Source organism: Beta vulgaris, chromosome 4 (assembly GCF_026745355.1).
Source record: "Beta vulgaris subsp. vulgaris cultivar EL10 chromosome 4, EL10.2, whole genome shotgun sequence".
Taxonomy (NCBI): Eukaryota; Viridiplantae; Streptophyta; class Magnoliopsida; order Caryophyllales; family Amaranthaceae; genus Beta; species Beta vulgaris.
In genome coordinates, this window is record NC_079205.1 from 47,224,267 (window position 1) to 47,296,355 (window position 72,089).

Consider the following 72,089-nt stretch of genomic DNA (forward strand, 5'->3'; position numbering starts at 1 on the left):
ATCGATGAACCTTTTTGAAAAATAGGAATGGTGATCAATCCATCCCCAGGAAAGCCATGGCACGCTCACCATGAACCCCAACTCCTAATGTCCAACTCTAGACGTGCACCAATCTAAAGTCTATAACTACCCTCGTTACACTTTACGTTATTTACATGTTATCACTTGTTATGACACACATACAAGCAATCACAGAAATACACATCAATCATTCACAACTTACTTCTTTTATCTTAGGATTACATAAGTGATCACAACTTATAACCCATGACTACTTTCTTTTAATCTGCACGTTTCTTATTTTGTTGAACCTAGCCAACAATAATCTTGCCTTCAAAAAGGCATAACTTATCAACTTACCAAATAAGGCCCACAGTCCTCATAAGATAGTGAAAACTAAAAAAAATTTGCACGCGATGCGTGCTTGATGAATTTCTTTCAAAACAGAAACTCGATTTTCTTCGGCATAAGAGTCAAAATTTGAACATTAAACATATGAAGTTTAATTGTTTTTAGTTGCCAAATTTTATTGGTTTAGTTTCTGTCACTTAAGTCTCTCACCATTATTTTTGTCTTTTTTTTTTTTTACTTTTCAAAGTTAAATTCTATGAACAAAATAGAAATTTTATTTATGATTTCTAATATTATAATTTTTTAGTTGATATTTGAATTAAGTGCAGTACTAACTTCTAAATTCTAAACACTATAAAAAAGTAAATAATTTTTTTCCTTGTCTAACTTCTAAATTCTGATTTCATTATAAATACACCTCTATTTTTATCATGACCCACCATTAATTGTGAATGGTCTTGAGAATAGTGATTTGTAAGTAAATTTTTGTAAATATTTTGGATATATTGACGTTCTAGGTTATTAGTTTTAGTTTGTATGTTAATTTTAAGTTTTAATAAAGTTTTCCGAATATTTGAGTGATCTGCTTGTATGAGTGGTTTGTAAAGTTTCTTCTTTTAAGTGATTTGTGAGTGAGTGTTGTAAATTAATTTTCGGTAGTTTTCTTTGAGTGTCGATTTTGATTTGACATTCCTTTTATAATTTAGAAAGGGAATGGGGGCAAAATAGGCATTTCAAAAGAGGACACCATTGCTCCCCCCCCCCCTTCCCTTATATGATAGAGATAATACTTGTAAGGCAACACATGAATAACATGATTCAATCTCTATTACATATATTAGTTCCCCCATGTGAATTAATAAACAAAATTCCCTTCCACATGCTTGCATCAATAATTTCATACATACATGACAATCTTTACTCATAATAAATTTCAAAACTACATGCTTGCACACAGGCATAAAACATGTAAAAATTAATCATACTAGAAATCACATATGAACTTAATAAGTTCCTATACATGATACTACAACTTTTTTCTCCTAAAATCATGATACTAATCACATAGCACATAGGTATGTACGTACCTTGTGTAAACTAGTCGGCATGCCACTTTTAATTACATAAAAGTCTCCTACAGAATATTCTCCGCCTAGAAATCAATGTAAACTAAAATCAATACTCTTAAATAAAAATACAGCAACTTTAGAATATTTAAAATCCCCTTTAAATATATTCAAAAGTTGATTTTACTATCAAAACTTCAATTACTTTTAATTCCTAGCATAGTACTACCATACTAGTAATTAAAATTCTTAAAACTCCATCAATAAAATCCTTTCTGAAATTCCAACAACTTTTAAAATCATAAAACCCTCTTTAAACATATGTAAACATGATTAAATTCATAATCTAAACCAATCTCATAGTATACAACATGCTACTATGGTTTTCTAGTAATTAACACCCTAAAAATCCATGCTTTAATGATTAAAACTTCAATCTAACAATAATAAACAAATCTGAATTTTTATTATTATAATATATAATATATATGAATCAAAATTATTTATTAAAATAGTAAATTAAAACCAATAATCATGATTAACATTAAAATAAAGCATAAAAACATAGTCTTTAATAGAATCTTGAGGAAGAAGAAAAGAAATTAACCAACAAGAAAAAAACAAAGAAAGCGTCGAAAACAGAAGACCGCGGCAGCAGCGCACGAACCTTGGTGGTTTTGAAGGCTTTGTGACGTTTCTTGTTGAAAAAGAAATGTTACTTGAAGAAGAAGAAAGAAAGAAAGAATTTGAAAGATAGAAGAAGAGAAAGCCGTGAAAGAGGATAGAGAAAGAATGGTTGGCCGTGTGATTTGAGGAAGAGGAGAGAGAAAATAATTCTTGTGTAGGGTAAATTAATCGGGTATTAGGATATTTATAAGGAGGCTTCCTTTTGGGCTTAGGAAAAGGAGATTGGGCTCAATTAAAATTGATGATGAATAGGATAAACAAATTAGAACTCCTAACATCAATATGACTCCTCTTTCCTAATATACTTAGAATTTAAATCCCTCAAGTCCACTTAGACTTCTTTTCCAAAATAAATTAGTATTTAAAATATTTATTAAAGCATGCTTAAATAAAATATATTTAACTTTCTAAAATCCTTAAAATAATTTCATTTGACTTTTAAAATAGTCAACCTTTTTAAATAGTCAAATTATTTAAAACTAAATTATGTTTAAATACAAATATATAAATACTAAAATATATTTATAAAATCCTTTAAAATTATGGGGGATTACAATTCTACCCCCCTTAAAAAGAGTTTCGTCCCAAAACTTGACACGAAAACTCACATACTTTTAAAAGTTTGAACTCATCTTTTTAAAAGTTTAAAAAGAATTGTGCCACTTGTGCACACTTTTTCTAACTTAAAACACTTGTGTTACTTACGAACACATTTTCTTATGCGGAGAATCTACTTTTTTTGCACTAACATGTGCAAATTGCCCAACATAGGCATACATATGCATGAAAATCTCATAAAATAGACAAAAAGCGTGAAATTCATCGTATTCTACCCCCCTTAAAGAAAATGAGTTACGCCCTCGTAACTCACCTCAAGGAATAAGTCTGGATACTTCTTTTTCATATCATATTCGTCTTCCCACGTTGCCTCTTCAGACTCGTGGTTAGACCAAAGTACCTTCACGATGTGGACGTCCTTATTGCGTGTACTACGCACTTTCCTGTCGAGAATCTTGACAGGTATTTCCTCATATGTGAGGCTACTATCAATTTGAATTCGTTCAGGCTCTAGGACATGACGCTCATCAGGGATATAGCGCTTAAGTTGGAAAATATGGAACACGTCATGCATCTTCTCGAACTCCATTGGCAACGCCAATCTATAGGCTACTTTACCAATTCGCTCTAAAATCTCATATGGGCCTACATATTTAGCACCTAGCTTACCCCTTTTCCCAAATCTGACGCCCTTAGTGGGTGATACTTTAAAGAACACCTTATCACCTATAACAAACTCATCCTCGCATTTTTTCAAGTCAGCATAACTCTTCTGCCTATCTTGCGCAGCTTGAATTCTAGCTTGAATTAATCTGACATTTTTCACGATCTCCTCAATGAATTATGTCCCCAAGACTATATTTTTACTAAAGTCATTCCAGCAAACGGGACTCCTACATTTTCGTCCATATAACGCCGCAAAAGGTGTCATCTTAATGCTCGCATGGTAATCATTGTTGTAGGAAAACTCAATCAGATCTAATTGGTCCTCCCAACTACCTTGAAAGTCAATTGCACATGCTCTCAACATGTCCTACATGGTATGGTTAGTCCTCTCAGTCTGACCATCAGTCGCAGGGTGAAAGGTTGTACTCCTTTTCAATGTTGTCCCAAGATTTAATTGGACCTTTTTCGAAAATTCGAAAGAAACCTAGAGTCACGGTCAGAAATGATATCCTTTGGAACTCCATGTAGTCTCACCACATGCCTAATGTAAGTCTATGCAAGTTGCTTCTTTTTCCATGTCTCCTTAATAGGTATGAACACAGCGGATTTGGTCAATCCATCCACAATAACCCAAATAGTGTCATTTCAACTTCTCGTTTTAGGTAAGGCAGTCACAAAGTCCATAGAAATAGAATCCCACTTCCATCCAGGAACCTCCAAAGATTGAACCTTCCCCATGGATCTCTTATGATCTATCTTCACCTTCTGACAGGTTAGGCACTTAGACACATACTCAGCTATCTCTCGCTTCATATTTGGCCACCAATAGATAACCTTAAGGTCTTTATACAGTTTATCACCCCCAGGGTGCACAGACTATGGAGTATTATGTCCCTCATCCATAAGGCGTCTCTTAAGATCATTACACTTCTGTGGTACACACCACCTCCCTTTAAACCTTAGACTCCCGTCATCATGAATCTTAAAGTCAGCTTCCTTACCTTACTTCATTGTCTCCTTGATCTTATCTAGGTGTTCATCCCCAACTTGACCCTCTTTGATCTCATCGAAAACTGACAAATCCAATGAAAGAGTACTAAGTCTTGCCCCCCTTTCCCCCATGATTTAAGAGTTCTAGGCTCAGCCTTTGCATATCTCGAAACAACTCCTCAGGATTATCAGGGTACTCAAGCTATGACTTGATTTCCTACTTAGGGCATCAACAACCACATTTGCTTTCCCCTCGTGATATTGGATATCTAGGTCATAATTTTTAATTAACTCTAACAATCTTTTTTGCCTCACATTCAGGTCTTTTTGGGTGAAAATATACTTCAATCTCTTATTGTCTGTGATTATCTTACAAGTCACTCCATAGAGATAATGTCTCCAAATTTTAAACACTTTGGCAGCTAACTCTAGGTCATGGTCGGGTAATTAGCCTCATAAGTTTTCAATTGACGCGACGCATACACAATTACCTTCCCATTCTGTTGTAACACACATCCTAGACCATTTTTCGAAGCATCACTATATACTTCAAATCCCTCATTCCCATTAGGTAGGCTTAAAACAGGTGCAGGTTAAACGGTCTTTCAAAATCCGAAAGACTTCTTCACACTTTTCACTCCACTCAAATTTTGACTCGTTTTTCATCAAGTTGGTCATAGGTCTCGCTATCTTCGAGAAATCTCTCACAAATCTCCTATAATAGCCAGCTAGACCCAAGAAACTTCTGATATCTGACACGCTCTTTGGGGTTGGCACTCACTCACAACTTGAATCTTAGCAGGATCTACTGAGACCCCTTCCTTAGACACATAGTGACCCAAAAACGCTACTTTCTCCAAACGAAACTCTCACTTAGAGAACATGGCATATAATTGATTTTTCCTCAATGTCTCCAAAATGATCCTCAAGTGCACATCATGCTCAGCTTCATTCCTCGAATATATTAGTATGTCATCAATGAAAACGACCACAAACTTATCTAGAAACTCATGAACAATCCTATTCATTAAATCCATAAATATAGCAGGAGCATTGGTTAACCTAAATGGCATTACAGTGAACTCATAGTGACCATAACGCGTTCTAAAGGCAGTCTTAGGTACATCTAGAGATGGCAATATCCAGTGGATCACCCGACCATCCGCTCCACCCGGTTTATTAAGTGGGTGAAAAACCCGGTTTAAACGGATGATAGCCGGGTGACGGATAATCGGGTGATGGATGCGGGTCGGATTCGGGTGGTATTTTTTCATCCATCACCCGACCCATCATCCGTTTACCACCCGATCCGTCACCCGTTTAAAGTAAAAATATATAATTTTTTTAATTTTGGACTTTTTCAATTTTACAACTTTATTAATCTATAGCCCAAAAGTTACGAAATGATAATATAAGTATATAAATGTTAATAATGTGGATTCAGGTTAGTTTGGAGACGATTTTACATGGTAAGTAGAATTATATAAATGGATTAGTGGTTCTTGTTAGTGATTTTTCTTTCTTCTCCTAATATTAATTGATTTCACCCGTTAATCACCCGATCCATCCGTTTAACCCGGTTACAAATGGATGGATGGATTCGGGTGGAGATGGATTCGGGTGATGGATGGATCGGGTGGAGTGGGTGGATGCGGGTGATGGATGCGGGTGACGCTCCACCCGCCCCGAACCCGATCCATTTACATCTCTAGGTACATCCTTATCAGCTAACCTCAATTGATGATATACTAACGTAAAATCTTTGAGAACACATTCGCTCCATTCAACTGGTCGAATAGGTCGCATTTATCCTAAAACACCTTTCACATTCACATATACTTACTTTCATAAAATTTATACTATATGGTTTGATGGATACTTATAATCATATAAGCATGTCATTTTGGATTAGATTGATTTTCCTATCAGAAAGTTAATTTATTTATATGCTTATACTAGATAATAACTTGCATGAAAAGATATAAATTTAAAGTCGGGTAGAAAACATGTTAGATTGAATAATTCAGTTAGAAAAAGGTCATCTTGAAATAAATTAAGTTTCAGGTAATTACAAGAAGAGTGTAAGTTTAATTTGAATCTCTGAGTCTTCTCAAATATAGGGTCAACTCAGGTTTCGAGTTAATTCCATATTCGAGTTTGAATTCAAATTGACATGGCTCTCACATTCATGATTTCATTCTGGATGAAGTAATATTCATTTGATCATTTTTTTCTGAAACTATAAGATTGAGGCATCCTCAAATTTTATTAGATTCCTTATACTAAGCTTTTACAAATGTTGTACCTGAACCATCCAAAAAGATTTAGGAAAAGGGTCATCCACAGATAATATTGAAATAAAGCAAAAGGATACAATCAGTTAATCTCAAAATGGCAAAACGTAATCACAAGGTATCCGTATCTCCAACAAGTTGCACCTGAATATTCTGTACCAGATAACGACAACCTCCAACTATGACCTCAATCAGCTCATTCAACGATTGCAATCTTGTAGTATTTCTCAAGTGGATGTTGCCTTTTGGGGTCTGGGATATGGCATGATGACATGAATAAAGGGACCAAACCAAAAAGTTGGATAAAACAGGTCAAACATGGCATACTCTACTCTCGGCAGAAAGTACCAGAGATGTGTAAGGCTTGGTACCTTATAGTAGCAAAAATACCCCCCCCCCCCCCCTCACAGCCAATTATATGTGAGAGAGAGACAGACGCACCCAAAAAACATAGGCTCAATCGCCTCAATGGATGCGAAACCTTAACCGAGATGACAGCTTAAGGCTTCAATGGCCATCACAATGTTATGCATAAGGATCTCGAGGCACAAAAGTTAAGAGGAAAAAAAAAAACAAATCCAATACCAAATCCAAAAATTACAACCATACCAGCTGGATTAGACAATTGCCAGAGCCCAAAATAACCTGAATATTAGAAACGTATAGTGGTGATAAGAAAAACTACCACGCCACACTTATAACACTGGTCTTATCAACAATTCGACCAAGTTCATGATGAAAAATAATATGATGTTACTTCATTGATATGCCAGAGCAGGGCAATATTCTGTCGAGATGAACATTTTGATAAGGATAGTGACTAAAAATTCAATCCTATAGCATAGAGAAAAGGCATATGACTATCTATAAAACAAAAGCAATGCCCATATAACCTAAAACAATCATGGCTTTACTGCCCAGAAAGAAATGCATCATTCTTTGCCATCAGCAGCGCGTAGGGAGCCGAGCTGAACTGGAGCTTGGGTGCTCACCACCTTAGATGACCCATAAACTGACAGGTCCACACCTCTAGCCTTTTCTTTTTCGATTTGCTCCTTGATCCAGAAGTAAGTTATCCTTAGCCCATCCTACAAGAGTATTAGGATAAGACGATGAGGCATGATTTACGCTTTTCCAAGTTGCACCCAGGGATAGAATCAGAAAGGGACCAATCACATAGATAAGGTTTCAAAAAATTCCAGAAATTACCTTCAACTTCATGGTCGGGGCCCAGCCAAGTTTCTCTTTAATCAGTGTGTTATCCGAATTACGACCACGGACACCCTCTGGGCCAGGAATATGATGGATTGGAAGCTTCTTATCCTCGAAACTCGATACAATCTCAGCCATCTCATTCATACTAACCATCTCATCACTTCCAATATTCACTGGCTCCCGGAAGTCTGACTTGGTCAGTCTAAAAAATATTAGCACAAAGTTAGATTAAACTAAGAAATATTGCAAATAAAGCAAATAGATCTGTTAAGAGTAAGGCTGTAGCAAAAGCAGTCGCCGTAAGAAGTTAACTCATTACACATCACTCTAAATTCAGTGCAACTAATATTCCTACTGAGAACAATTCACATATTTCACAGATTTTTAACAATTGTCATGCTTTATCAAGAAGTGCGCAGTTAGTACTTAAAAACACTCACCTAAGTACACCTTCCACACATTCATCAATGAAAGTGAAAGATCGAGTCTGCAAACCATCACCCCACATCTCGAATTTATCAGTAGAGGTAAGAGTCTTCCTACAAAATGCAGCTGGAGCCTTCTCCCTACCACCTACACATGATTTAGAAATAAGAAAATGAAATTGTGGAGCAACATTGATTAATATACATGTAAGAGTCAATCAAGAACAGAACTATAATATTCTTTAATTATATACAAAATTTTGATGATAAAAAATTGCAATTAGTTCTGAATTCTAGGTTCGTGGCTCTGAAGAAGCAATTAGCACGTCCAATCATCCATGGTGTATCTAGTTAAAAGTAAAGTGTTCTAACCAGCAAGAAGCAATCATATACCTTTCCAAGTGCCAAAAGGACCATAAATGTTGTGGAACCTTCCAATTCGGCATTCAATTCCAAAATCTTTGGTGTAATGCTTGCACAGCTCCTCAGTGGCAAGTTTTTCCAAGCCATATGCGTCTTGTGGCTGGCACAAAAGCAAAAAGTGAAGAATTACTTGCATACTCCAACACTGATATGGTGATACCCCAAGTTTGATCAATCAAAAGTTGGTATCGTCAAATGTTCCAAGAATCTTACCTCTGCAGGCCAAGCATCAGCCTCCTTAAGACTAACATTGTCAGTTTCTAACTGCTTGAACTCAGGGTAGATGCACGCACTTGAAGCATAGAAGAACCTGCACCAAAATTTCAAAAAGTACAACCATGAACAAAATTCAACGGTCTATTTCTGTATCTATATAATGAAACAGTTGACAATGAATTTCCACTGAAACAACATAAACCAAGATTCCCATAGACACATAAAACACTCAACAGCTAATGACAGGACCCACGATGAGTGGTGGTTGGAACATGAAAAGAATCAAACCTTTTAACATTGTTGATCCTGCCTGCCTCAATCATGTTGAAACTGATCATTGTATTGTTATACATAATAACAGAGTGATTTGACTGGATGAAACCCATGCCACCCATATCAGCAGCAAGGTTAAACACATGATCTACGTCTTTCGTGACCTTCAAGCAATTGTCCATCACCCTAAGATCAACAAGATGGAATTCATTACAAAACATGTCCTCAGTCATGTGCTCATTCTTCTTCCAATCAGAAGCAATGACATAGTGCCCTTCACGTTTCAGCCGTCGAGCAATGTGGGACCCAATGAAACCACCAGCTCCAGTGACTGAAATCCTCAACTTTTCGGACGGCCAGTACGGCTCCCTCTCAAGCTTGTCATAGGTGTAAGCACCATAGTCAACTCCATCATTACTCCCCATTCTGCTTAAAGCTTAAATCAACAAAAGAGCATGTTTCAGACCTCAATTACAATCACCCAAAGGCCCAACATCAGACATATAGAAGTATACCACAATCCTGATAGCCGATTGATATACTTAAAAATACATTATTAAGTTTTAAATACAATGGAAGACACAGAATGACAGAAGCAAATGGATGAAGCAAATACATGTAAAGGAGGTAAAAGAAAAGATATAATTTTTGACACGAAAACAGCAACAAAACAAATGAATCAATTTATAAAGAATTAAGCCAACCATAGCTGACTAACTTCCCAATTGAACAAGACTGTAAAGATTAAACAATTGTCAATTTGCTATACTAATACTCATATAATTGATAGAAGCAATTTTTTTTTTCAGAAGCATTGATAAAAGCAATTTTACCAGTTATTCTATTCCCAATTTTATTAACCTTTTTGCTAAAACATTAATTAAAATTATGGGGCTTCAGATCTAACCAACTACACCCACAACAATCAAAATCAACATACAGCTTCCCTTCGTCAAAAACACAAACTCTAAGTCTTTAATAGATAAATTTACGACATGAGTAACGAAATTGATGCAGAAAAACAACGAAAATTTCCCAATTCAACAAAGACGCAAACAACATACACGAAAAAAGGCAAAAAGAACCCTCAAAACATCACATAAAACCCAATTCAGACGAACCCAGAAACAGAAAGACGGAATCATCATGAAAGATACTAACTTTATTGATAGAAAAATCAAATACCCATAAAAATCTTACCTATTTAGGTGGAATTCGAAGAGTTTCAAGGTTGAAGAAGATAAGAGAGTAAAAGATAATGAAAAAGAATCGAAGGGATGTGATTTGAAATTGGAGAGTTTTCAGAAAAATTAAGAGCAACTATAAATAGGCTAAAGAGTGGGAAAGAACCGCGGAGCGTGGCCACTCAATTGTCTCTATATCATTATCACGTTTTGAGGGGCGGGCTTTTCACTTATAAGACTCCCTTGTCTGGTTGTCTTCTTCTTCTCCTCTAATTAGTTTAAGAAACTTCAGATTTTGTTGAGATTTTGTTTGGGTTCATGATCATCTAGCATTTTTAACACTTCTAATTGGATTATAGTGAGTCAATTCTTTGATGCTCATATTTGATTAGACCTCCTTGCCCCTTTTTGTGTGTTATAATAGTGATAGCTTGTGAGTTGGGAATAGTAATTAGTCAAAATCACTAAAAATGAGGTTAGACTTAAGTAGTGTGTGAATCGTGCATGTTATGTTAGTTAAATTTTACTTTCTCGATTTTAGTTGTAATATTTTGACTATTTATACTTATATTGATATGATTTAGCTACTAATATATATAATTTATATTATCATATCTTATTAAAGAATGTATATTAAAAGAATATTTTAAAAATCACAACGAAAACTAGGTATATTCAAGCTATTGGTCATAAAGGTGGCATGTTTTGAATCACTTGTTGGACCTAATTTTTAGACCATGAGTTAATGTCCACACATTGGGAACCGGACCAATCTGCTTTGAGCTTTTTCGAGCCTGGGCTAAATTATACTAATATGTAGGTTTTGAATTTAAAATTTATGACCACAACTAAAAAGAAATGTCCAAAATCAAGCTAAAAGTTTGGCTAAACTTAGGCTTTTTTTCATTTTGGGCTTTTGGGCTCATGTTGATTATCACTAATACATCCAACATCTTACGTAATTATGCTTGTTTCTATATGATTTTAACGTCTCAAAATACATTACACTTTTGATATAAGCTCATAAATTTAGGTACGAGTATAAGGTGAGTGTTTTGCAATAGAGGTGTTGAAGAAACCTGACCCACAAAATCTGATCCGACGGCCTGCAAAAAGAAATTGGGTAACAAATTTGTTTTTTTTTTCTTTTTTAGTGGGTTGGGTACTCGACCAGAGGAAAAAAAGACCTGGACTTGGTTGAGTCGCGAGCCGAGTTGTTTAAAAACTGGGTGCCTATTAACCCAGATAATTTTTTTAAAAAAAACCCCTTTAGATTGATGTTGCAACCTAGCACTAATTAGCTTTCTCCATTATTATGTGTTCACTCTTTAGTCTAAGATTTGAGAGAACACACCATAATGTTGATTTTAGTTGGAACTCTATTGCTATTTCTAGAGTATCTAATTGCTTTTATATATGATTTTATGTCATTTGTAAAGCGTCTGAATACTAATGGTCACTTTGAAAAAATTGGGGTGGAATGAGTATAGTTAGGACTTAGGCAATGGGTGATTAATATGAAAAAAAATTTGTCAGCATCCTAAAAACTAATTACTTCGACTAGAGTGGGCACTCGACACTCCATACTCTACAACTTCCCTTGAGATCCTTGCATACAGTCATCCAACCCCCATGTCTGCAATAATGTCGAATGTTACTACCATTTTCGGATGTCAAGTAACATTTATTATGGTGCATTGATGAATCAAACCTCGGAAGGTTTAATTTATACTTTAACATAAGGGTCCAATATAAATATAAAGTCAATCAAGTGAAGTCAACGGAGGTCAAAATCAACAAACTCCAAAGGTAAATTATCAAGATTATCAAAAGATGAAAGTTAAAGGCAATAAAAGAATAGCAACCAAAAGATAATCAGAAGATGGTTCAACATGAAGAAAAACGTGCACTATAGGGTAACGGTTATTTAGCGCCAGAAAACAGTTAAGGTTTGAATCAAATATGATTCAAACATTTTCCCTCCTCAACATGCATGAAAGTTAGACATTATGATTCTCTATAATAGAGCATCTATTATCAAGAAAAGGACAACAAACAATCCGTCAAAACTATAGCATTTCTTAATTCCTTAGCATAGCGCTAGCATATCTCAACCCTCTTCTGGGGTTTTAGTTTAGTTCTTTAGATTTAGCTTACTCATCTGGGCATGTTCTAGCGCCATTAGGCAAAGTCTCAAACTCTCACTCCAATTGAAGCAAGGAACCATGGAGGTAACAACTTTCGTGTTTTCTCTTTAGTTGTCCAGCCTGGCTTATCCATTGTGTGTTGTAAAATTCATCTCTAAGTTTGTGGCATGTATGAGGATTTTGTGCTTTAATTAAAAGTTTGATTACTATTTACTCTATCTATTGTTTTTCGCCTGAAGTTAATTTATGTTGTAGTTTGATCATTAATTAAATTGCAACATAGTACGTTCGCAAGGTTTTATCTAATTAAAACTAGTAACTTCTAGGGACTAAGTCTCCCACGGCATTCAATATCAAACTATTAGGTGTCCATTGACTTGTTTGTAAGGTCAACGAACTGATTTTGCACCAACAAACTTTTTGGCAACCACAATGTGAGAAGAAGATTTACAATCAAATTGTGAAATTTATTCTTCACACTTTTGAAAACTAATTATAAAACACGGTTATTTTTGTTTTTACTAAAATGTCGAAAATACGTTCTAAGAAGAATAAAGAAGTTGCTCAGGGTGAATCAAATTTCCACAACACGGAAACTAGTTCTTCTGCCCCTCCAAAGTCAAGGGTGCATGGTAACAATGGTGATGGTCATGAGGAGTCAGTTAGAGAGACTCCACCAACGGACGACTCATCTCTAAGTAGTATTGGGTGTGGACTTATATACCAAACGTATGGAAAGTTCACGGAGGTAGAAAGGAATTTACTATTAGAAGCCAGGGAGAGTCAGAGACAACAATTTGACTCTAAATACATAACTCTAGCCCATGAGTATGCCAGAGTCTTTACAGATATCCTCCAAAGGATAAGTGAAGAGAACGGAGATGTTAACTCTAGGCAAATTGATAGGATCCTTGTAGATATCAATGATACTATCAGTGCAACTTTCACGACAATCTCTAAATCTCTTGCCACTGAAAAATTTTCTCGCCTAGATTTACTAGTCGGAAAACACTATTAGTTCAATGACAAAACTAGTTAATTAAGGCCTTAGAAGAGGTTCCTTTAGATAGAGCAAGGGGAAGTTGTGACATAGCGCCAGACGTTCCTCCAATAGGTTACCCTCCAAGGGTACATTTCTCCCATCCTAAAACTAGGGGTCAAATTATCCCAAGCGATCCACAAACTTCCTCTCATGTGCATCAAATAAGGGAAATATCCATGAGTCATGGAGAGGGTAATCATAGAAATCTTAGAAGAAGTGATGGAATGGGAGTGGGGAGTAGAGCCAGGCTGGCACCAGGCATCTGGACATCATCTATAATACCCCGTATTTTTAGGCATTTATTGAGATTATTTAAAATAATTCTAAATTTTATCTTCAAAACTCATTTTAAACTATTTTAAAATCACATTGGAGGGAATCATTTGGAGGGAAATATAGTTTGAATTTTAAAGATTATTTTAGTAATTTTTAACAATAGTTGCTCTTGTCATTATCATTATTCATTTAATTATTTATTTAAACAAATATTTGATAAATAATTTTATAAACTCCAAAATTCATTTTTGGGTAATAAAATCATATTATACATTTTAGTATGTAATTTTTTGATTTTTTTTATAAGTGTTGTTTTGAAAAATCGGTTTCTTTCATGTGTCACAATCGGCTTATCGTTTAGAGTTACCTAATGAGTTAAGCAAGGTACATTATGTCTTTCATGTGTCACAATTGAGGAAGTATATTACAGATTCTTCTCATGTGTTGCAGCCTGAATCTATCGAATTGGATGAGACCTTAACCTATGAGGAAAGATCGATTAAGATCCTATATAGCAAAGTTTGTAGTACTAGAAACGAGGATGTAAAGATATTGAAAGTTCTTTGGTCCAATCACAAAACAGATGAAGCGACTTGGGAGACTGAGGACGAAATGCGTAGAAAGTATAATGAGTTATTCATCGAGGTTAGTAGAGTTATGGGGGTGTAATTCCCTTTTTAAGGGGGGTAGAATGCGATAGAGTTTCGCGCGCTTTTACATTTTTAGAGCATATAGAGTCGTCATATTGTATCTTACATGTGTATTCATAATTATAGCATGAAAACAATTTTTTTTTTTGAAATGAAAATTTTTCTAAGTTTCGGGACGAAACTTCTTTTAAGGGGGGTAGACTGTAATACCCCGTATTTTTTGGCATTTATTGAGATTATTTAAAACAATTCTAATTTTAGCTTTAAAACTCATTTTAAACTATTTTAAAATCACATTGGAGGGAATCATTTGGAGGGAAATATAGTTTTAATTTTAAAGGTTATTTTAGTAATTTTTTAACAATAGTTGCTCTTGTCATTATCATTATTTATTTGATTAGTTATTTAAGCAAATATTTGATAAATAATTTTATAAACTCCAAAATTCATTTTTGGGTAATAAAATCAGATTATACATTTTAGTATGTAATTTTTTTGATTTTTTTTATAAGTGTTGTTTTGAAAAATCGGTTTCTTTTAAATAAAACCGAAAACTTTAAGTATTTAAAATACTTTGTTAAATCTTATAAAATCAGATTTTTATGAGATTTATATTGAGTTAGAAAGTATAAGATTTTAATTGATTTGGGAAGATTTAACAATCTCTTTAAAATCAAACAATATTGATTTTAGGAAAGAATTTTTATAAATAAAGGGAAGAGTTTTTATTAAAAAAAAACTTTGTAGCATTTTGCAAAAATTTTAAAATTATTTTGCCCTAATTTTAATGATTTGGGAAAGTTTTACCTCTTTTCTATCCTAGTTTACACTATAAATACCCCTCTAATCCTTCACTTTCTCTTCACCAAAAATCTTGAGAGTTACTTATAAAGTTTTCCCTATAGTGAGTGGTCTCTTTAAGTAGTTTTAATTTTTCACCAAGGAGTTTTAGCGGGAGGTTTTGTAAGTACTCTTTTTCAAGTTGTTTTAATTCCTAGTTTTTGATCTTTTTGAGTTTTATAAAAACATGTTTTAATTGTTTGAGCATGAATCATGTTTATAATTAGTTAGTTTAGCATAATTTTCTTTTAGAGTTCATATATTGTTCATCGTTTTGATTAGAACTAGTTTATAATTAATAGGAGGATTTCATTCGTGAACATTCCCTTACTAGTTGATTTTCTTGTTTCGTGAATTATCAAGGTACGGTTACGTGGCTTGATCTTTAATTATTATGTATACATTAGTTATGTGTGTTTTAGTATAAATTATATGAATTGGTATATGCAATTGGTTTAATCAAACCTTCTTATCATTTAGGCTAGATAAAAGCTTGTATTTTCTCTTGCTTTGTTGACTCGTAGATATGCTAAACCAACCAAATATTGTTTGTTTTAGAAAAAAAAATTTAGTTTGCATGTATAAGCATCCATTTTTTATATACTAGAATTTTTTGCACGCGATGCGTGCTTGAATTTTTTTCGAACATAAACTCAATTTTCTTCGGCATAAGAGTCAAAATTTGAACATTAGACATACGAAATATAAATGGTTTTAGTTGCAAAATTTGATTGGTTTAGTTTCTGTCACTTAAGTCTCTCACCATTCTTTTTGTTTTTTTTTTTTTTTACTTTTCAAAGTTAAATTCTATGAATAAAATAGAAATTTTTTTGAATTTGTTTATGATTTCTAATATTATAATTTTTTAGTTGATTTTTGAATTAAGTACAGTACTTCATAAATTGTAAGAAAGTAGACACTTTGATTTCAAGTCAATTTTTTCATAGGTTGTAGTTTGTAAGTGAATTTTTAAGTTTTTGTAAACTTTCCTCATTTTAGTGATTTGCATAACGTAAATTATGCAATTTTATGATTTTAGTTGACTTGTGAGTGATTATTATAATTATATTTTTGATATTTTTTTTTGAAGCCTCCTTTGATTTGTAAGTGAATTTGTAATTTAGAATGGGAAGGGGGTAAGATAGTCTCTTCATTCGGGGACACCATAGCTCCCCCCTTCCCTTATATAATAGAGATATGTTGTACTTTAAAATTCTTGAATGAAATTTATATAAACATTTTTACCTTGATAATTTATCGCTATTATATAATAGAAAAAAATACGTCCAAATATATGTAAAAGTTTCATTATATATAAAAAACACTATAAAAAAGTAAATAATTTTTTTTCTTGTCTAATTTCTAAATTCTGATTTCGCTACAAATACACCTCTATTTTTTTATCATGACCCACCATTAATTGTGAATGGTTCTTGAGAATAGTGATTTGTTAGTAAATTTTTGTAAATGTTTTTGTATGTATTGACGTTCTAGGTTATTAGTTTTAGTTTGTATATTAATTTTAAGTTTTAATAAAGTTTCCTGATTATTTGAGTGATTTGCGTGATTTTTATAACATGATTTTCTCAATTGTATGGGTAAAGTGTTGTAAATTTATTTTTGGTATTTTGATTTTGACATTCCTTTTGTAATTTAGAAAGAGAAGGGGGGCAAAATAGGCGTTTCAAAAGAGGACATCATTGCTCCCCCCTTCCCTTATATAATAGAGATATGAAGGAATCCACTTTTGCAAATCAGTGGCTTTGAGTAACTCAAAAATATTAGCATGAGTTTTAGTTTTAAAAGTTTAAAATTATCCTTTTTAATTCCCTATAATTAAGTGTTTTCATCATAATTCTTTATTTGAATTAAAGGAAAGGTTTACCCCTATGTTATTCTTATTACAATTACCCCTTGGCTTTGTTCAAGAAGGGTTCTTCCAAGTCCAATAGTTGGCATCAAGGTTACTCCAATGTCTTTGTATTCATAAAGGGATACTAACTTGGGGAGTGTGCACACTTAGGACCCGCGGATCAAGAAAAGGGGTTTAAGTTAAGTTCTTATATTATCATTTTCCACTTTTAATGGAATTATTAAAGGAGATACATCCTTTGGTGGTAACGTGAATTTAATAATGGATTTATCTTATCTTTTGTTATCACTAGAATTGCGAAATAAAGCATGTTTATGAAAGTATGTGGATTAATATTTACAAGTTTACAAGTCTTGCACGTAATTATACTTAGTATTTCAACTGACTCGTATTTCCTATTTGTTTTGGCTTTGTCGTACTTTCCTTAAGGGAGTAGTTTTCGGGTCCATTGATGATTCATGATGCATGGGAGGAACCTTTTGGGATCAGTAGAACTAGATCGGTATTTTCGTAGTCTTTAGACTTTTCATATTAGTATTGTGGTTTTTGGATAATAATATTATTTTTATAAATAAAGTTAGAAGTTTCCGCTGCATATTTTGTGTATCAAGTTATAGTATTGCCAAAACATATTTATATTTAGTGGTAATACCATTAAGTTTCTCCAAGTATTTTACGAAAGTATAATTTTAAAAGTGGAGAAATTTGGGGGTGTTACATCATCAACCTTCATTTTCTATGGGTGGTGGACAAGTTGGTGAAAACATAATGGATCATGACAAGGAGGACACATACAAGGTACTTTTATTGCAAATGACAATAGTATACCATATGTCTATATACCTCCTAGCCAACCAACTATGGCTAGTACTCCTTATTATGGGAATGTTCCAGGATTTTGTTTAGCCCCAAGCTCCATTTTCTCAAGCACGCAACTGGTGCTTATCATCAAGGGGTACACACAAATGGAAACACACCTTCGCGACAAATGGCACAAGGAGCAGCAAAACATACCTTCATGCACAATCTAGGAAATTCCTATGGAGGTTATCAAAATCAACCTTTCAACCCTAATCCTAATCCTAATCCTGTATATGATCATGCAAGAAACATGGGATTTGAGAATATGGGATATCTAGGTTGGCAGGATCCATTGGAAGCGCGGGTTGAAGCACTAGTTCAAAGATTGGTGGGTGATACCTCTAGGAGAAATCAGACGCATATAGGTTAAAAACCTTACCTTGAATGGATTGATAGAGGTAATCCATTTCCTAAGACTTTTAAGATACCTGACTTTACTTTGTTCTCTAGAAATAATAGAGCATCTGCTAAAGAACATTTAGTCAGGCTCAATTGTTTGTATAGAGAAGCAGCTGACAATGATTTCTTAAAACTTAGAATGTTTTCCATGTCTCTTACTGAGATTGTTTTTTGGTGGTACACCAATTTACCACCCAATTCTATTCATTCCTGGCAGAACATGCAAGTGCAATTTACAAATAATTTTGCACGCACTAAACTAGGAGTGACCCTAAGTGATATGGCCAGAATCCAACTGAAGTTAGGAGAGTCTGTGTAAGACTACCTATCTAGATTCAAGATGGCTAATATTAGGTGTCATGTGTAGCATTCCTGAAAGGGAAGTTGTACAAATGGCTTAAGAAGGAATGTGGATTCAGTTTCAGAAAAGGTTTGATGGTCATGCCTTTGGTGATTTCATTGAATTAGCGGAATTAGCTGTAAGGTATGAGATTGCAACAAGGGGCCAGAGTTTCTTTGCTCAGAATGAGGAGCATTTCCACTTTGAAACTGCACAAGAAGTGAACGTGGCAGAAATCAATTATGGAGTACCTTACAAGTGTTCTCCTTTAGAGAAGAAAGAGTTTTCGGTTCCAAAGGATATGAAATCTGGACAAAAGAGGACATATACTTTTGATACCAAAAAAGATAATGTTATCTTCGACTGGTTGTAGTCTAACAAAAAGATAAAATTGTTAAGGAGACATAGAGTAAAACTGTTGAAGAAGTTAAAGGTAAAAAATACTGTAAATGGCATGATGCAGCAACTCATCATACTTCTGAGTGCATTATTTTTAGAAATAAAATCCAGATTGAAATTAATAAGAAAAATATCATATTTCCTGATAATGAAGATGTGAATGTAGTTGGAATGGATGTACCATTTGAACTTTTCTGTGGTATGATAGAAACTAATATTGTGTTTATCGTTACCTTGCAGGCATCACAGGCTACTAGAATAGGTAATTAGCGCTTGAACAGATTGCTCGATGAAGGAATCTTGGTTATGCCAAAAATAACCAATGAAGAAGGGATGAAAGATATGTGTATATGGCACATAAATAGGTCACATACAACAAACCAATGCCAAGTAGTCAGGAACATGGTTCCTGACTAGGCAATTGAATCTCAAAAGATTGGTTGTCACAAACATGCAACAACATGTCATGAAGCTGGAGGAACATAAGGCCAACGTAGCCAAAACTAAGGCGCCTGCTAAGTCCAATCCAACACCAAACCCAGTAATACATGAGAAAAGAGCTAAAAACTATAAGGAAGCAACACAAAAATTCTCATTGCAGATTAGGGCACTTGAAGGGTTGAAGGCTCTGAGAAATGGAATGTGCTCACAATGTGCAGACAGGCTAACCCTTTAAATGGTTAGAACTCAGATCATTCCGAATAATCCCACTTATGCATCTGCTTATCAGCTTCCATTCCAGAAAAGGTCCATAAGTCAAGAACCAAGAAAATATGACAACCCTAGTTTAGGCCCTTCCTCAAAAAGAAAAGAAAGGGAGCCAAGTCATACTCCAATTCCGAAATTCTTAAAAGAAGGACGAAATCCCACAAGGATCAAGGGGAGATAAAAATCAAACCAACAATTAGGCCATTGGCGCTACAAGATGTCCAAAATTTACCCAAGAGTAGGACATCAAATATGAGAAAACTAAGTGCAAAAGTTGTTGCAGCAAGAGCTCAAATTAGCAATCAAAATATGCAGGAGTTCCTTATCGCAAATGTAAGAATTGATGAAGATGCACTACAAGCTGGCATCACTAAATTATTACCTCTGGAGGAGGAACAATGTGGTGAATCATCTACAAATAATGATGACCAGTAGCCTCAAGGAGGTGATTCTCTTATGAAAGAAATACTAGAAAATGGCTTTAATGAGGATTATGGCTCAGAGTTTGGGTTTGAAGAGTTAGACTTACTCGTGTCAGATAGTGACTTAGCTTGATGTTGGAGGGAGACCAGCTGATGAATGATCCTCAAGCAGAAATGGTAGAGAGCCAAAATATGCAGTGTAATGTGGTTATGCTTCCAATAGAGTTTATTCAGAATTCCAGACCAACACCATATCATGGGCAGATGAAGTTGACAAAGAAGAGATGGCAAGTAAATTTAAAGTTTCTTCTTCCCGGAGTTTATCATCTTATTTAAATGCACCTCACAAGAAAGTGCCTAATAGGACATCTTTAAAAAATCTTTAGGTCAGATGATATTGACAATAAGCAAACTGAAGCTTTATCTAAATGTTGATTTTGAGGGAGTTCGTTTAGGCAAGTATTGGTGGACACCGGAGTTACTGTTAATATTATGCCGCTCTCTGTGTTTAGAAAGCTAGGAAAGACTAGAAAGGATTTGCATAATATACAAATTAACATAACTAGTTTATCTGGTTTGTCAGAAAAGTGGAAGGAATGGCTATCCTAAAAATTATACTAGGAACTAAAACTATCTATAGTAGTTTCTTCATAGCCGAAAGTGACACTAATTATAATGCAATTTTAGGAAGAGATTGGTTACACTATAACTATGCTATTCCATCATCACTTCACCGAGCCTTAATTTTGTGGAATGGTGACACTTATGAAATGGTTCAAGCAGATGAGGAAGTTTATCTAATTACATCTCCTAATTCTATTTTTATTAAGAATTCTCTAAAGTTAGTTCCTACTATCAAAATTGAGGTTGCTCTACAACTTGAGTCACAAACTCACCAAGAGATGGAATACCCAGGTGCAATCCTCGTTGAAGAAGAAGCGGACGTCCCATAAGTTGAAGACATAATATGAATATGTTCAATAGGCGCCATATTATGATCAACCCTTAGCTCTTATTTGTTTATAGAGGATGTATTTTTCTTATAAAAGTTTATTATATTTATAAACCAAGAAGAATGTTGTAAGGGGTTTACCCTTATTATTGATCAAGTAATGAAAGATTTAGTTTTTAGAAAATACCAAGAGAATTTTCTTATAAAATTCTAATGTATGTTGCTCAACTTTATATGAAACTGAATCCTTTTTGAAAAGGAGGATAAAAAGTATGGGCAAAAAGTGAGGATATTAAAAAGGAGGTTCAATATCCAGCAGAGGAAGTAAATTTAGGGGACAATGAATATCCGCGTGTTACTTATATAAGCAACCTCCTCAATAACCAAGAAAAACAAGATATAATAGAAATTCTAAACGAGTTTAAAGATTCTTTTGCATGGGAACATCATGAAATGTCTGGCATTGATAGGCGAATAGTAGAGCATAAACTACCTATCAAGGACGGACTTAAGCCTGTGGCACAAAGCCTTGGAAGACTGGTGCCTGAACTAACAAAGCCTATACAAGAGGAGATAGATAAACTCCTCAAGGCAAAGTTCATAAGGCCTTGCCAATATGCTGACTGGATTTCCAATATAGTTCCAGTGGTTAAAAAAAATGGCAAGATACGAATCTATTATTGACTCTAGGAATCTAAACAAAGCTACACCTAAAGATCAATACCCCATGTAGGTAGCTGATCTCCTAATAGATGTAGCATCAAGATATGAATACATATCTTTCATGTATGGTTATGCAGGATATCACCAATTAAGGATTGCATATGAAGATTGTAACAAAATAGTGTTCAGATGTCCAAAGTCATTGGGCTTGTTTGAATATGTGGCCATGCCATTTGGATTAAAAAATGATGGAACCACATACCAACGAGCAATGGAAGCAATCTTTAAGGACATGATTGGTAAAATCATGGAAGTTTATGTGGATGACACACTTGTAAAGTCAAATGACTTTTTAGTACATAAAGAGCATTTGGTTAAGTCATTCACAGAATGAGAGAATATGACCTAAAAATGAATCCACTCAAATGTGCATTTGGAGTTAAAGCTAGTAACTTTTTAGGATTCCTCATTCACAAGAACGGGGTAAAAATTGACCAGGATAAGGCAAAAGCAGTATTGGCAGCCAAGCCACTTTTTCTAATGAAAAGGAATTACAAAGATTCTATGGACTAGTCAATTATTTCAGAAGATTCATGGCTTAGCTGGAAAAACTAAAAAGTTTTCACCTCTATTAAACATGAATCATAATTCAAACGGGAAGAAGAGCATCAAAAGGCCTTTGGCCAAATCAAGCATGATTTGGCAAGTCCTCCTGCATTGATCCTTCAAGGCAAATTGGAAAATCATTAATATTGTATCTATCTTCCTGTGAAGACTCCATTGGTAGTCTCCTCACTCAAGAAGATGGAAAAGGACATGAGCAAGCCACATTCTACCTGAGTAGAATCCTGCATGATACAGAAAAAAGGTATACTATGACAGAAAACTGGTGTTTTTGTTTGTATGATTCATAAGTTAAACTCATACATTATTTCATGGCCTTTACAATAGAAGTAGTATCTCCAACAGATGTCATAAAATATATGATATCTCAACCATTTATAAAAGAAAAGCTAAGCAAATTAAGTTTACAATTACTACAGTTTGACCTAGTATATGTGCCACAAAAGACGGTAAAAGGTCAAGCTTTAGCTGATTTCTTGGCAACTGATCCTTGTTGTGACTCAGGTTTCATTGATGAAGATGTCCTTCCATGGACCTTGTTCTTTGATGGGTCACTAGAGAAACAGCGAGAGTTGGGATAAGATAATATGGTCCAAGAATGAATAACATTGTTGCTCTAAGACTATTTGACACTTTGGTTTTAGAATCTTGAAAGGAAAGTAGGGACCAATAGTGGCAATTCTATCCTCTAAAGGAGTGTTAGGGTTAGTGCTTCTTTTTACATACTAGAAAAGATGAGATTTACTAGTCGCAAGATTCACTCTAATGGCGTTTACATAATTGACGATCTGCTTCAGATTGCATGACATCACGCTTTTTAGAAAGTGCTTCACGAATCTCATTTTCACGAATTTTTTCATTAGAAATGGTGGGTTGAAGTTTGGTTATGGTTGTGAATTCGTAAAGAAAGATATTAAAATTGTCTGAAAAATCTTAAAATTTCCTAAAATCCTTGAAAAAGGTATTGATGAGGAAGAAAACTAAAATAAAGCAATAAAAGAAGAAAACACTGCATAACGTGCATTATACTTCATTTTGGGTCATATTTCATTGGGTCGTGTTAAAGCTAGGTTTTAATCCAAATTAAAACGCAAGGTCATGAAGCCATGTTAAAAAAGCTCATTCCAAAGGATGCATGACTTTTCATTTTCCAGGAGATGGTATAAAATCTCTTTAGAAATAGTGATAAATGTAATAAAAATGACACATTACTCATCTCTTGATCAAACATCAAACTTATTTTCATCTACCAAAACCCTCTACAAAATTCTCTTCTTCAAAAATGGACGCCCCATAATATTCAGCAGAGTCCGGAATCAATGGGCCTCCTGGGGAAGAGGTCAACCAATAAGAGGTTGACTAGCCTGTTCTTCCTCCTCCAAAACTACAGGAGGAAAGAGAGGAAGAAGAAGAGGAGAATGTTGATTCCCCAACATTAGACCCTAAGTCTGATGATGATGGTGATGATGATGATGAAGACGACGACAACGAACCCCCTTACCAAGAGGAAGAGGCACTCAGACTTTCCTGAGGAAACCTCCATTGGGGAGAGTGTTCTTCCCCTTTCTGGGGAAGATGAAGAGGAGGGTCATGCTTCAGCCTCCTAAGAGGATTTCAATGTTGGCAAGCCTCCATCTCCAAAGGACATGCTAGAATATTAGGCCTATAAGTTTAGAATTTAGAAATTATAAGCACCAAGTTGTAATTTTTATTCTAATGTAAAAATTCCAACTCTAGGTTGTAAAGTTTATTATTAATGAAATCTATCTTTTGTTCGAATTATTATTTCCTCCATTTTTACATTGTTCATTTTGTTCATCAAAATTGTTCAAAATTAGTATTTTATTTTAAAAAATAAATGTCAACTCAAATAATGTACTCAACTGCCTAAATTAAATTGAAGCAAGATGGAGTGCCTCTTGGGATGCTAAATTTATTAAAGTAAAAGGATAAAAAATTACATCGAAAGTAATGATCACCTCCAAACTATACGCATCATTAATGGCAAATCCCAAAAAATAAAGTGACACATTGAGGGGACAATGGAAAAGCCCATTTTACTCACTAATGACTTAACTTAAAGTGGTTAAGGGTGGTTACAAAATTAGGTATCATGTTGTTTGGATATCTAACTGCCTACTCCTCACATATCGTAAAAGATCGAAATAGTTATAGTGGTTGTATTATAAATACATCCTTCTAACTCTGATGTTTTTGCCCCCAACATCTCTGTTTCATCATCAAAGCCCAAGAATTCTTAAACATGGCTAACCAACAAGTATCTCTCTTGCTTTTTCCTGGGGAATGCTGGAGACATCGGTTCAACATGGACATAATACAAGAAGATTGGGAGGGATTCAAAAATGAGGAAATGAAGAAATGGTAATCCAAGGTTACAAAACTCTTTGGAAAGGATCCAAAGATCCAATCTGGAAATCCTAAGGAGCAAAGTCCAACGCTATAATCATTGGAAGCAATATGGATTTCTTGGTAGTAAAAATTTGGCCAAAATGGACAAAGATGAGCTATTGAAGATGATGAGTGTCTACAAAGCATGGGGAGAATACATTGTTAAAAAATATTTTCTCCCTGAACCCAAATCGAAGTACCACAAGTCCATATTTTGTGAAGGCAATTTGGGCGTGTTTAGCAGAAAATACAGAGTGATCCAACTGGAAAAAAAATAAGAATTTCAAAAAATTCATATAATGCAAATGTACATGCTTACTTTGGCATGAGACTTTGTTGGAGGGAAGAATTCCTCCATTTCCTGATGAAGACTACTTAAGTGATGACGATCTTGACGTTGATGAAAACGAGGAGCTTGAAATCATCATCGGTTTCACCTATCTCCACACTTGACATATCAAGCAATGATTAAATTTCCTAGTAATTTTGATGATAATGCATAGTTTAGAATCTATCTAGGAAACTATGTGTCTGTTAACTTAGTTAGTGAACATCTCCTTAAAGATGTTCATAACTAGATGAAATTATTTCATTATGAAATAATTGTTATTTTGGGATCTTTTTTCCAATGCATCTCCAGATTATATAAAAGTTGCGAACTTAAATAACATTGTTCATAGAATGAACAATAGACTCAAAGAATTAATCTTAGACACAAATGCGTAAAAGATGGTATATAAAGATTTATCAACAAATTGATTTATTCTATATAATCTTAAAACAAATAATAATCAAAGAAAAGTCAAAATTTCTTTAAAAGTCTAATACACTTAACCAGTATCTAATCCTAGAAGATATTGCAAAAATAGTTATTGGACAAAACACTTGGTTATTTAAAAAGGCATAGCTACAACATGTTATCATAACATTTTCATTTCAAAAAGTCAAGATGAATAATGAAGCATATGCAAATTTGGTGGTTGAATTTGATGATGAGTGCTTTAATCATCGCTATGCCTTTAATGGCATAAAACAAGACAAGGGATCTTTTATTATAAAGGAAAGAGCCATATTGATAGAGAAGATGGCATGGGTTTTTGGAGATGAACCTGTCGTGAAACTAAAAGACCCTGAAGTAGTTGAATCAAGGACTATGAAGGTTGGTTCTAACATGGATCTCTTATCCATGTACATTTGGCCAAAGTTGGAAGACAAACTACTAACGATTTGCAAAAAGTGGAGAAAGGATATCTCTACTATCTTCAACTTCCCAAGACCTCAAAGAATGAATTGGATGTATGCAAAAACTCTAGATCTTTCTGGTACCAAGTCCTCCCTCAAAGTGGTTAGGATGAAAGAGGGTCAAAATGAAAATCAAAGGAAAGTAATCCACTTTAAATGTTTGTATGAATTATGGAAGATGCTTATCCAAGAAAGACATTTTCCTTCCTGGATGTTCACTGCGCTGATTGATAGGAGATATGCTTGGGATGGCAGTCACTAAAAAAATCTCTTTGAAGCAAGGTTCAAGTACTCCCTTGAAGATGGCTATTATTTTGGAGTTACCAAGAACAATGCATGGTATGAGTTAGAAGCCATAAAGTACAAGATGATGATAAAAATATTGTGTAGGGAACATTTCAGAATGTTGTCTCTAGACACAACTCCTGTTTAATTAAGATGTTCTTAGTGATTCTATCTTCGAAAAGATAAGTCATAGGACAAGTGTAACAATGTTACCTCAAATGGTAGTCTTGTCGATAATGTATTTAATAAACATGATTAATTTTCTTTAGCACAAGTTTTTGATTCACCATATTGAATTAAGCATAAGCCCATTTATTAACTGTAATTCCCTAAAAAATTGTTTCTAGTTTCCCACGAAATTAAGCAGTTAAGAACTAACTATTATATAGTTAGGGGTGTGCACCAGTCCAAAATCGGACCGGATCGGAATGCAAATGTTTTTTGGAAAAAAATCCGGTCCGGTCTGGTTTTGGACCGGTTGGGCCGAAATTTGTATTTTTTTATTCAAAAAATCTTATTTATAGGAAAAATTATTTTTAATAAGTTAACTTTTGTGCGTTCTTCTTAAAGTAAGTCAACATTTCGATTAACTATGAATAAGTTGACCTTGTACCTACTTTTGCTATAAATAAGTTAAATCACAATGTCATCCTGTTAAAATGTGACACGTATCATAATTTAAACGTCATTAACTTGTTTACAGCAGAAGTAGAAACAAAATTAATTTATTCTAAGATAATCAAAAGATTGACTTATTTTGAGAAGATCAACCAAAGATTGACTTATTAAAAATAATTTTTCCTTAAACATATTAATAAATTCGATATATTAAAAATTAATAATACTAAAAGCAATAATATTAAAGGCAATAAAAATTAGGTTTTAACTTTATAACTTTTCTAAGTTTTAAACTTTTTTTAACCTTCAAACCTGATTTAATAAAAAAAAATCCGGTCTACCGGAAACCCGGAATCCCAAGTTTTCATGGACCGAAAACCGGACCAAAATTTTTTGATCCAGTCCCGGTCCAAAACTACACACCCCTACATACAGTTAAAGCACCCAAGTCTTTGTATATGTAATCTCCAAAAGATCTTAAACTTAAACCAAAATGGACTACACATATCTTCCAATGTTTTATTAACCTGCTCCAAAAGAGATGTCATACCCATCAAAATGCTCGAATCACCACAAAGCATTGAATATCATATCTGGAGATAGGAATTGAGTTTATTATGCATGAATCTGCAAACTGGGCCTCCTCAATTCAAAAATACTTTGGAGACAATCCTGTTATGCAACAGACCTCAAAGAATAGAAAAGAGTCTAAGGCCTTTCAAATAGGGTCTAATTTAGATCTCTTACAAGAATTGATATTTCCAAAACATGAAAGGACTGATTAGATGATGTCTCTTCTAGTCTGTAAATCATGGGGAAAAGTCATCATAGAAGAAATACGAAAGCCTAACATCCCTTGGAGATATCTAAAATGGCTCTTTGTCAAAGGAACTAAAAAGAAGGTTAAGGTCTACAGAATGGTGGATGAATCATCATCAAGAGTCTTTGTACAATACAAATGTGCATGTCGAATTTGGTATGATCTAATGGCATACAATGTAAATCCTTGGTGGTTATCACCAGTTAACCTTGAGAGCGTGAGCTTTGAAGAGACTTTCTTAATAGATTTCACAACAGCCAAAAAGATAGGTGAATGAGTACATGAAAAGTTATTCTTCCCAACTACTTTTAATCATCCAAAAAAAGAGCACTTATTGATCACCTTAGAACCATGGAAGAAGTCACATTCCGAACACTAATGGATGATATTGGTTGTAACCACTAAAAGTCCATTTCTGCTTATTATTTGTGTAGTACTGAGTGCATCACTCCACAAATAAGGGGGACAATTTGTTACTATATATCATTTTCGGATGTCAAGTAACATATATTATGGTGCATTGAATTAAACCTCAAAAGATTTAATTTATGCTTTAACAAAAGTGTCTAATATAAATATAAAGACCATCAAGCGAAGTCAACGGAGGTCAAAATCAACAAACTCCAAAGGAAGATTATCAAGAGATGAAAATCAAAGACAGTAAACGAATAGCACAAAAAGATAATCAGAAGATGGTTAAACATGAAGAAAAACGTGCATTATAGGGTGACGGTTATCCAGCATCAGAAAACAGTTAACGTTTAAATCCAATATGATTCAAACATTGTCCCTCCCCAGCACGCCTGGAGGTTATATGTTATGGTTCTCTATAAATAGAGAAACTATTATCAAGAAAAGGACAACAAACAATCCTTCAAAACTATAACATTTCTTAATTCCTTAGCATAGCCATCTAGCAGGCATGTTCTGGCACCTTTAGGCAAAGTCTCAAATTCTCACTCCAATTGAAGCAAGGAGCAATAGAGGTAACAACTTTCGGGTCTCCTCTTTAGTTAAACACTCTGACTTATCCTTTGTGTCTTTTAAATTCATCTCTAAGTTTGTGGAATGTATGGGGATTTTGTGCCTTTATTAAAATTTTGATTATTGTTTGCTCTATTTTTGCTTTATTTATTGCTTTTCATCTGAAGTTAATTAATATTGTAGTTTGATCATTAGTTAAATTGCAATAGAGTACGTTAGCAAGGCTTTATCTAATTAAAACAGGTAACCCCCGGGGACTAGTCTCCCAAGGCATTCAATATTAAACTGTTGGGTGTCCATTGACTTATTTGCAAGGTCAACGAACTGATTTTGCACCAATACTGAATAATCTTACACATGGAGATTGATATGAAGCAAAAACACATTTGTCATCATCACTCTCTCGTCTCTATAAATCCATCCAGTGCAACACGCTTGCTACTTATAAAGGAAGCCACACCAAGGCTTCAATTGACCGTATGTCAAGATCACAACGTGAACCATAAGGACTTTTCGCTGCATGAACATCATGACAATACTTCACAAAACATTCTTATCTAGGCTCGATATCTTAGGCACCTGAAGGAATTGTCTTTCGATCAAGTATAATTATCTAAATGTAATTAGGACAACTTATGGAGATTACATATTCGATTATATTAGATGATCGTAATGTTTTGCTATAAGCTAATTATGATTTCTAGGCTAATAAGATTAGGTCTACTATTAATAATAATAATCTAAGTCTTATGAAGTCACACATTAAAGTAAGGATTGGATGAAAGCACACCAAAGGCCATTAAAAGCATGTAGCACGGTGGCCGGCCAAAAGAATTACGAGACACATTGAGTTTGCCTTTGATCAATTGCCTAAGTAACATCTCCTAATTATATCCCTATATAATTAGTGTATGGTGGTTACATTATAGAATAGAGCAAGAACATCAAAACTCCTCTTAAATTTCCCCACAAACGGCCATTACCAATTCAAAGCAAGTGAATGACTTGTTTTTTCTTTCGGGTTCCGTACTAGCATATATTAGTAATTCGATCAATATTTGTGGACCAACATTAGAGGAACGATGCTTGACATTCTAAGTTCTCCATAATAAAGGAATCAAACTGCTAGATGAATCACGCACCAAAGGTATAACTTCTTAATCTCATGATTCATACTAGTATATGCATGTGATGATGCTGGTTTAATTAGGTTCTAAGAAATGGTTTATTGCAATTCCGCTAATCGCATCTAAGTTCCTTCATATCACATTTAAGTTCCTACAGAACGACACCCTTATGTCATTTTTCCGCCTCGTTCCTTTTTCGGCCGTACTAATCGAAGAGAGATCGAGCTTACTGCATAAATTTTGTGACTGAACAATACTTTCGTGAAGATATACTCTATTCAGCCCACCAAATGCCACTATCTTTTTTACCGCTTTATATTATTCTTTGATTCTGCTATGTATGTTGAGATCCACTTTACTTTTCCCCCAACTTGCCAAGTTTCTCCTTAGTCCTAATCATAAAAAATATACACCAAAATATACAATATAAACACTGGTATAACTAGGCTATGCCGCTCTGGTAACGTGAATACGTTACGCTAATTAAGGATAATTATTTACAAGACCACATAATAATCAATTAACTGGTCTGTAGGCCGGGTTATGCCCGGGTACTTATAGTTTTCATTATTGATATTTTTAATTTAAAATGATATCACCAAATATCATTTGGTTTAGTGGTTAAGACTTTAGTATGTAAACTTAAAGTCAAGTGATCAGATCTTATACAATACATTTGTTATATTCTTTTTGTTGTATATGGATATAATTGTGGTAAAACACTCTAAGAGAGAGCACCATGTAGCGCCGTTCCTTCATTAAGAGAACATCTTTTAATATTTTAATACTAGTCTCATGTGCACGCAATGCGTGCGTTAATTTCAAAACTTGTTATTCTATTATATAATACGTCCGTACTATATTTATGATTAATTTAAAATTTGAAAGATTAATAAATCGATGAATTTAGATAGATTAATTCGCTAATATAAAAAACTAACAAAGGTTGTGAGTGATTTTGTGAATGAATTTTGAGTAGAAAGCACAAAAATAATGAGTTGGTTTAACTGAACTAAAGAGTACGAAAGGTAGTGAGTATTAGTATTTAAGACTTTTCAGGTAGACGCCATATATACTACTTTTCTTAAGAAAGGTCAAAATATTTTGTCCATCTAATTTTTTGATTGAAGTATTAGATACATATACCATTTCTATTTTGTTTAGAATGCCAACTTCAAATGAAAAGGGATTCCTAAAATTGTTTTCTTTTATACTTTTTTCATTTCATTAATTAGATCACTAAAAATAATTTAGTATTTTCAGAAAACACCAATTTCCTTCCTTTTTTTATATATAATAGAGATAAATCAATCGTGTAATTTGGAAATGTGACACGGTTTTTCTCTTGTAGAAGTGTGAATGGGTGATGGATCTTTGTATTATTGTTTGGCAGGGGCGCTGGCCGCTGAGGCTGAACAAACCCACAAATCTGCCTAATTGGGCAACAAGTATCCCCAAATCCTCAATCGATTTTAGTTTACATGTGTAGCTTATACTTTTTCTTACCTCCCACGCGTTTACATTATGTAATGTATAGTCATGAAAAGAAAAATATGCAAATTTTAGGTGTAATCTACAGATCTACCTACTCCTATAAATTATTAATCCGTACGGATATAAATGTGTCCAATCCCCATAGTATTGGTACATGTTAACCTATATAAAAAAAATTGTCTTTATATTATTTTTATTCTTTTCATTTATTTATGTACTTCCTCCGTTTCATATTACATGCAATATTTGCATTTTCATGCATGTCAATGCAAAACTTTGAGAACATATATCTCTAATTTTGTATTTGTAAAAATTATAAAAAATGCATATTAGCAAAATATATATTAAGATGAATCTAACAAGACCTCACATAACTATATTTCACATATAAATAACAAACGATAGTCAAAGCAAAATTTATGAATAGTGTAAAAAGTACAAGTGTTGCACGTATTATGAATACAAAGGAAGTATATTCCTATATTGTTGTTTTCTTCACTACAACCATACATGTGACTCCCAAAAAATGTCTAAATCCTCTCAAGAGGACTTTTATTTGAATAAATGATGACATTTTTTAAATAGTGAAGTAAGTATTTACAATAAAAAAGATAAAAATAAATAAAACTTTGTGGTGCTTTTAAAAAATAGTAGTATTGTATAATAAATGATAAATGTTGTATATCAAACTATTAATTTTATTATTATTAGAAAAACTAATTGGTGCTAAAACCAAATCTTGCTATGCTACTAGTCTAGAGCGCACACCAGCTCATAGGCTGGGTACAAGGCTAAACATTCCAAAAAACAATAGGCTTAAAGGTCCATTGCCATCATAAATGAATGTCCAATATATTGTTGGGATGAGAATTCAAACCCTATACAATATGCTGAAATTCAAGGTGGTACTCCACTAAGCTACTATCTCTCTATATCAAATTATTAATGTTGCTTGAGAAATGATGAATGTTGTATAAAAATTTATTAATGTTGTACAAATATTGGTTTAAATTTGTTCATGATGTGAACATTTTTATGTTTCTCCCTAAGAGGAATTGGGCAAAGCTGAGATTTCCTATGACTCGTTCTTTACTCCATGGTTTCTCTCCAAAAGCAAATAAGAAAAACAAATAATGGTGATTTGGTTCTCAGATGAAAGGAAAAGAAACCTCCAAATATATGTATTTCATCTATCTATCTATATATATATATATAAAACAAGGTTCATTTTTGCCACATGACGGTTAACCGATTCATTATGACACGTGTCATGATTCTTGCTGCTACATGCCACGTGTCTTGCATGAAGGAGTGCAAGTTAACATCATCCTTTTTTAATACTGTCAATTATTACAAGTTTCCATATTCGATTAGTATAACTGATTGACAATCATAATAAATCAATTCACCAATTGTGGATTCTTTTTATGGGAGTTTTTTTATATGGAATTTATTATAACGTCCTTCATTTAGCTCTATAAATACTAGCATTTTTTGCACGCGATGCGTGCTTGAATTTTTTTCAAGATAGAAACTCGATTTTTTTCGACGTATGTAAAAGTCAGAATTTGAACATTAGACATTCAAAGTATAATTGTTTTTAGTTTAAAAATTTATTTGGTTTAGTCTCTGTAACTTAAGTCTCTCACCAGTTTCTTTTTTTTTTTTTTTTTTTACTTTTCAAAGTTAAATTCTATGAACAAAATAGAAATTTTATTGAATCTATCTATGATTTCTAATATTATAATTTTTTAGTTGATTTTTGAATTAAGTATTCTACTTCATATATTGTTAAGAAACTGGACACTTGGATTTCAAGTCATATTTTTGTGAGTATGTATTGACGTTGTAGTGTATTGGTTGTAGTTTGTAAGTTAATTTTTTGGTTTTTGTAAAGTTTACTCATTTGAGAGATTTGTATAAGGTAAATTATGCAATTCTATGATTTTAGTTGACTTGTGAGTGATTGTTATAATTTTATTTCCATTATTTTTATTTGAATCTCCCTTTGGTTTGTATGTGAATTTGTAATTTAGAAAGGAAAAGGGGTAAAATAGTCTCTTCATTCGGGAACACCATAGCCCCCCTTCTCTTATATAATATAGATGATGATTTTTGAGAATAATGATTTGTAAGTGAATTATGTGAATGGTTTTGTATGTATTGACGTTCTAGTATATTATTTTTAGTTTGTAAGTTAATATTTTGTTTTTGTAAAGTTTCCCGATCATTTGAGTGATTTTCGTGATTTTTTGTGAGAGTGATTTGTAAAGTTTCTTGATATAAGTGATTTATGAGTGATGTTGAAATTTGATTTCCGGTGGCTTTGTTAGAACCCCCATTTTAGTATTGACATTCCTTTTGTAATTTAGAAAGGAAAAAGGTGGTAAATTAGGCATTTCAAAAGAGGACACCATTGCTTCCCCCTTCCCTTATGTAATAGAGATAGATGATGATTTTTGAGAATAATGATTTGTAAGTGAATTATGTGAATGGTTTTGTATGTATTGACGTTCTAGTATATTAGTTTTAGTTTGTAAGTTAATATTTTGTTTTTGTAAAGTTTCCCGATCATTTGAGTGATTTTCGTGATTTTTTGTGAGAGTGATTTGTAAAGTTTCTTGATATAAGTGATTTATGAGTGATGTTGAAATTTGATTTCTGGTGGCTTTGTTAGAACCCCCATTTTAGTATTGACATTCCTTTTGTAATTTAGAAAGGAAAAAGGTGGTAAATTAGGCATTTCAAAAGAGGACACCATTGCTTCCCCCTTCCCTTATGTAATAGAGATATATGAAATGATATTCGATCTTCAAAAATCAGTAAAAGAAAAAAAAAAGTCCCCCATTTTTCAACCATCCTGCTTTCACCATATCATTATCTAATGCTTACACCTTTCTTCCTGAAATTGTTTTTTATAAAAATAATTATGTGATCATGTATAAAGGTTTACATATATTGCTTTTACCAATTCATTGCTTACATACACCTTTCTTCTATAAACGCAAATGACTGAAAATGGTTATGCACCTTTTTGTGTGGTTACATCCATATTGCCACAGTTGGAAAGTAAGAACTAGGTTATTGAGGTTATCTGATAAAAATTACATAGAACAATTCAATCTTTAATAAAATAGTTGATTTTCGAATGAACTATACTAATTTAAATTAAACTGTACTTTTCTGTATAAATCTAATATCATGAACTCAGATTAGATATGAAGTTATGTGCGAATTAAGGTGTCATTGAGGTTACCATTTGTCAATGAATAACTTAAGATGTCATTGAGGTTATAATTAGTCGATAAATGTAGTATGAATTTCTTTAACCTGTGGAATTAGCTATTAACTTGTTTTTTCTTTGCTTAACAAAATTGATATATATATATATATATATATATATATATATATATATATATATATATATATGACATAATTAATTAAGGACATTATGTAATATTTGATACCGAATTTCATATATGATAGTTTCATCTTGCTCCATAAATTACAGATATTAATAAGTTGTATTTTACCCCGACTTTAACCTTATTTAATGGTAGACAAACAAGACTTTTACATAGAGTTTTATTGAGTGAGATGATGAAATACATATAGCCTTGAGATAATTTTTTAATTTTCATCAAACTTTATACATAAGATTATATGTTTACCCTAGCTATCAATAATGGGATAGAAGTAATATTTTAGATTTGTTATTTTAGTCATTTAAGTTGGGTGAATTTTTTTAAGTCATTAATATAAGTAAATTTGTTGCCTATTTTGATTATTGTCATGAGTGTAGTATAAAACTGAAGGCTCATTACAAGTTCATTAAAGTTAATAAACATGAAAAGTTGAAACAGAATGGATGTTATCATAATCCATAATTCAATTTCAAACCAAAAGAAAAGGAGCTTATTAGGTTAATGTTAATATATTGAAAGGAATTTTACATTCGTTTAATTAAATGAACAAAAATTTATATTTCAAAGCTGATAATGTAAAATTCTTATTTTGTGAAGTACGTACTTTTAGTCGTACTTATAGATAGAACTATGGGTAGAACTATGGGTGTGTAGAACTATGGGTGTGGCTTCTGATATTACTGGGGTTGGTCATAATACGTGGGTGTAGCCACAAATACTCAATTAATTTTTCTCCATGATAATACACTTGCTAATGAAATAACATATATACACGAGTTATATTGATGACACCATGTACCTTTGGCATAATATCCATAGACTTTCCACACCGAGGTCTTTTTTTGCAATTTTAATTAATAGTTTAACACTTACTTAATATATCAAAATCGAACATAGGTATTACAACTTAGAAAATTCACGAGAACAAGTTCATTGGAACATAATAACAAAAACCTATAATTTCTACATTACTCATGTTGCTCTATTCATTTATTTAATATAAATTATGAAGTTTAGTTTCTTTAAGCAAACTACATGTTTTACAATTTGAAAGTCACTGATTTGGTGCTCGAAATCTTGATCTCAATTTTGTAAGGAGCACACAATGTGAGATATAGATGATGAAATATATTGTCTATGCATGTAATAAGTCAAACTTATTTTTTTAATAAATTGAATTGGAAAATATCTTTTCACTTTAATTTTTGTTAATTTATATTTAGTACAGAGGATAAATTACAATGTCACGACTTTTAGGTCATCAATATCTTACTAAATACTCCCTCCGTTTCCTAAAAATCTTCCCTCTTTCCATTTAAGGGTGTTTCCAAAAGATCTTCCCTCTTTTGCTTTATTCCTTATTTGGCAAAACAAATTTCCCTATTTACCCTCTCATGTTACTATCATATGGTCCACCATTACATTATTAATTCAATTTTACTCCCTTTCTCTCTCCTACTTTAACCCCTTTTTATTTGTTTATCTATCTTAACTCCTTTTTCTCTCCTACTTTACTCACACCATTCCCCACACAACTTGATTTTCCTTGGTATCTATAGGAACAGTAAGTGGGAAGATCTTTAGGAAACGGAGGGAGTATATAATTATTTACACAAGATTTCAAGGAACATATTGTAAAATATTAAAAAGCTAAAATTTGAGGTGAAATATTAATCAACTTTTCGATCTGATTGAACACAAATAACCATCACAACATGTATGTAAATGATATGAATAATATCGAATCTCAAATATTAAACAAGATGAAAATAGAAGTGATAAAAATTAAGTATTTTTTTAGGTGCAAAAAATCAAAATATCATTTTTTCATAAAATAGATCAACAAATTTAAGGTTGTAATTTTTGGCAATTTCGATACGAAAAAAATTGAGTTCTGCCAATTTTGAAGGGAAAGATAGAGAATGATGGAAGAGGAAGAGGAACGAGGGTGTATAACGAAGTGGTAGATGATTAGAGTGTTAGGGTTAGTAGGATTTATATTCAATGACTATTATGTATACTGGGAGTATAATAAGTTTATGTCAGATTATTTCACTTTTGGTCAAAACAAGTCACTTTCAAGTCCAAATGGGTTACTTTTTAATTTAGAATGGGTCACTTTTGATGTTAAACAAGCCAGCTTTGTATAAGTAAATTGATCCATTTAGGGAATAAAGTTACCCTTTTTTTTTTAAAGTTGGGTCATGTATTTACCACATGCAATTATATGTTATTATTTCAAGAGTTACAAGCAAAAAGGGTATGAAAATCTTAATATGTGATAAAGATTGTGACAACTCATCTGTTTCAACCAATGTGGTTTATAAGGAAGTTTCTCAAAATGTTTAAGTCGTGTATTGAGTTGTAATTGACCCAATTTTTTTATGTATCAATTTAAATAGTGTAATTGTTTGTTTTTTTTATCATAATGTGTTGTCAATTCAGTTTGATTTCAATCAATCTCATTAAACAAAAATGTTGTTGACATTAATAACATGTCACTTTCTGTCTGATAAATAATTTATAATATCACATACATATATGGCCTCCCGTGCATTTTTGCACGGGTTAAAAGCTAGTTATGGGTATACTGAACACTAAAGATTCTTTTAAAATTTTATAAATATATACCTTAGATATGATGGAAAGAATTGTTTTTCAACCTATTTTTAGAAAAATCATTAATGTGAAATATAAGTATTGCATGTAATTATGTGTCTATTGCGCATAGAAAAAGTCATTATTGAAAAAAAAATCATCAAAACGATATTAACATTAACAAGTCAATGCGTTCATTTAGTTAAGATAAATGAAAAGAATATAAAAAAATGATAATCGAAAAGGAATCCCAAATTATTAAGAATTCAAGGAAGTCTTTTTTCAAAAACTTTATGCAAAATGTAGAGTTGGTTAAAGGAAAAATGCCTGGGATCGGACAAATTTATGGGCCTGAGTTCGGACTCGGTTCAAATTTTTTTAGATCAGAGCGGGTTTTTGACAAGACAAAGTGATTTTTATATCTAAAGTTTGGTCTGAAAAGCCCCCTATTGTTGGCCCAAAAAAGCGTACTTTGGGCAACAAAAATCGCCTTGAAATTTGGCCCAACTCAACATGTTCCATGAGCCGATTTTTAACAGTGGCAGCCCGACCCACTTTTTATCACCTCTAGCAAAATGTTTAAATTAACCTTGTCTATTAGTTGCTGACAAGCCTTAGTTTATAATTCACTCTTACATGAAATTTGAAGACGCTTAAGATTGCTCAAAACTATGAAAAAGAGAAATAAATATAAAAATAATAAATTTACTTTAAATTTGATCATTCAAGTTGTATTAAATCCATATTATTACATTTGATCTATCTTTCATAATATATAAACTAGTTAACAATAGAATTTAGTATAGCCTGACATGATTTGACAAGAACTAAATGACTAATTGCAAGAATGGATTTGAGATGATGAACCCCTTCTAAATGACCCTTTTCCCACCTCTTATTACTGATTAACACGAGTCTCAAAAAATTACTACGTGCTGAAAACAACATTGCTTTGTCACTGCTCCATTTTAACTTATGCAATTGGTTCCAAGCCATTGCTTTTCCGTGCTCAAAACTAACTACTTCCATTGCAATGTGTGCTCCCGACTTGAACTACAACTTTGCTTTTGATCCCTTCATACAACCATGAAATTCCATCCATCATGACAATAATGCCCAATAATCTCACACTTGGAGATTGATACAAAGGAAAAACACACCCTTAATAAATAAGGCCACAAACACTACTGTTACTATCAGTCTCTATTCTCTATAATTGTACACCCCTGGGCTTTAGGTGTTCAGGAGTCCACTAGCAGATATTGTCCTCTGTAATCCGCAAGGTTTTGTTTTGGTGCAGATTCGTAGTCCTACCTAAACAAACTTTAATAGGTTGATGTGTTCACCACTATATAGAAGAATTCCCCCCCCCCCCCCCCCCCCAAATTTCGTGAGGGACAACCAAGATTTTAGGCACCATCTCATTGCTTTTTGAGCATCCTGACAATGCTTTCAAGCAATCAAACAAAAACACTATTCCAAAGGCTCGATTTTTCATGCACCACATCCTACATCATAATTCCACCTCGTCCCCTTTCCGGTCCGTGCTATCAGAGATCGAGTTTACCATCATACTTCTCCTTCACAAAAAGTTTTGTATGTAATTTTCTGATCAAACAATACCATTCATGAAGATTTACTCTACTCATCCTTTCTACCATAAAGTCACTCTCTTCATCACTCATATCATTCTCTTATTTTGCAATAAGTAAAATCTGCACATTATTTATTTTTCTATACCTCCATCACAATAATAATGATAAAAAATAACATAGAACCCGCACACTCGAATCAAACATCTCACAACACAAAAACAGACAAGAGGTTATAGCCTATGAGTTTCCTTTTTACCAAAAACCAAAAAATTCTCAACACAAAGATGGCATATACATAACATGAATCATGATAATAGTGAAATTTTTTCCTTGAATAATGCAAAAGTGGGTTTTAATTCCCAAAATATGCCCAAAAAAATTAAAATTCCCTACGTACCGTCCACGTAGGATGGCACGCGAGAAAATTGTTTTTTTGTTTGTTTTAACCCACGGAAACCGCTACTCAAAGTAGCGGTTTAATTTTAAAATAAACCGCTACTCTGAGTAGCGGTTTACCTGCGCAAAATATGGTAAGAAGATATCAGTTTTCATAATGAACCGCTACTCCGAGTAGCGGTTTTACCTAAGTTGAAAAAAAAATAATTCTCGGCACTTGTAAAAAGTAGCGGTTTTACTAAAAAAAAAAATCTCGCGTGCCGTCCTACGTGAACGGTATGCAGGGAATTTTAATTTTTTTGGACATATTTTGGGAATTAAAATCCACTTTTACATTATCCAAGGAAAAAATTCTGATAATAATAGTTTAATGAAGAAAAAAAAAAAGTACTCCATATGAAAAGTAACTTAATCAAACACCTCTCAAAAACAAAAAGAAGCACTAAAAAGAGCAAGTGGTTTTAGAAAACAAAAGAGAGTTTACTTGGTACGATTCCCCCAATTTGCTTTCCACAATCCACCACCAACCCCACCCCAACCCTTTTTTCTTTCACACATCAATCAAAACCTCCCCAAACCCAAAAAAATTCACACCCTCATCATCCAGATAAACATCACAAACCCAAAAAAAACCTCCTCCAATTTCTTCCTTATCCTCCCAAATAAAGAAAAAAAAAACACAGTCAAAATCAAAATGGACAGAGTTTTCTCAGTCAGCGACATTTCCGACCAATTTTGGTCACCTCCGCCACCGGGTCCGGTAACCGGAGATCCGAAAATGAATCGGAGCGCATCCGAATGGGCCTTCGAGAGATTTATACAAGAAACTTCTCCTCTTTCTGATTCATCTTCTTCTAAATCCCTAGCTGAAAACGACGTCGTTGAGGTCAATCGTCATCATCATCATCATACGACTACCATGAATAATAATAGTAATGATATTACGAGTAATTATTATAGTAAGAATGATGATGGTAATAATAATTGTAGCTCACAATCACCGCCGACGAAGGCGAAAACGGGGTCGTTTCATTCTCAGGGATCGAGTGTGCTCGTTGATTCTGAGGATTATCATGCTATTCTTAAGAGCAAACTCAATTTGGCTTGTGCTGCTGTTGCTTTGACTAGGGTATTTCTTTTTTTATTTCATTATTTGGGTTTTTTTTTTTTTGCTCTTTTATGATAATTTGCGGATTTTTAGTTGAATTTTGTTTGAAATTTTTGTGGGTTTGATGGATTTTGATGGGTTGATTTTTTCTTTAAGCAGTTTTAATGATTAGGAGTTCATTTTTGTTATAGGGTGTTGTTTGATTTTATTTTGTGGGTTTTACGTTATACTTCTATGTTTTATCAAATGATTTGAGGTGTATTTTGAGGAGTTAGTGCTGTTTGATTTGATTGGGGGTGCTTTTTTCATGATTTTGGGGATATTTTTGAGGTTGTCTGCTGTTGGATTTGATGGGATTTTTTTTTTTTTTTTTTGGGGGGGGGTTTATTTTATGGATTTAGAGCTTATTTATGTGCTTTTATATGAAGTCATGGTTTTTTTAGGGTATTTTTGTTCAAGATCAAAGTTTTTTTAGCAGAATCGGATTGATTTGAGTAGTGTTTAATTGCCACTAGTAGAGAACTGATCATATTTAAGTTGGTGGTGGTTATCATGCTTGATTGGTTTTGAGTTAAAAATTTGTGATGGCAATATTTGTTGTTTACCTTCTGGATTCATCTATTGCTTGCCATCTTTTTATTTGGCTAGAGGAACTCATGACATTGTCTTATGGTTGGTGTGATGCATTAGACTTGGTTCTGTTTAAAGGAGTTGGCTTTAGTGTGGTGGTTTTTGATAGGTGATGTGTCTTGTTATATAGTTTAGCATGTTTGTTTTTAGGTGGGATGTTTTGTTGATAATTGCATTTTGATAGTTTTTTTTTCCTGTAAGAAGAAAGATGGCCGAAGTGGGTTTTCATAATCTACATCATCAACTTGTTCCAAGCCTTGAACCACCCTTAAGATTTGTCTTCACTTTACCTTTACACTAACTTTATGGTTTTATTGATTGGCATGAATAAGATCTTTCGTGATTATACATTAATGATAGTGGTACTTCACCTTTGCAAGGACTCTATATTGTGTTATTTCCCTTATGCTCTTTATTTATGCAAAGTGAGGGATCTTCACTTTGGACTTTCAAGCTCTTGTTTTCCTTATGTTTTAATGTACCTTCAATGTGCCATAAATTTTGGTTATTGCCTCATCTTTTTGGATCTAGAACAAATAGTTGCAGTCTTTAGTTGACTGCATGTTTGAACCTGCTTGGCAGGCCATTTTATTGGCCATTCATTAGCATGATTTTTGGGCAGTCCAATTTTCATAATTCTTTTCTGCATTATTTACTTAAATTTGGCATCACGATAGGCTCCATAATTGTGGGCTTTCCATTCTTTGACAGACATTATAGATTTGTTCATACCGCCACTTTCACCTTGTCTCTAGAGTCTAGACTCTAATATAGTATATCTTTATATTCTTAATTTGCTTCAAACCAAGCTTGATAATTGTAAGAATATGTCAAGAAACCTTACTTCTCCATGGTCTACAAAGTGACAGAGACTGATGAAAATTGCTTATGGTTTATCTTCTTGTGTTCTCAAGTCACTCGGTCACTCCATTGTATTTGTTTTCAAGTTGTATGTATCAGTTGCTGTTAGCGTGTTAGATGTTTTGAGATTTGGGCTTCTTTACTTCAACATTTTCAGCTACTTATTTTCTCAATATATTATTTGTTAATAGTAGGCTGTAGCGATATTATTAAACTGTCCCCAGTATGTATACCTTCAAATCTCTCTGAAGTGCCTTGACTCGTTTGAAGCTTCACATGATTGATTTTTCGAACTTCATTTGCAAGATCTTTCATTTCCATTGAAGGCTTTCCACCTTAGAATGTGAGAATTGGTCGCATTACCATTTGCCTTATCTTATTTTCAAGGAAGAAAGTCAAAGAGAGCTTGGAGGAGAAAAGAACATGTTTTGGAGCATGGCATCCTCCAAGGAATCAGCATAAACTGTGAAGAAAGAAATCGGAATAGCTCCTTCAAGTTATTCGGCATCCGACAAAGGAACCATGACCTCCTTTAGAAGCTCCTGAGCTCTGAAATGATTATACACCTTCATGCTATGTTCTGTAATAGCTCCCATTTTTTATTTTATAATAAAAGCTTTATCTGCACTAGGAAGACAGCATCTTTCAAGCTTATACATATTATGGTCGATTTATTATCTAATTCATCTGTTCTATGTCAACAGGCACCCTTTGTTATAAATCAAAATTCAGCTGGTGCAGCAGAAAGTGCGACACAGGGAACAGCTGATTCACAACCAGTTTCTGTTCTTCCATGCAAAGGTGTGCCTTGAGATGATTTGATTTGGAATATAGGCAGCCTCAATTTTTTACCTTGTGCATTACAGAATATCTTCATTTATCTGTACAAATTGTGTTTGAAAGGAGTTTTATAGTGGAGTCAGTTCACAGATTCTTTTACCTTCTCTTATTGGAGCTCTACCATCTATGACTGGGAGGGAATGTTTCCGTCTTCTCAATGTGCAAGTTTCTTTATAGGCATCTGCTAATGTTTATATTGTAGTATAAAGGTGTTTCTTTCCTTGATTATATGGTGAAATCTGCACCATACATTTATTATCAAGCGGTGTTCTGATGTAGCTGGATACTTGGACCTGTACTCAGTAATTTGCAAGACAGGGTTAAAGGCTGGTAGATTACACACAAGCACCCTAACTCCCTAAATGACATGTAAAGGGAGCACTAGTCTGTCCTGTGTGTATCCGCCATTCAGCCTCTGTTAAGTTTCCTTAAGCTCAAGTTCTAGAGCTTCAAGCTAGTATCCTATGAAACATGATTGTAGTATCCCTGGCTGAACATACATTAGTGCGTTTTGGAATCAAAATATATCTTATGTGCATGTTTGGAGGCAGCATATTATGCATATATTGAGGTGTTACTGAATATGAGAAACTTGGATATTTAGTTGGAGTTGATTAACTCTTCAGAGGATAAATTTGAGAGGTTTCTCTTGATTTCTGCTACTGATAGGCCCTGCAAAATGAGAATACATTCCGGGGGAAAGAAAGGGCGAAAGGCGATGAATTTAACCATCATGCAAACCTGGAATCTTGTTATTGGTAAAAAAACAACGCGATTTGGGTTCTTCTTTCTGTTTAGATGAAAACCTGAAAAATATGATCGATGGGTTTTCGGAGTCTATGTATGCTGGTTGTGTAATTCCATTAGGATATTCTGATTAAACATTAAACTGGCTATGAGCATATCTGAAATTTGCATGTTCTTTGCTTCTTAGTTTTGTTAAGTTTCTTATGGTTGCGTTCCAATTTTATGTGGATAAGAGTTTATTTCTAATTTTAGTAATCTACATAACTGCAACATAGGGTCCCAAGACAAGGATGCAAAGCCTATTGGAATCCCTGCCCTTCCTGCCATGCCAAAGAAACCTGTTACTCAAGCCAAGCAGACGACGAGTTATTCATCAGGACAGTCAGATGATGATGATTTAGAGGGTGAAAATGATGGAAACGATCCTGCTGATGTCAAGCGTGTGAGGAGGTAGGTATTGTTTTTAATGTGGAACATATTTTGTTAATTTATTTCTTCTATCATCCCTCAAAAAAAAAAAAAAAAATAATGTATAATGATCTTATATATCTTTATAGTTTGTAGCTTTTGTCAGATAGATTATCTAGTATGGATCCTGCTAAGTTGTGGTATATGCATGTTTCTTCTCCTTTCTGCCCAACCATATTCCAGCATTGCTTATGTTTCCGCTTGGAAGTTGGAACAGCTAACTAAGAGAGTATTCATTATGTCTTATATCTGATGTGGTTTGTGTTGCTAGACTTCACATGAAGCTATTGGTCGGCTGTACTGATGAAGTAATTTAACTATCTAAGTGTCATTGATGCTTAAAATGTGAACTTTTTTTTTACCATAGGAAACCAATATTACTGAAGACCTATTTCTTTGTGATGAGTTGTCCTAGATTAACCTGTTCCTCTTGTCCCAATTTCTATTGTAGTATTTTTTGTAAAATGTCTCAAGATTGCATACGTTTTTGAAAGTAATATCGTACAGGACATCTCTTGTATAATCAAATTTTTGTTTTCCGTTTCTCGTACATTTGGTCCCAATTTCACCATTGGCTGGGTCTCCTGAGTCTGTTTAACAACCCTGTTTATCTAGTTCTTTAAGTCGCTTTAAGGCTTGCTGCTTGTTATCCTTTTTTTGTTCAATGTCTTTAGGTGACATAAACATCAACTAGCATTATCAATTTTTACCAATGATTTATGTTTTTTTTCCCACTTCAGAATGCTCTCAAATAGAGAGTCAGCTCGGCGCTCAAGGAGGAGAAAGCAGGCACATCTGACTGAACTTGAGACACAGGTTTTTCTGCTTCTACATTTGCTATTTCCTATTCATCTGCACATTTAATAATTGTACTTGAACCCCTCATCATCTTCAGTAACCTCTCTACAATAGGTTTCTCAGCTGAGAGTTGAAAATTCTTCATTATTGAAGCGTCTTACTGACATAAGCCAAAAATTTAACGAGGCTGCTGTGGATAATAGGGTCTTGAAAGCTGATGTCGAAACTTTAAGGGCAAAGGTATTCATTTAAATTGGCTTCACAAAAGTGCAGATTTTTCTCAGAAGTTATAACTAAGAGTTTGTTTTTTCAGGTTAAAATGGCAGAGGAGACTGTTAAGAGAGTTACAGGGATGAACCCTTTGCTGCAGGCTATGTCTGAAATATCTGCCATGGGAATGTCACCTTTTGGTGGGAGCCCTTCTGACTCAGCTGATGCTGCTGTACCGGTCCAAGAGGAACCTAAACAACCTCATTTTTATCAACCTGTTGATAATAATCCTCTTCCCGGTCCTAATCCAAGAGTTAACAGTGGTGTCACAGACATTCCTACTATTGACAATGTGCTGCATAATGCTGCTACACAAGTATTGAATGGCAGCAAAATGGGAAGAACTGCATCCATGCAAAGAGTAGCCAGCTTAGAGCACCTCCAGAAACGGATTCGTGGGAGAGTGGATCAAGGTAGCCCACATGGTGGTGCTGAGCAGTAATCATTCAAACTAATAACCATTGGTCTGTGAATTTCTTCAGATCTTCCATTGATGTGTTTATTGTTATGTAAAGTAATGTTATTCTTTCCCATCATTCCACATTGAATCATAAGGCATTGTATCGTGTCTCTTAATCGTCATCTAACCTGTTTATCTTTTAGTATATGCTCCTCCAGAAGTAGATTAGTTTTTGTTGGTTTTTTCGTCTTCGTTTCGGTGGGTAAATAATGCTCTAAACCAAACCATGTACAACATTTAATTGTCATGAAGAGGAGGATAATTTTTTTTAACCTTTAACAGGGGAATAGACATAGCCTCTTTAGGTATTTTTTTTTACTTTCCAAGGGAATTCTTACCCTCAAACTACCTAACCACTTTCTACACTTCCTAAAATTAATGTTGATTAGAATTACCACCTTTCCCTTCTGACTTTAATTCGATCAAGCGCCTTCAGTGTGATGAATTCGTATTGTAAATGGTTTGGCTCTTAACTCTTTTAAGTTGCCTTCATTTAGGCATTCACTGCTTAATTCATCTACATATATACTAGTTATTATCATGCCTGAAGGTGAACGAACACCTTAGTTCAGCCAATCTTTCATGCTCAAAAATTTAACCAGCCAAAACCAGATCGTTTATTGGATATCGCTATGACCGGGTTCGACTTCTAAACCCTTAATCATCATCTCCCCCCTAACTGTTCCCACATCTTCCCACCTTTTAGCCAATGCATAAACATTTGAAAGACCTATATAATCTCGACTAGGAGCTCCTATATCCCCAAAGTGTATATCTGGTTGGAGCTGAAGGAGCACCTTCCCTACTTTCTCACCCATCACTATATCCCCATGAAGCCTACACGAACCAAGCAAACTCCTCCACAAGACAGGACTCGATTTCGTGCGCATTCCAACTATAAAATCATAAGCCTCTCTCAAATGCCCTGCTTTTCCAAGAAGATCGACAATACATCCATAGTGCTCAATCTGAGGCGCGACACCAAATTCACTCTCCATGTTGTAAAATAAATTAAGGCCCTCTTCAACAAGTCCTACATGACAACAAGCAGATAAAACGCTTGTGAATGTTACAAAGTTCGGCCTAACATCACATTGCTTCATATCTTTTAATAACTCCATTGCTTCTTTCCCTTTCCCATGGAATGCTAATCCTGTAACCATTGCAGTCCAAGTAAGCACATTCCTGGTCTTCATCATAGCAAAAACTTCGGATGCAATACTAAGACACCCACATTTAGAGTACATATCAACTAAACTTGTACCAACATACACATCGTTTTCGAAGGCGCCAATCGTTTTCACTATATAACCATGAACACTACTTCCAATCTCTAGCGAACCGAGCTGCGAAACAGCAGAAAGCACACAAACAATAGTCACACCATTCGGTTTTACACCCAATTCATCACCCATCATATCCTTAAAAGCTACCAATGCTTTCATGGAATTCTCACGGGAGTTATGTTTCTGCGAGGAATACCCTGTAATAAGCGCATTCCAAGTAGCACTACTTCTCTCAGGCATTTCATCAAACACCTTCCTAGCAAAACCAATACAACCCTTGCTTGCATAAAAATTCACAGCAGTTGTTGATACAACAAGGTCGGCCATAAACCCGAGTTTGAAAGCGCGAGAATGTATTTGTTTTCCTTCATATAAAGCCGATGATGGAGTAGACGATCTAGCACAAGCACCAAGTGCAAAAATGAAGGTGTGATCGTCGAAAACAATGGAGGAAAGTGAAACCCATTTGGCGAAAATGAAAATGGAGTTTTTGGGTAAGCTGCATTTGATCAAAGTGTTGAGAAGGAAAAGTTGGCAGTCAGTTTCATGATTGACGATGAGATGGGCATAGTGGTTGGGAGTTTGGTGAGGAGAGAGAGAGAAATAATGTTGGATGAGTTTGGCTAATGTACAAGGAGATTTAAGGCCAGTGGTGATGAGTAAGGCGTGGAGTTGTTTTAAGTTATGGAGGGATTTTGGTTTGTGATGGAGGACAGAGAAGATCAACGTTGAGATTGCGGACATGATTGGGAAGCCGAGCAATTGCACAGACGGACTTTTTGTCTTTTTTGAGCTAGAGCCGGCAAACTTGGCTAGAGACCGAGACGGCCAGGAGATTCTAGGGATGGCAAATGGGCGGGGCGAATGCGGATACCCCTGAATCTACACTCACCTCCACCTAAATTTTCCATACCCGCCACCTGCCCGCCAACTATGGCGGGTACAAGTTTCCATATCCACCTCCGCCCACGTGGGTATAAGGTTATACCCACATCCGCTCCACCACCCAAGTGGATATCCATTACCCACTTATACCCGCCCATCACCTAGGTGGATTTTCCACCCGCCCACCTGATTTATTTTCTACACTAGGGGAAAAAACATAAAGGGCTGCGCAGGAAGAGCTGCGCTTTTCGTAAAAGCGCAGCCCTACTAGTGAAGGGCTGCGCTTTTTTAAAAAAGCGCAGCCCTACTAAGAAGAAGGGCTGCGCTTTTTAAAAAAGGCGCAGCCCTTCACTAGTAGGGCTGCGCTTTTTCAAAAAAGCGCAGCCCTTCTGTAGGTAAGAAGGGCTGCGCCTTTTTGAAAAGCGCAGCCCTACTTAGTGAAGGGCTGCGCTTTTTTAAAAAGCGCAGCCCTTCTGCTTAGTAGGGCTGCGCTTTTTTAAAAAAGCGCAGCCCTTCCTGAAAAATTTTGAAATTTCGGAATCGCGCGCTTTGAAATATTGAGCGGGGATTCGTCAAATATATTATCCCTCATTCTCTCTCCTCTCTCACGTCCCTCATTATTCCTTTCCTCCTTATCTCTCACCCTCTCTTCTCTCTCATCTTCTCTTCTCTCTCAAAAACTCCCATAAACATTTGTCTCAAAAACCCATTTTAAGTTTTTTCGATTTGCACTAAACATGACGACGGAGTCCGATTGCCTATTGTTATACCTTTTCGGAAGCGGAACGAGCCAACAAGTCAAACTCACTGCTTCGCGGTGATGTTTAGGCTTTTTAAGCCATCCGAGTTCGTTTAAGCCCAAATAGCCATTTTAAGTTTTTTCCGAAATTTTTTTTTCCTTTAAATTATGTATTTGGGTTTTGTTTTATGTATTTAAACATTATTAGGTTGTAGTTCTTGTATTTTTTCTCTATAATGTTCTTGTATACTTCTCTTTGTTTTGATTAATGTTCTTGCTTGTATACTTCTCTTTGTTTTGATTAATGTTCTTGCTTGTATACTTCTCTTTGTTTTGATTAATGTTCTTGTATACTTCTCTTTGTTTTGAATGTTATTCTTGTATACTTCTCTTTGTTTATTTTGATTAATATTATTCTTGTATACTTCTCTTTGTTTATTTTGATTAATGTTCTTGTATACTTCTTGTATACTTATTGTATACTTCTCTTTGTATATTAGTTTTTGTTCCTTTTTTTCGTTTTCTTTCATTCTTTTTATTGTTTTGGATTTAGTATTTTCGTTTCGTTTCTCTTCTCTTATGTTTAATTTCAGAAAATGTGAGATTATGAGTAAAAAAATGACAAAAAAAAATTTTTTTTTTTTTATTTTTTTTTTTGGTAGGAAGGGCTGCGCGAGTTAGGAAAAAGCGCAGCCCTTCTAGCCAGAAGGGCTGCGCTTTTTCCTAACTAGCGCAGCCCTTCTGGGCTAGAAGGGCTGCGCTTTTTCCTAACTAGCGCAGCCCTTCTAGCTTAAGGGCTGCGCTTTTCTAGCGCAGCCCTACTTAAAAAGTGAAGGGCTGCTACTGAAAGGGCTGCTGTCAAAAAGCGCAGCCCTACATGCCTTTTTTAGCGCAGCCCTTCTTCATTTTTCCACTAGTGCTATATATAACTTATTATATAAATTAATTATTAGAAACACCCATTTCAAAGAAAAATAAAAGTACACATTATTAGTATTCATATTTCTTAATTATTTTTTACAAATTTTTAGATTTATGAACATAATTCTTTATTTTATAAAGGGTAAATTAGTAAATATTATACGGGGCGGATGGATATGGGGCGGGCGGGCGGATATGGGGCGGGGCGGGTGGATTTGGGGCGGATGTGACCTCATATCCACCACCTACCCACTACCCATGGCGGATTTGACTTTTCGTATCCATACCCACCCACTACCCACCAAAGTCATATCCATACCCACCCCAACTGGGGCGGATGCGGTGCGAAACCCGTCAAATTATACCCACCTGCCATCCCTACAGGAGATTTACAAACGGGGTGGATTAACAAAAACTTACAATATTAAAAAAAAAACGACCATATCACGAGAAAACTAAGGGGGCGTTTGGTTCGTTGAGAGGAAAGGGAAAGGGTTTGAGAAAGGGTTGCAAGAGGAATGGAAAGGGTTTCCCTTTGATTAAAAATGTTGTTTGGTTAGGAACATCAAAGAAATTGGAAAATTATTATTATTATTAAAATAATAATAATAACAAATAATATTAATAGATAATAATAAATAATAATAATAATTAATATTAATAATAATAATATTTATAATAATAGTTTTTAAATAATAATAAATAATAATAATAATATAAATAATAACAAATAATAATAAATAACAATAATAATAATTATTATTAAATAATAATCATAAATATGAAAATAAATAAATAAATAATAATAATAAATAGTAATATTAATAATAATAAATAATAATAATAATTATTAAATAATAATAATAATAAATAATAATAAATAATAATAATATAATAATAATAAATATTAATAAAAATAATAAAAATAAAATAAATAAAATAAAAATAAAAATAAAAATAAAAATAAAAATAAAAATAAAAATAAAAATAAAAATAAAAATAAAAATAAAAATAAAAATAAAAATAAAAATAAAAATAAAAATAAAAATAAAAATAAAAATAAAATAAAAATAAAAATAAAAATAAAAATAAAAATAAAAATAAAATAATAATAATAATAATAATAATAATAATAATAATAATAATAATAATAATAATAATAATAATAATAATAATAATAATTTCATGGTAGAGGGATATGGGGTAATCCCAAACCTTGGGGGTGGTGGAGAATCTAATAAGAAAAAGGGGTAAAGGGTTTGAAAAAACACACTAACCAAACACTCACAAAGGGAAACAAGGAACTCAATTCCCTTTCCCTTTCTTGAAACCCTCCAACCAAACGCCCCCTAACTATATTAGAACACCCCCCCTTCCCCCGACGTGATTCCACCCTTTCTTAAAGTTTCAAAAACCCAAGAATCTTGGTTGTCATGTCTATCTCAACGCCTTCCCAATGAGATTGAAATCTATGAAAAAGTACTAGAGCTACTGAGAAATTCGTCAGAGATTAAGATAGTCATGCATATGCAAAACTGTAATGTTATTTAAAGACATAAAATAAGTATGAATTGCATTTTCACCTATTTGCTGGATTAACACGAGTTCTAGTGATTAATCACTGAGTAGGATTATAAGATTTCTTTAGAAAATTCTAAAGGGGTCCCAAAATCTGAGTTTGCCTATTCACAGCAAGTGCACTTGTCTTTGAGTTGGATTAAAAAGGCTTAGTGATTTGCTTTTTGCATTTCAATCTGCTGAATCAAGTGATAGCCATGTTTACATTTGGTAAAGGATACATTCCAAGAATGTACCCTTTTATGTTCTCATAATTCCATGACACCCATGGTAAAATTACCGAGCCTTCATTTTTTTCTGCATCTCCAACATTTTCTTCTCTATTTCACATGTGCACTTGAGCATGGTCCCAAAACTACACTCTGGCATGCCTTCAAGATCATTCAACTGGATCCGAATATGATCTTAGCTTGCAATAGTAATTACACACAATCGTTTCATTCTGTTCTATGTCATTAAGTTCGTTTTTCAGTTGATATATCTGTAGTGCATTACTCCGAGCATTTCTTTCAGCTATTTCTCCCCACGATTCCTTAGCAGATTTCACATTCATCAAAATACCAACAATATTTTCTTTTTAGAGATTTTGAGATCCATCATCTTACCATGTTAGACATTCTTATCCCACTTAAATATTCAAGAGACTCTACGTTAGGCTTAGGCAGTTCACTATTTGTGAATCTCAGTTTGTTCTTAGAAACAAGCCCCGTTTTATCACTTCCACTCCAGTTAACATACTTACCTCCATTGAAGATCATAACTCCAACTTGCATCGTGTGATTATCTGAGGATGATAGCTAGTATGGGTCATGGTAGCATGCCACTTCTTTCTTATTTTCTACTTCCTTCCATGCTGCCATCTTAAATGATTGTACGAAGTTGTAACATCGCCAAATTACTCACTATAAAATAAGTAATTGTATAATAATATTTGAGTAATTTAGGAGTAAAACTGACATATGACTAACACTCTTTTGGCAACCAACTACTAACTAACTAGATAATATAACGTACAGCAAAAAACTTTAACCAGAATAATAGCAACGCTATATTATTAAAAGTAAATATTGTCTCAATACTCAAAATAAATAAAACACCCTAATCTAGGTGAAGATCTCCTTCCTAGTATGCTCTCATGCACATCCAAAATTCACCTGTAAAACTAATTACCAATAGATAAACAGGACAAAACCAAATAGGAAAAAACAAATACGTATAAGTATAAAACTGAGTACGAAATGTACTAGATAAGTAACACATTTGCTAGTTCGTAACAATTTATATTTCAAAAACTCCATCACCAATAATTATTTAAGAATAACTTTTTAAGAATAAACTCTTTGCAATACTTTAATAATAATTCAAAAATAACTTTAAAACCAAACTCTTTCCAAACAACTTGGATTAACAATAACATTGAAAACAATTCCTCTTTTTATCTTTCCTTCCTTTTCCTAAGTGTACACAACCCCAAACTAGTCATCCCATCACGTACGGATATACTCCCTCTGTTTTTTTTTATCTTTCTCACTTAGAATCTTGGCACTATTCATACTTAGAGAGAATCTTCTCAATTGTTTTCAATCTATAAGAAAAAATATAGTCATGTGGGGTCTTGTTTGATTCGTCTCAATTAATACATTATTAATATTCAATCGTTATAATTTTTACTAATATATAATGAAAGATATTTAAGTTCAAAGAAGTGCATTGGGAGACACGCACAGAGAAAGTGAGAATGATAAAAAAAACAGAGGGAGTATATATCAAGGGGTAACAATAATTGCCAACTAGTGGACTTTGAATCATAAACCCTTCTTGATGTTAATCTAGCGGTAATAATAATAATAATAATATGACTTGTGAGTCATAAATATATCTCCTTTTCTCATAAACAAATTATTAAACATTCAAAGTTCATAAAAATCAATGAAACTTTTCCGTGTAAAAATAAATTAAATTTTTCAAAAAGGATAACAAAACATTCATATAAAAATGATTGATAAAATCATTCTTTCTTTCCACTCCCAAGAGTAAATATTAAAATATTGTAACCATTTTAACCAAATTTCTGAATTCATTCAACCATTAAATCAATAAACAACTTTAACACATTAAACTACATTAATTTCAAAACATCTAGCTATATAACGTACCTTGATCTTGCACAAAGAGTATATTAGTGTCTTCACTTAGTCTTATGCTTGAGCGATCTCCTAACCAACTAATAATATAAAAATCTAATAAGCAACTTATCACAAGAACTTAAGCATGAATTTAAACATGAATGACCTATCATGAACATAATATTTTTAAGTATGAAATATGAAAATCTTTTTCTTAAACCAAAGAAAATTCGAGCTTGAATAAGATTTATGAAATTAGAATAGATTAAGAAGAGAAGGAAGAACCTTGAAGTAAAAGAGTGGATTATTCAAAGTTTTTGTGTGGAAAAGATGGCTTAAGGTATGAGGTATTTATAAGAGTATAATAGGTAGTAGTATTTAATTTCCAAAATTAAATAGTTTGTAACCTTCACCATAAATTAGGAGATTAATCCAAGATTTGTAACCTTCATCATAAATTTGGAACTTCTGAAAAAAATCAAAACCCCCACTCATCATAAGGGTGGCCGGCCGTAAGCCCTATTTTTTCTTTTTAGAAAAAAACTCCATCATTTAAATGTTTTTTTTTTAAAAAAAAACTCATTTTAGTGAAATTTTAACTAGGCTATAATTTTAAAAGTCTGACAAATCCTAGTTTGGCGCCATTTTACGCCAAAATAATTTTAAATCATTGGAAATACTAAAATACCTTTTGCTTAATATATTTATGTTAGAAAATAAATATTTAATTATCTAAATAAATACTAAAAAATATGGGGTATTACAGAAGTGAAAGGTTCAAACTTTGGCACATATTAGGAAAATTTCAAACAAAATTTACTTAACCTTGCAACTCTGATACCATAAAGAAAGTTTATACTTTCTATTTAGTGAAAAACTAGTTTTAATTTCTTGGGTATTAAGTCACCTATAATTTTCTCTCATATATGAACAAGATTGTGATCCTTTTTGTGTTCCTATACAATGTGTTTTTCTTACCTAAGCTATGGTAAAAATGTGAATATTTCTAGTACATAAAACCTAGAATCAAGACAATTAGACAATAGCATACATAAGCAGACAAAATACAAATGTACAACTGTCTTGGGACATTTGGTTAGGGAGGATCAATAATGCACATGATTCCAGGTGAATATGTTTCTACATGATCCCAAGTTGGTGTAGTTATATGAGGTGTCCAGCCGCCATAGAGTACATATTTCTTTATCTTTGCTCGGGTCTGATAAGGATGATAAAGACCCTAGATTATAGAAAGGTATGATCACTACATGAGAAGACTGAACAACAGCTTCAGAAATGTAATAGCTTGGTTTTCAAGAAGCTTCTATTAAGGAATGAACAAAATTATTTATTTAAATAGTCTTTTATAATTTCCATTTTGGTGTTGTTAATTTGATCTTTGTATGAGAGTTATGATTGGAAGCAAAATCAGATTTTTAAACCTTATGCATTAAAATTACAAAATTGCCCTAAAAAAAAAAGGGGGAGAAGAACAAAAAAACCCATTTCCTGTTTTTTCATTTCTCTCGTGGCTTTTCTAAGTTTCTAGAGAAATCTTTATTCTCTAATGTTTTTCTAAATTCTCCTAAACTAGATTACCTACAAGATTAAGAGCAATTGAAACCCCCAAAAACCTATTTTCCTTCTCTCTTATTTCTTCTTCTCCGTTTTTCGTCAATCTGTTTCTGCAATTTTCTCTAACATGCAATCCAAATTTGCTCCTTGTTTCTTCATCAAAGTTGTAGATCTCTTTGAGTTATTGAATTTAGGCACAAAAATCGTCCAATTCAAAGTTCGGAGCTATGAGTTATGCTCTTTACAAGTTTCGTGTTGCTGCTGAACTTTTTGACGCGTTGCTGCTGTGTGTTCTTTCGTGCTACGGTGCTGCTGCGTGTGTGTGTGATTCATGCATAGTTGTTGTTGGTGCTTGCAACCATCATCTCCTTCATCTCTTTTATGGGGGTATAAGTATAAGCTCTCTTCCTCCTCTTTTCAATTCCAAGAATTCAAATCCCTCTTGAAATGGGTTCTATTTCAATTTTATGATTTCACAAATAAATTGGGTTCTTAATCTTGCTTTTGATATACAAAAAAAAAATCAGTTTGTGGTATAGTTAGTTAAACGTAAAGATTGAATATTTCCTTTTATTTAATGGATTGGAGCTTATAGTATGAATTGATCCTTCTGAATTAAGTAAGATTATAAAATTTGATTTATATAAATTATGTTGTTTGATTATATTCTCTATACATTAGAATGGGAAATTAGAATTATCATGTGAGATAGAAAAATGTGAATTGGAAAGTGAAATAGTTTGTATTTAAGAGTTATAGTTAGTTCATAAAAGAGTTTAGAAGGTATGAGCAAGTAATTTCATTTATCTGAATCATAGTAGAGATGAATGTTAATTATTGTTATTATTGTTGTGAGGTGATTATTGGAGATTGAGTATGAATAATGAGATATTGGACTCTCGAAGATTTTTATGGAGTCGAGTGCTATTTAAAGATGCGTAGAGGTACACATTGTCCATCCACTTTTGATTGGAAATTGGTATTTTTGTATGATCATGAGAGTTCTCTGAAAAACATTGATTTTCAGCGTTAATTTATAATGTTCTTTCCGGAAGCTTTGAGCTACAATGATTGAGATGTTTCATAAGCTTACTGTATTTATAAATTGGAGTATTTGATAAGCAATTAGTGTATTGTTCAAAGCTGATGTTATTATATTAAATAAGTTTATGAATTATGATTTTGAACGATCTGATCTAAACTTACACTATCTAAGTACTACCATTCGTTGTACTAAACTTAATTATTTATGAGACTTAAGAGTATTAAATGGGATGTTGGATGATTGTATAATAGGTTTCTATTTTGCAAATTATGATTGTATATAAATGAGTTCATAAGTGGGAGTGTTCAGACATAAATATCAAGTATAATCGTTATATCCACTAGACAAGTTATGAATTTATATTGTGGATGTAAATTATAGATAGATGCTTGTGATGTGAATCATTATGACTATAATATGAGTCTTCAAAAGGAAGGAGTTTTCGATATAAATTGTGAGGGTTTTATCTTTCGATTTCTCTAAGTTCATAAACTAATTATTGTGTTATATGTTTGTGAGGAAAAGAAATCCAGATTATGATTAAATTATATTCTTTAAAAGCAACTTTAGGTATTCCCTGAAAGAAACTACTTTGGTTTACATTGGGAATTTACGGTACTATTGGAGCCAGCAATAAATCATTTGGGATATTAGATTTAATATGAAATTGTAAAGTTATAAGTAAGTTTTCCGAATGTGTTTTGGGAAGGAAGAGAATTTCAGACTAGAAGATATATCACATTATTTAGAGGTAGTCTTTGGAGAATTCTGAATCCTTGAAATGGATTTTGTAAGATAGAACATATATGTTGGAGATGGTTGTGAGTTTGATGGATTGCTAAATAGGATTAAATGGAAAGGTTATTCTGCATGAAGAACATTTGTGTTTTAGATATAAAGTTTATATAGAATAAAAACTCTAATTTGGAGATATGGTCTTTTGGTAAGAAATGTTTGTTTTGGAGAATCCTTTATGGAAATGATTTAAAGTCGGTATTGAAAGAGATTTAGCCAAAGAAATTTTATAAAGGCTGATTTATACCAAGTTACTAGAATATTATGCAAGCAATTTAATTTGGGTATATCTAGTACCCGAAAATGATTCTATTATGAGAATTTGAGATTTATGAATCTGAATTTTCGAAAATATGAATTTATGATTTTGTTTTTATGAGGGGAAGAAGCTGCTAAAGCAGTGACGAACAACATTCATAGGGCGAGTATTGCCATTATGTGTTAGAGCAGGTATTGCTCTGGAGCGGGTATTGCTCCGTTATGTGGGGTCATGACCTAAAAGTCTTGCAAGCAGTACAAAATGGAAGAGGGAGACGTCCCTTGTAAAAAGCTTAGAGAATTCGCCTGTAAGGCAACTCTATTCGTGTTCTCTTCCCCAGTATGATATTGAAAGAAAAATAGAATATGTATTTGAGTATTCGAATGATTCCGTGGAAAGATATTTCAAACTTTAATTTCTGAAATAATGTTTTACTCACCCAAGTTATAGAGTTCATGCGCCGATTTTGGAAATGATTACCAAGGAACTTGTTAGGAATTTATGCAGGAGTTACTTATGATATGCATATGGATTCAAGGTTTTTGGATCATATGGATTAAATGTTTTTGTGTATGATCCACAGAAGTGGGATAGATTTATTGACGTAAAGTATGTTAGAGTTGACTTCGGAAGATCGTATTAGTTCTATGGAAGTAGCATTACAAACTGTGTTCAAATATTTGTTATATACTTCTTTATTTATGACTTCGATGTATCTTGTTTGCAAATGTCTTGTAAATCTTGATTACAATTGTTTCATAAGATAAGTTTAAATCTGTAAATACGTTTTTAAGCCACTGAAAAGATGTTCTGGTTGGACAGTGTGTACTCAGTTTTTCTGATTTTGTTCTTGGAACCTGTCCTGGTGGGGGCAGAGTTCATAGTTAGTGATCTTGCAGGTTCGTGTGTGGAAAGCTCGGAATGGAGTAAAAGGAAGAATTTAGGTATCAAGGTTATAATTAGATGTAATGGTTCAGAGGTTGTATTTAGGGTTATATAACCTTATTTGTGAATAAATTATTATATTGCTTTAGAAGTCGAGCAAGGTATTATGTAATATGTTATTTGGTTATTGAGGATGATTTGTTGTGGGCCCTGGCCCACAGGTCCAGGATCGTTCTATAGGTTATGTTTCCACTGCAAGTGAATATAATTTGAGGTTATTAAGCGTTAATTGTAATTAGCGTATCTCAAGTGTGTTTAGCTAGCAGCTCGGAAGTGCGGGCTGTTACAGGAAAGGTCATGAAGCACTGCACATGCCTCTCTCTATAAAGACAAAAATTTGAATCGAAACACTCTAATACACTGTCGCTTACTCCTTCAAAGAATTAGTACTTCCTTCCAAACACCATCAACAACAAGTGTTAGGAGTAGGATATCAGCTCCAAAAGTCCATCCTTAATCAAATTAGGAAGGAAAGCTGATGGAAGAAGGTGATGACTGATGAGTATGTAATGCTTCTTTTTGGTGGTGATGCTCTGCCATAAATGAGGTCAACTTGACTATTAATAATTTTCATGATTGTTGATGGATGGAAAATAATCTCATTACGACGAAGCCAACCATGAAGACCAAATCATAATTACAAAGCTAATAACCCACACCATAAGAAGGAGTGTGTACCTGTACAAGACTAGATTGGACCAATGGACCGAAATATGGAATATCTATTGACTGGGACTGGACACAAATATTACGGTCCATCACAGATTTCAATCTGGGTTCGATGGTCTGATTGGAGCCGAACATGTATTTTTTAAAATTTTTTTTGTTTAGATTTAAACATATTGATGAATTAGATACATTAATATTTAATAGATCTAAAGGCAATAAAGATTAAGTTTTTACCTTTCTAACTATTAAACTATTTCTAACCTTTAAACTTTCTTTTACTAAGAAAAACAGAAATTCCGTTCCATCGGTTCAGACTGGAAAATTTTGGGTTTGGACTATACCGAAAACTCAGAATCACAAATTTTAATGGGCTGGAGACCGGTCTAGTCTGGTCTGAATTTCAGTACCAATCCAAATCTGCATACCCTTACAAATGAGTACAAGCATCATCCTATACTAGAGCCGATCAAGATTGGTTCGGCCTGTCCCGTCCCGAAAGGGCAGTAGGCTTGGGCACCAAAGTGTAGCATGAAGTTGGGATTTGGTCTGGTACATGGTGGCCCTACTTCAATTCATGCAGGGTTTTGAGAAAGAGTGCAAACCCAATTTTTGGCCTGAGCCGACTATCTGAACTTCTGAGTTCCCCACATTAAGCATAGGCACACAATATGATGCATAGTAACTAGTAAATGGATATTGATTAAAGGGGAAAAAAAAGCAAAAATAGCACAAAATTCAAAAAGCGCGCAAAGCAAATGCATTAGTGAGGAGATAGAAGTTGTGAAGCCAAACCCTAAGTCTTCACATTCGTTTTTCAGTTTTTTACTCTCTTTAAAGTGTTCAGCTTGTTAATTGCATCCCTTTCATTTCAATCTCTTCAATTGCAGTCTCAAATAAACCAAACACATTTAAGTTGCAACCTAAAAGGCATGAACATAGGTTGGATTTGGGCTGCACTTTATAAGTGTTTTTTTAATTGAGGCTGCAATTGAAGAGATTTACTTGAAAGGGTTGCAATTAACAAAGTGGACACTTTAAAGGACTGCATTTGACAAAAAAATCAAAATAAAAACAAGGGAAATAGGAAGAATACTTTGGATTTTTGGGACACCATAAATGGAATACGAGAATTATATTTTGTGACGAAGGAAGTAGTTACTAAATTAACTAGATTCAAATGCACGCAATGCGTGCTTTGAGCTATAAAAAATTTACAATAATCGTAGTATATTAGCATTATAATTTTAACCCTAAGAAAAATGAAAATTAGAGATAAAAGTTAGTTGTAGATCTGGTCAGTTATTCATGGGAATTTAACTATTTCTTTGGGAATATTATTTTTTTTTTTAAAAATTGATAATCTGGATCGAGTAATTTTTTTTTAAAAAAGATTGGGTAGTTATTCATTCATTCTAAATTCTTCGATTTTGATGCAATTTTCCCCCCTTTTTTTCATTAAATAATGTACTCAGTTACTCTTTTTAAGTTTCTTCTACTCTTTTTTCCTTTTCTTACTTTTTTTTATGATCCAAATTTTTGGATCAATTATTGGCTTCTAAACAAAACCTAGTTTAGGGCTCGTGCCTCGGATAACTTGCTAGTAGAGGCGACTACAGGGCTGGTCAAATCGAACCAAGTCCTAAACTGAGCCGTTAAAAGATCGCTCGATCCGCTAGATGATCGGGTCTATACCGGCCCGAAACCGGTATAATCCCCCATAATTTTATGAATTATATATATATATTTCAATGTATATTTATATATATGTTAGTATTTAAATAATTAATTTCTTAGGGTATTGACTATTTGAAAGTCAAAGGGATTATTTAATAATTTTAGATAATAAAAAAAATTATTTAGTCATAGTTTGAAAAATTATTTAATAGTTTAATTATATTTTTCTGAGTTGTAGTGTAAAAGATTTTAAAATGGGTTAGAGGAACCCAACTCAACTCAAGTACTTAATCATCAAATGATTATTAAAAGCCCAAACACATTTTCCTAAGCCCACAAGAGGTTACCTATATAAACCCAACAATCCAAAATTGCCACACATTAATCACTAAGCCTAATTTTCTCTCATCTTTTTTCTTTTCTCTCTTCTCCCACACGGTCTTCCTCCTCCTCTCTCTCGATTTTCCTTGGTGCCGTGTCCTCCTCTCTTCTCTCTTTGATTTATTTTCTGCCTCGTCTATTTTATTTCATGTTAAGTTTATGCTTTAAGGATTGATTTAATATTTTCATGATTAAAGTTTTTAGTTTTGATGATTTAAATATAAATTTTAGATTATATGATTTGCATAATAAAGAAATTAAATTTCAGATTTGTTAATTATGTTTAAAATAGGATTTTAAGCATTAAAGCATGAATCGTTTAGGGTTTTATGAGTTGAAAATTGTAGTACTATATTATAGTTTATGAAAATTGATACTCTTATGTTTAAGAATTTTTTTGTCCCAAACCACCTTACCTTTGTGCCACTTTGCGAGAAACTACCTTAAGTACACGAAATTGTCCAAAACTACCTTAAGTTGTAAAAACAACTGTTGACCACTACCTGATTGGTTTAAAGAAAAGTTGACCGTGGTTTTCAGTTCAATAATAACAACGTGCTGGACACGTGACCGAATCTTTTTTGCCATTTTTCATCCACTTCCCTCCATTCCTCATTTCAGTGTTAATGGTGGTGGTAGAGTGTGGGTAGGGCAATTTTTGGTTGCATGTTTCCGATTTGTGGACGAGATTTGGGTTCTCGAGTCGTGGGTACTGGGTAGGGCGATTTGTGAGTTATGGTGGGTTGTCGTATAGGTTGTAGCATTTGACAGTTGGTGGTTGTATATGGATGTGGCTTGTGGTGGGTGCTCGTGTTGGTGGTTGTGAGTTGCAATGGGTAGTTGTGGGTTGTAGTGGGTGGACGTAGTGCTTGTGTTGGGTGCTCATATTGGTGATTGTGGGTTGCAATGGGTGGTCGTAGTGGTTGTGGCGAGCAACGATGGGTGCTCGTATTTGTAGTTGTGGCTAGGAAAAGGTGATGGCATTGGGTGCTTGGCAAAAAATTCGATTCATGTGCTTGGCACATGACTATTATTGTGCATAAAACCATGGTCAACTGGTTGAAAAACCATTTGGGTATTGGTCAACAATGGTTTTATGGAGTTCAGGTAGTTTTAGACACTTTCGTTTACTTAAGGTAGTTTCTCACAAAGTGACACAAAGTTAAGGTGGTTTGGGACGAAAAATCCTATGTTCAACTATGTTTTAAAGGGTTTAAAACATACTATAAGTTACTGAAATTTTTACTAGTATGCTTATGATGGATTTTTAATCGACGAAGTATGGATTTTTGAGGGTTTTAAATGTCTAATATGGTAGTAATATACTAGGAGACATTAATAGTTGAATTTTTAATGATCAAAAAAAAAAAATTACACACTTTTAAAGAGGGTTTTAAATATTTTAAAGTTGTTGGAATTTTATTTGAGTATTGATGAGTGGTTGTATTGATATTTGGTAGGCCGAGAATTCTCTTTAGGCGACTTCTAAGGTTGATAAAGCGGCCTTGCATATTGCCTACACATGGTACGTACATACCTATGTGCTGGCAGACTAGTATCATGTCCTAAGATTAGGATTGATGTAGCACCATGTATAAAGAACTATTTATAATTCATATGTGATTTATATTCAAGTAGAATTACATGTTTTGTGCTGTTGTCTAAAGCATGTTATTGTCTATGTTGGTTGTATTGTGTTTGTATGGAGGATTGATGCAAGTATATGAGATTGAGAACTTTATTTAATAAATTCACATGAGGGATTAATAATCATGTTGTTATTTGATCATGAATTGGATCATGTTATTTCCTTTGGATTATTTTATTTACTTTATGAGGATTGAAAGCCTTATTTGGTAAGTTGGTTATTCACCTATAAAACATTGGTTGATTATTGACTTGGATCAACAAATAAATAATGGTTATGAAACTAATAATGGATCTATTCTTGGATTGTTAAGTTGTTGATCACCTTATCCAATCTTAAGATAAAAATAGAAGTTTCATGTATCCTTGATGATTATATTGTTTGTTTTTACTTAGTGAATCATAACAAGTAAATAAATTATTAATCACTTAAAGTGGAAAGTGAATAGCAATAAGTTTTAGACTTGTGCATGTTTGAAGTGTTGGACTAGTATGAGTTGGATTACATGGTGGTAGCCCATGACTTTTCTTGAGACCGAATTGATCATCGTGTCCTATTTTATTTAATTAGTACTTCGATATCGTTGGTCATGGGAGTACGGAGTCGCGCCCATACTCCGTCTTCTAAATTGAAGACTAGATTGATTTGAACAACTCTTTCCATTGCCTATTCAATCTAAATTTAATTAATTTATTGGTTGTGGAGTCAAGTTCAACAAGTTAGTTTGTCATGTCATTATGTTACTATTTAACTTTGTTTTAATATTGTTACTATCATGTTAGGTTTTATATTTATTTATTATGTAATACTCAACTTTGCTGATTACGTGCTTTTGGGTGTATGTCGGTCATGGCTGTGCCTTATTGATTATGTGATGACCATTTGGTGAGCAGTCTCTCAGGATCAATAATGCATCGTCCTTTCTAGTTTTCAAGATGATGCATCATAAGTTCGGGATTCGTGGAGAGCTTGTGTTAGCATAATACTTTTAGTTGACTTTTGATTATGGTTTGAGTATTTGACTTTTAATTTGGTTTGGTTTAGAGTTGACTTTATGGTTGACTAAGTTATCAAGATTTCAAAGTTATTTATTATTTTCGCTGCAAAATTCTGAATAAGCCGATACGTTATTAGATGGGCGATAATGCTGGGATAGTTCTCTAAGTTTTATATTAAAAAGGTATCTTGAAAATTAGAGAATTGTCGCGGTGTTATCGGACAACCAAACAAGTTCTCGTAGGCCAAATTGATGAGTAAGAAAATTGCTTGATCGTAGCCCCATATCAGGCTGTGAACCGTATTCAGCTCTGAATCGGATCGTTAACCATACTCAATCATGAACATCCCCGTCAAACTAGTCGAGAACATGTATAAAATACTTCATAATCGGCCCAGTTATCAAAAACACTAGTGTACATGGACGGTACCAAAAACTATTTATTGTAAATGCTATTGCAGATACAATTAAAATTTAAAAATCAAAATGCATTTTCATTTAAGCATGAAAGAAAACATGGAATTGGTAGGCCAAACCTGAACCACCCGAGCCCTGAACTAGACTGAACCGGGCCAAACCGGTTCAGGTTTGGGACTATTGCTAGCACTCATTGAGAACCTCGTTGATATTTTACTACAATTCTTAAGCATAATTCATCTTGTTCATGATTCTTCATAGCATACTTGTTTTGCAATTGATTGTTTGCGGTAAGATTGATTGATCTCTCTCTGGCTTGATTTAACTTTACTATGCAGACACCTTAACCTAAGTGAGCTTTTGTGCCTGATAAACTGACGTATCTGTGTCAGTACTATTTTTTTTCTTGAGTGATTAGTTCCTTGGTGTCGTATTGATCTTGACTTTGACTTGGTACTCCTTGATATTTGATAGTGCATGCGTTTTGATATGATTGAGGCGTTTTATTTCATGATCTTAGCTCCAGAGTTCTTCTTATTTTCATATTATCCTTCCTCTAACCCCGCTGAGCCTTTTCTGATTTTATTTGATTGCTACCTACATTACAAGCCTTATCCTCATTTGATTCTTGTCCCAAGCCTAGCTTGGGGGAGCGAGTATTAGTTTTGGTTTGGTTTGTATTGAATTGTAGTGCGCTGTTTGTGGTTTAGAATGATGGAAAAGTATGTTTAGTGAGCTTTGAAATTGAATTGAAAGTGTGAAAAAAAAAATGAAAAAAAAAAATGAAAAATGAAATGAAAAATAAGTGAAAGAAAAAAAGAGAGTTGAGAATAAAAGTGAAAAAGGGTTACTATTGAATTTCTTGAATCGAAAAAAGTTTGGTTATTTTTGGAGAATTGTTGGTCGTTGTGTGGAGTTGTGACCTGTCTTGGATACGTTTTCAGTTATTTGATGCTCCCCCTTATTGGCTTTTCCACCACAATTTCCAAATTATTTTTCATACCTTTGAACCTGAGCCTCATTAAAACCCTTAAAAGTCCTTTTGATCATCATGTATTGTATTGTTGAGTATTAAGTGAGTCAAAACGTCAAAGTTAAAGAGTATGTGTTTCATCTGAGTCAATTTGATTTAGGTTGAGTGCCATTGTTTGCCCCTTAAACACATGAGAGTATGAGTGCACATAACTATAGTGAGGTCTGTCAAAGTTTGGTTAAGTCGAACTTGGGGTAGATGGTTTGCGATTGTGTTACATGACATGCTATTCGGCTTTGTTCAGGTTTGTTTCGATGCTTGTCTTGTGTAGTGATTATATCTCTCTCGCTTTCAATTGAGTGTTTGGCCCTATTGTAGTCCCATTTTGTAGGTCATCTTTCTTTTCCAATGTCTATATCTTATTGCTTGGGGACAAGCAATGGTTTAGCTTGGGGGAATTTGATAAAAAAAAATTTATATAGAGTTTTTAGGCATATTTATGTTGCATTTTTAGAGCATATTGATTCATATAGTTGCAGTTAAGTTTCCATTAGCACGGATTATCTATTATGTGCTCTATTACGCTTCGTTTGTTGTTTTCTTAATGTTTCAGATAATTTCATATCTATTTGGACGTTTCTGAAGCGATTTTGGATGATTTGGATAATCCTTATAAAGGGAGTTGATGAATGGTGGCTTTTGGTCGGTGAATTTATGTTTGTGGACTATTCTCTTGTTCCTTATAATCATATGATGTGAAGTAGCTTTCTTGAGGATCGTACCATATCTCTCGAGAGTAAATTTGAGTTGAAAACGAAGAAATGCATTATTTCCGAAGTGATAAAAACCGACACATATTTACTCTTTTGATCATAACTCAAATTATTCAAATCAGATGGAAGTGATTCAAGTTGTAGTGGAAACTAGACTTAAAGATCTTCGCAACGCTAGGTCACACGCCTACAAAAGATTCCTAGAACGCAAGAAATAGCCTTCGAAAGTTGACCCAGGAAGCTGCCGCAATTCCAGCGTATGGGCTACTGCCTATGCATTGTCGAAGCTTGCTGCCTAACTCGCTGGCTGGCCAGCGCCCAATGGGCTATTGCCTATGCATTGTCGAGCTTGCTGCCTAGCCCGCTGGCTGGCCAGCGCCCAATGGCGAGTCTCGATGCGCCTAAGAGCTGGACGCAAGCTCGTGGTCGGCGTCGCTACTATCGTCCAATCATCAAACTTCTTTTATTAGTTTACTTTCTTATTTCCTTTTTCTTTGGACTCATTGAAAGATTAGATTAGAGTAAAATGTAAAAGAGGAGATTTATTTTATTTCTCTCTCATGCTTTTATTCCTAAAAAAAAAAACTCTAGTATTACGTGATATTCTTCATCTCTTTCCTTGAAACCCTAGTTTTTGCTTCTCTTCCATTAATTCAAGTTCTAGAGGTATTCTTCCATTGTTTTTTTTCATTATTAATATTTACTATTGTCTTTCTCTTGCTTTATTATTATTTTCATTATTTCAATCATGAATTCTAGATTAATTATTGATTTTGCTTTGGTTTTTTTTTTGATAATTTTATTTCAACATGTTTTCTTGAAGCAGCAGAAACATATAGTCAATACACTAGAGTCTATTTATCACAAATAGAGAGAAGTCTCTAGAAACTTTAAGCAAAAGAAAATCAAAGAGAGAGTAAAATTACATCCATGCCGCAAATTCAGATCTACGATGAAACTTCAACTTCTCCAACTACTCTGCCACTATCTGAAAACTTTTCTTTTTGTGAGAAATGGCAATCTTACTTCCCTTCATCAAAGACGATCTGATGAACCTAAAAAATGAAGTGCATGTTATCTGGTCCACCAGATTGATTCAAACTCCAATTCACTACTTCCATTGAATCCGATTCAATAATCATCGGATGAATATTGAACTTAGAATTATTAATTGTGATCTGAATTGCTTTGTGAATGGCCAAGGTTGAGGCTGCATTGAAGTCCATGAAAGGGATGGGGCAAGAAAAAGCACAAATACACCTTCCTTGAGATGAATTGAGGATCACTCCAGTCACATAACTTGAGTTGTGAGAGTTTATTGAGACTCCAATTCGCCAGGATAGCTTAGGATGGCCATTACTTTCTCCTACCTGGGGTTGCAGAATTGAGAGAGATGTTTTTCCTTCAATTGAAACTTCGTTCCATCTTAAACAAGATGGGGTTCTTGCCACTTCTTCAAGGGAGTATGGGAAAGGCTCTTTCCAACCTTTAATCCACCATCCAAGACGGAGGAGGATGAGGTTACAAACTTCTGATGTCGAGCTTGATTTGTTCATGAAGGCTCTTACATTTCTTTCCTTCCATATAGACCACATAATCACAAGAAAAATGACGCTCCATACTTTTTTGAAGAATTTGCTTCGAGAAGGGAAGGACCATTGGACAAAGGCCATTTCAACGGAGGCGGGACAGACCCATGAGAGGTTCCACATTTTACATCGGGGTTTTTTTTTTACATAAACCGCTATTCGTAATAGCGGTGTACATATGCCAGAGTTTGATATGTGCTTGCAACATTTTGCCCTGGTAAACCGCTACTCAGGGTAGCAGTTTATATATATAAACCGCTACTTGAGATAGCGGTTTATGTGTATAAACCGCTACTTAAAGTAGCGGTTTATTTTAAAATAAACCGCTAATATGAGTAGCGGTTTACGTGGGTAAAAAAAAAAAAAAACAATTTCTCGCGTGTCGTCCTACGTGGACGGTACGTAGGGAATTTATTTTTTTGGAGGGTATATTTCTGAAATTAAAACCCACTTTTGCATTATTCAAGGGATAATAATGAAACGAAGGGTTGATATTGAGATAGATTTTATATATGGATGTCCGTAGTACTTAACTTATAAATAAGTATTAAACATTTTTTTTTAGAATAATATTATTTGAGGAATATATGATATATTATCACAAGTTAATCAATAATTAATACTTATTTAACTTTTAATTTTTTAATTTTTTTTTATATGGAGCTCTCTTGACTTCATATACTCCCTCCGTCCCAAATTAGTTGCTACATTTTGACCATAGGCACTATTCACGTCATAACTTTGACTATCTTTTACTCCATATACATAAAAAAAACATAGTCATGTTGGATCTTGTTTGATTCATCCCAATTTGTATTTTCCAAATATATAATTTTTATAATTTTTTCATATATGTAACTCAAGATATTGGTGTTTGAAGTTGCATCTCGTAAACTGTGAAAAAGCAAATGTAGCAACTAATTTGAGACGGAGGGAGTATCATTCTCATTACTATCTGACTTGTGTGGACCCGGTTCACGTTAACTGTGCACCAGGAAAAACAACATATCATTAGTGTGCACCAGGCAAAACAACATATCATTAGTGTGCACCAGGCAAAACAACATATCATTACTGACAATCCACTATATCATGCGAAAACCCACTATATTATGTAGAAATCCACTATATCATTTAGACCCACACTATATCATGCAGAAACTTACTATATTATTCAGGCACACTCACTATATTATCATACAGAAACTCACTATATGATTCAGACACACACACTATACCATACAGAAACTCACTATATCATTAAGAAACACACTATATCATGTAGAAACTCACTATATCATTCAAACACGCACTATATCAAGCAAAAACTCACCATATCATTCACACACTCATTATATCATGGAGAAACTAAATCATTCCATATGTTAGAACACGTGTCATGATATATACTACGCAACTTAGATCTTCCTGTATGTTAAAACATTTTAATTAATTCCTCTATTATATTGCATATAATTTCACATTATGTTTTCCGTTAATGAAATATACTATATTGTATATAAGTTCACTATATCTCTGTAGAATTCACTATATAAAGTTAATATCTTACCAACCCGGTGCACACTAAGTTAGTGTGCACCGGGTCCATTTGAGTTTTTTTAGTACTATATACTCCATCCCTTTCTAATCTACACACTTTCCTTTTTAGTTTGTTTTTATTTTAATTTGCATATTGTTTCTTTTTATATTTTTAGTAGCATGTCACATCTACTTTTCCCTCTTTTTTCACTAGTGTCATCCACTTTTTAATATTTTAACCCACTTTTTTAGTTTTTCTCTTCACCTTTTTAATTTCTCTGTCATACTTTTGTACTTCCTTCTTGATCCTCCTCCAAAGTAAAGTTAGTAAATTAAAAAGAAACAGATGCAGTATGTGACTAATATGTTTGTTAAAAGTCAATACTCTATACGCATTTCTTTTAAGTTTTTATAGTAAATTTGTAGTCTTATAAAGGTATCCATTATTTTTCTTTATCTCATCAATCAAAAAATTTGTTAGTGATGTATAATTATGTCTACTAAACTTAAAAATTGTTGTAGTTAGTTAATTTTTGTTTTGATGAAATAGGAAAAAAAAAATAAGGCAAATTCATTTCACTCCATATAGCAAGAACTTTGGAGTAATATAACTGATTTAAACTCCCAAAATGAAATACAATGGCATAACTGTGCTAGCTAGCAATACGAGGCTTAGCTTGGAAAAGAGAAATTATAATATTAGATAATTTTATAATCATGCATCTTGTATTTTCTATAAGAATAATAAAAATTCATAAACTAATATACTCTTAACAAAACTAGGAGTTCTAATCCTACTAGGATTAGGATTTTAAGAGTCTTATTCCTACTAGAATTAGGAAACAAAAAACTCATAACTAACTAAAAATTAAAACTCCTAAATTACATAGAATTCTAACATATTTAGAATACTATATAATTAACACTTCTCATACGCATCATATAGTTTTGTTAGGAGTATATTAGTTTATGAATTCTAGTTAAGTTAGAAATCCAAATCTTAGTACTTTGTGATTAAAAAAAAGAATAATAAATTTTTTTAGGGTTTATCTTACGTTTGAACTTTTTCTTGGGCTAGCATAACCAAAACATAAAAAATCAAGAAAGCTACTCGATTTTAATTTTGTGTGCTCAAGTAAGCTAATTTAAAATCAAGTTCTGATATTTGACAGAATTTGGAATAAAAATTATATATTTGATAGAATCTAAAATCAAGTTAATTCTCTTATGACCTATATTTCGAATACAAACTAGGGTTACCATAAGTATATCATCATGGTCGATGGATCATGGATGAACATAAACAGATTATTGATAGAAAACAATTAGTAGAGAGTACTGATCAAGATTAAAAGCTTATATATTTCACTGATTGTAATTCTAAACAAAAGAAAGAAAGAAAGAACAAAGTATTTAATTATAATTGATCAGTATGAATAGTATGATAAACTAAGCTATTACATTATATTGCCGTGACATGATCTTATCTCCATCAGACGATGTCGATACCTCGTCATCATCATCATCCATACTGATACTAACATCTGAAACGTAATCGTTGGAGCCCACGGAAGAAGCAATAACACTAGAGTCGTCAACACCATCCTTCTCCTTCTCCTCATCATGATCAATATTTATAATACCATGATGATGATTAGCATGAACATGAACATTATCATGAAGATTATGATGATGATGATGTCCAGTGTAGCAAAGTGATTGCGGCATGATTTCCTTGATAGTCATACCAAAGACACGGTAGCGTTTTCTAGGAGGAGGAGGACAATTATGATGAATAACACTTGGAGTAGTGTAAGAAAATGCCTTGTCTGAATCAATATTATAAGGCAACATTATTGTAACCGCGTCATATTCGTTGTAATAATTCTGGCAAAGTAGCCGGAGTTCTTCGGCGCTGAAGTCGAATTCGTCGGTCGTGGTGTGGTCGATGCAGCTTTGTATGTCTTCTCTTTGTTCTTCGAGGAAGGTATCCATATTCATATCCATATCCATATCCATATCCATTGTTGTTTGTAGACTAGAGAACGTATGTAGTATGTAATATGTTGTAGGTTAGCTATTATTCACAACAAATATTATTAGGGTAGCAGCATAGCTTTAATCTCTGTTTATAAGATTGTGAATAGCTTAGCTTGGGAATTAAGCTAAATTTACCGACTTATAATTAAATGGAATGTCACAAAAGAAAACCTTGCAAATAACGGCTGTAATTGAGTTTGAGTATGACATTTTATTTTCCGAATCAAAATCAAATCTTCAAGTCGTAGTAAGAGTGTAAGACACTATATGTCTAAGTTGAATTGTGGTAATTGGTAACAAATTAATGCTAGCGAGTAAATGAGTAATGGAAAGGCAACATCAAGTACTGGATGAAAGCTAATTGAAAGCTGGGCCGGATTACTAATTTAGGACAGAAAAATAGGCCATATATATTTCATCTATTTTCTTTACTTGGAAGTTCCTCATTTTAGGAAATTGCATATTATATACTACGATATTGACATATATCTCTATTATATAAGTGAAGGGGGAGGCATCGTGCCCCCCTTTGAAAATAAAAAAATACCCTTAGGAAAAAGAAAATGTTAGGAAAGAAAGAAGATAGAAGCTATTTCCATATTAAACAAGTTAAGATTAAAACAAATAATTACCTAATTACACAAAAAAAAAAATGAATTTGATTGAAAAACTTTACACAAAAAAATTTCAAGATTATTGACAAAACGAGAATCTTCAATTCAACAATGGTTACCAATATTGATAATAATGACATTATATTTCCACAACATGATTTTTACATAATATCAAACTTATGCGCTCATAAAATATTGCTTATTATTGCCTACTATTTACACTTTCTATTATATAAGGAATGGTAAGGGAGTGATAATAGTTATAAAACATTAGCACTCTACCCTTTAGACATATAAAGTTCACTATAACTTTGTTTTAAAGAACACAGTAGTTCAAAATCTACGATTTTACATGTAAAAACATGTCAATTCAAAAATGATATTTTATATTCCACATTATGTTGCGCATAAAATTGTGATTCAACATAAGTGAACGATATCATCTTTTTAAATACCTAAGTGTGCCCAAAATAAATGCTAAAATTTATGCATGCACGCATCGCGTGCCAAAAATGCTAGTTTAACAATATATTATCTCTTTCTTTCTCCTAGCACATGAGGCTCTTTTTTTAATTTCTCTCGACTTTTCTCCTCTCCTAAATTCTTCTGGCATGCTCCAATACAGTAAAAAAATGGAGGAAGTACATACCAACCAAGAGAAAAGGAGAAGGATAAAAGAAGGACCATGTTTGATTCAAGTTATGCAATGGAAGAGAATGAATAAATATAGAAGTGGAACATTAACAAAACTTGATACCCTTTTTAGGTCTTTGGTTGAAACTTTAGAATGAAAAGGAAAAGAAAACCACTATCACAAACAAATGAATTTTGTTTCTTAAGAGGAAGGAAAGGTAATAACAAATTAGGAGAGTCCATTACTATCAAGTAATTAATGGATCGA

At 33.5% G+C, this 72,089-nt stretch overlaps 3 protein-coding genes and 1 long non-coding RNA gene across 4 annotated transcripts; 2 read left to right on the forward strand and 2 right to left on the reverse strand.

The window, feature by feature from the left end:
* Nucleotides 1–7,349: 7,349 nt before the first annotated feature.
* On the reverse strand, nt 7,350–10,606 carry LOC104890910 (GDP-mannose 3,5-epimerase 2). Its single transcript, XM_010676526.4, has 7 exons — nt 10,366–10,606; nt 9,181–9,601; nt 8,890–8,986; nt 8,647–8,776; nt 8,269–8,401; nt 7,823–8,030; nt 7,350–7,701 (listed from the first exon to the last, which is right to left on the reverse strand). Exons 2-7 carry the CDS (start codon nt 9,588–9,590, stop codon nt 7,546–7,548), a joined length of 1,134 nt encoding a protein of 377 aa, XP_010674828.1. The 5' UTR covers nt 9,591–9,601; nt 10,366–10,606; the 3' UTR covers nt 7,350–7,545.
* Nucleotides 10,607–39,957: 29,351 nt separating this feature from the next.
* On the forward strand, nt 39,958–45,865 carry LOC104890911 (light-inducible protein CPRF2). The gene is made up of 6 exons (XM_010676527.4): nt 39,958–40,667; nt 42,842–42,938; nt 44,000–44,174; nt 44,933–45,008; nt 45,105–45,230; nt 45,304–45,865. The coding sequence occupies exons 1-6, from the start codon at nt 40,233–40,235 to the stop codon at nt 45,700–45,702; spliced, it is 1,308 nt and encodes a 435-aa protein (XP_010674829.1). The 5' UTR covers nt 39,958–40,232; the 3' UTR covers nt 45,703–45,865.
* Nucleotides 45,866–46,287: 422 nt separating this feature from the next.
* LOC104890912 (pentatricopeptide repeat-containing protein At3g18970) lies at nt 46,288–47,989 on the reverse strand. The gene has a single exon (XM_010676528.4). The coding sequence runs from the start codon at nt 47,748–47,750 to the stop codon at nt 46,338–46,340; it is 1,413 nt and encodes a 470-aa protein (XP_010674830.1). The 5' UTR covers nt 47,751–47,989; the 3' UTR covers nt 46,288–46,337.
* A 6,183-nt stretch (nt 47,990–54,172) lies between these two features.
* On the forward strand, nt 54,173–58,778 carry LOC125497001 (uncharacterized). Its single transcript, XR_007273506.2, has 2 exons — nt 54,173–55,774; nt 57,805–58,778. It is a non-coding gene; the product is annotated as an uncharacterized LOC125497001 (long non-coding RNA).
* Nucleotides 58,779–72,089: the final 13,311 nt, after the last annotated feature.

What these genes read in the sequence shown, in the direction of transcription:
- LOC104890910 (XM_010676526.4), bottom strand. Translation starts at nt 9,590, where the DNA reads ATGGGGAGTAATGATGGAGTTGACTATGGTGCTTACACCTATGACAAG. An exon ending in AGGATCAACAATGTTAAAAG is followed by an intron (nt 8,987 to 9,180) that starts GTTTGATTCTTT and finishes ATTTTGGTGCAG; the next exon opens with GTTCTTCTATGCTTCAAGTG. An exon ending in TGTGTGGAAGGTGTACTTAG is followed by an intron (nt 8,031 to 8,268) that starts GTGAGTGTTTTT and finishes AATATTTTTTAG; the next exon opens with ACTGACCAAGTCAGACTTCC.
- LOC104890911 (XM_010676527.4), top strand. Translation starts at nt 40,233, where the DNA reads ATGGACAGAGTTTTCTCAGTCAGCGACATTTCCGACCAATTTTGGTCA. An exon ending in CTGCTGTTGCTTTGACTAGG is followed by an intron (nt 40,668 to 42,841) that starts GTATTTCTTTTT and finishes CTATGTCAACAG; the next exon opens with GCACCCTTTGTTATAAATCA. An exon ending in GATGTCAAGCGTGTGAGGAG is followed by an intron (nt 44,175 to 44,932) that starts GTAGGTATTGTT and finishes TTCCCACTTCAG; the next exon opens with AATGCTCTCAAATAGAGAGT.
- LOC104890912 (XM_010676528.4), bottom strand. Translation starts at nt 47,750, where the DNA reads ATGTCCGCAATCTCAACGTTGATCTTCTCTGTCCTCCATCACAAACCA.